Source organism: Electrona antarctica, assembly GCF_951216825.1.
Source record: "Electrona antarctica genome assembly, chromosome: 23".
NCBI lineage: Eukaryota > Metazoa > Chordata > Actinopteri > Myctophiformes > Myctophidae > Electrona > Electrona antarctica.
Window position 1 is genome coordinate 10,639,064 of NC_136804.1, and position 72,089 is coordinate 10,711,152.

General features: G+C 43.3%; 2 protein-coding genes across 2 annotated transcripts in view; one reads left to right on the forward strand and one right to left on the reverse strand.

Moving 5' to 3' along the window:
• Nucleotides 1-15,742: 15,742 nt before the first annotated feature.
• LOC306916365 (sodium- and chloride-dependent GABA transporter 1-like) lies at nt 15,743-39,049 on the forward strand (the record flags this gene model as incomplete). Its single annotated transcript, XM_079494198.1, has 14 exons — nt 15,743-16,025; nt 19,148-19,279; nt 21,153-21,253; nt 22,001-22,110; nt 23,462-23,594; nt 26,995-27,129; nt 27,828-27,931; nt 29,582-29,706; nt 30,394-30,506; nt 31,551-31,682; nt 33,571-33,673; nt 35,237-35,337; nt 37,447-37,614; nt 38,948-39,049. The coding sequence occupies 14 exons, from the start codon at nt 15,743-15,745 to the stop codon at nt 39,047-39,049; spliced, it is 1,842 nt and encodes a 613-aa protein (XP_079350324.1).
• Nucleotides 39,050-51,689: 12,640 nt separating this feature from the next.
• The window catches only part of iqsec3a (IQ motif and Sec7 domain ArfGEF 3a), a gene marked incomplete at its 5' end in the record, with an annotated part of 168,010 nt that continues 147,610 nt past the window's right edge, over nt 51,690-72,089 (reverse strand). Inside the window, 3 exons of the mRNA XM_079494199.1 lie at nt 51,690-54,329; nt 66,400-66,440; nt 66,842-66,934. Coding sequence (XP_079350325.1) covers nt 53,592-54,329; nt 66,400-66,440; nt 66,842-66,934 — 872 coding nt within the window. The 3' untranslated portion in view covers nt 51,690-53,591. The remainder of the gene's footprint in view (nt 54,330-66,399; nt 66,441-66,841; nt 66,935-72,089) is intronic.

Consider the following 72,089-nt stretch of genomic DNA (forward strand, 5'->3'; position numbering starts at 1 on the left):
ATTCAAGCTAGGGTTGTCCCGGTCCGATCATGTGATCGGAAATTCGGGGCTGATCACGTCATTTTCAAATTATCGGATCGGGAGCAAAAAAACATGATCGGGACATCCTTGTATCAATATTATATCCATATCATATTAGACTGGATATTGTCTGTGATTTTGGATATTGTACTATTATGATATGGCATAAAGTATAAACCTGTTCCATTATAATATAAATATCGGATTGGGAAAGATCGGTATCGGGAGCAAAATAACGTGATCGAGATCGCAGACATCCCTATAATTTAAGCCCTATACAGTATGTGGTTTCCAAACTGGGTGTCGGGACACCCAATCGGGTCCCCCAAATTATTTCCCCAGGTGATTAGCTTAATGTGCAACATTGTTGTCTCACTCAACAAACCAACAAACTGTGTATACAGGGCCAAAAGTGTATACAGGGCCATTACTGCATCAAATGTAAATGTAATCAACAAACTGTAAAAATGTTGTCAAACATTGGCCAAATTTTGCTCAAATATTACCTAAGAAAGAGGCAAACATTTTGAAAATAGCTGATCTACAAGCTCATTATGAGTTTGTAGATCAGCCAGTGATTATGTGCTCGGCAGTCTGTTCAGGCTCGCCACACGAAGGGGATTCGGGACTCTTCCCCCACCGAGTCCCCTCGAGTCACGAGTCACTACAATGCAGTGAAATATTAATTATACCCATTTAATGAGGAGCCCATTGACATTAACATTATAAGAGAGTTGAATGGCACTTATAGACAGCCAGGGGCGACTGTGGCTCAAGAGGTAGAGCAGGTCGTCCAATGATCCATGGGTCGGCGGTTCGAATCCCGGCTCCTCCTGTCTACATGTCGAAGTGTCCTTGGGCAAGACACTGAACCCCAAATTGCTCCCGATGTGCTGGTTGGTACCTTGCATGGCTTCCGCCGCAATCGGTGTATGAATGTGTGTGTGAATGTAATGCACAATCTATGTAAAGCACCTTGGATAAAGGCGCTATATAAATGCACCATTTACCATTTAACAGCTATCTTGTTAAGTAACAGAGTGCAGTGTTTTCTGTATCTATAAAATGAGAAAAACAATCTGGTCTCGCCTCAAACTCAACCCCCTCCCACACTCGGTCTTGACTCGGACTCGCTTTAGGTGGACTCGACTACAACACTACAACAGCAATCATATGTCTCTTACTGTAGTCTTACAGTGCTCGTATATTTGATTATTCCACATACAGTAGGCCTATACAGTACATACAGTCTGTGAGTTCATTTGGTACCCAATTTCCCTTTCAGCTCAACCCAACTATTATTTGTATAGGCTTACTCTTTGATAACAGATTAACAGTATCAAAGAGATTTACAGGAAACGCACACACACACACACACACACACACACACACACACACACACACACACACACACACACACACACACACACACACACACACACACACACACACACACACACACACACACACACACACACACACACACACACACACACACACACACACACACACACACACACACACATACATCAAAGGTCACTTTGAGCCTCAACCGGGCAAAAGGAAAAACTTTGACTGGAAAATAAAGGAAGGACCCCTGGGAGTTCTTGCAAAAGAGCAGACAGGTGTGCTGAGAGGGAAATATTCAAATATAATTACAAAACGTTCAGGGGACAGTGAACAACACTGTTGAATGCCATAAACCATAAAGTGACAGTATAGTACCGACAGTGACATATCTATCTATAAACACATGCACAGAATATCTTCATATCTAATCTGTGTGTCGGTCCCTGCCCTGCATAGGCTGCATGCGTATCTGAAGAACCGTCCAACCAATGGAGCTCAAACAGAACCTCAGGTTCACCTCTCGCTTGCAGTGCCATCAGAGGTTGCCCAGAAATGCATCTATATAAACCCACAAATCTCTCTGACAAAGTCTGTCTGTCTGTCTGTCTGTCTGTCTGTCTGTCTGTCTGATCCCTTTTATGCGCAGCATAGCGCTGTTGTCGGGCAGAAAATGTATGTAATCTCAATGTATTAACTTTTTTGTTTTGTCTGTTTTTTTTGTTTTGTCATTTCGTAAATGAATGCCCTACCTCAGTGGTTCTCAACCAGGGGTCCTTAAGGGGGTTCCAGGTCCCAGCCAAATTATATAGAGTTGGTAACCAAATGGACCCTTATATATCTTTAACTCTTGAGAGTGTAAAATTAAACCAAATAGACCATTTGGTTTCACCCCGCAAGAGAAACATTATTGTTAGTAATAGAGTACTTAATTTACAAGAAGTCTACACAATTAGAGAATGTATTGAATAATTCTTATTTTGATCAAGGTTTGCCTAAACCTCTAATACTTTTCCGTCTCATTATGATGTTCTTCCATTGTGTTATGAGTGCTCCCATCCCATTCAGATCTCTTTGCCACCTGTCTTCTCTCCTATGGTATACATTGTAAAGCGCTTTGAAGGGTATAGGACGGACTAGAAAGGCACTCACTAAAAGTCACTATACAATTAACACAGTCCATTTGCAGAACCTCTTTAAAGAGTAGCAGCAGGAACGAGTTACAACCGGCTGCTGTTGCCAAAAGGCTCCGCTGAAAGGTCTCAGGAAGTTGTTTTGTTGTGCAGCAGTTAATGAACTCTGTTGATGTCATGTTCTCTCGAGTATTGATTCAGTGGTGGAAATAATTAAGTAACATTTTAACTTTTTACTTTACTGGGGTATTTCTAATATATCGCAAAGGCAAATATGTGTACTTTTATTCCACTACAATTATTTGAAAACTGTTAGTGAGCATTAACCACTTCATCCCTATACTTTGGCTACTTGAAATCAGCAGATCTACAAGCTCACAATGCGTCGCTTTGTGAGATTGTAGATCTGCTATTTTCAAAAGCTCCGTTTTGATAATGAGTCCTTCTACTTTTGGTACTAGTGTACTTTTATGCCAATACTTTTGTATACTTTTACTCAAGTTAATTTTGTATTTCTTATGGTATTGATACTTTTACTTACAGTAGGTAAACAATTATAAGTATTTCTTCCACCACTGTATTTATTTATTTATTTTATGCGGCCATTTCCTATGCATACCAATGAGTGTGGCATTGTAACTGACAGCATACCATAACCATTTGCATATTGGTTGCAAATTGCATATTTCCGACATTTCTGACCTCATTAAATGTTTGATTTGTAGGTTTATATAGGCCTAGAACTTAATCGAGTGGCAAAGTGAGTTTAACATAGTTTAATGCAATCAGATAGGACTTTTCTGTTTGGATGTATGGGCTGTCAGAAAGTCGTTTTTTGCCACTCAGTAAAAGAGTATTACTCAGTAATAGAGTATTACTCAGTAATAGAGTACTCAGTAATAGAGTATTACTCAGTAATAGAGTTATTGCGACTGTAGGTCGCAGATTACTATGAAAACCTACAAAACCCGTCCATCAGTCGTATCACGCCTCCATATATGGTTATCAGTCCATCACGCCTCATGACATCAGGCCCCATGACATCACGTCTCCATATATGGCCTTCTCCATATATGAAGATCACGACACTGACCTCATCAAACCCTGGATAGCCATACATGGAGAAGACTGGATCATCACCTAGATCTGCATATATGGACCCTGGGACCCAAATCCGGGAGGGCTGCTCAGGATACGCAAACATAAACAATGAACTTAACAAGACACTTCACACACACTCCTGCACCACACGCCGCCTTCACCCGCCCCTCCCCAACCCCTACCCGCAATCCTGCTGCTCCGGCTGTGCTTCCACTTTTTTCCTACGCGCACGCAGCCCCTCCAACCTGAAGGGTGGTGTGAGGGTAGTGTTTGTTTGATTGTTGCCCAGACCTACAACCCGCCCTGCCCCCCCACCCAAGTACATTCTGTGCCTGCACGATACAATGACAATTGTAATGTGATGTGATGTCTCCGTATGCCCCCTCCCCCCCCTCCCTCTCTGTCAATACCCCCACCCCAACTCTGCCCATACCCCCCCCCCCCCCCCCCTATCCTTCTTTTTCTTTTTTTTCTGATGCAAGTGGAGAAATCAGTGGCGGCGCGCATAGTCGCAACGGCTCAGTGCACTCCCAGCACATCATAATTTCGTTGTACTTGTACCTGTACCTGTTACAATGACAATAAAAGCTATCTATCTATCTGTGGAGCCAGCCAGCGGATTTGTGCACGCGGCCATGCCCTGTAGGGCCCTCAGGGCGTCTTACTGGTAAATAATAGAGACGGCAGTGCCCCTCCCATCCACTTGCATGGAGTTGCTCACCCAGCACATGAGGCGATTTCACCCCTTCTTCCTGCATAACTTCCGGATATGATGACGCACATGCCCTCTATTGATGATATGCACACGACTGCCATCTTGCCAGCAAGGTGCTACCTAGGTGCAACTTCCCATAGACAGCTCATTCATCCAAACAGAAAAGTCCTATTTATTTGTATTAAATGACGTCAAACTCACCAACATTGCAGCTGTACGAAAATCTTGAATTATCTTCTTTATCGTCTTACTATCTGCAAAGTGTCCACCGTAGACATGTTATGAGCTACTTCATGTCAAGAAATTCCTTGCAGATGATTATTTTTCTAAGTGAGTTTGGAAGCACTCGTTATCAGTAAAGCAACCTCCTGCTGCCTCCTGCATTATGTGCAAATTCAAAACAGGTGGTACACATGGGCTGTTGAGTGATAAGTCAACGAGCACTTCCAAACTCCAGCACAGGAATTTGACAGTGGATTTTTATTAAACAAACACATTGCAGATAGAGGATAATTCAAGCTTTCCGTACAGCTGCAATGTTGGTGAGTTTGACGTTTTTTAATACAATTAGATAGGACTGTTCTGTTTGGATGAATGGGCTCTCTATGGGAAGTTGCACCTATAGGTAGCGCCTTGCTGGCAAGATGGCAGCCGGGTGCATATCATCAATTGACTGTAGACTTAGGCTTTCATTGACTGTTTTATTGTTGTTGCAATGGAACTCTGTGGACATGATTCTTCAACCATTGTGTGTGGTTCGATTTATATAGTGTGTTGGATGTTTGTCTAACACGGTAAAGAGTGTATCAATGGAACCAAATGTGGGTCCATTTTGGTGAATGAACACTATGGATTTTAATGTATGTGGGCAACAAACCAGCTTCCCCTTTGGTGATCAATAAAGTTCATCCTATCCACAGTGGAAGGGATCCACGGGGTCACAGATGGGGTCAAAGCCCCCCCGGACATGTAAGATCTGGTGCTGTCTGGATGTAGACTATAGTCTAGATCAGGGGTTCTCAACCCGTGGGTCGCGACCCCTCGGGGGGTCGCCAAATTATTTTAGGGGGTCCCCAAATTATTTATTATAACAAAATAAAAAATAAAAATATTTTCACGATTTTTCAAAAATAGCAGACCTACAAGCTCGTAGCGCTATGAGCTTGTAGATCTGCTATTTTTCAATAGCTAAATTATAACAATGCTTAAAACACCAAAAGGGGTTCCCGCCCAAAATGGTTTAAGGTTATTGTAGCAGTCAATTTATATTGGGGGTCGGGAGGGGGCGGGGCGGGGGTCCCGAGACATTGCCAAAGCATTTCCGGGGGTCCCCGGCCAAAAACGTTGAGAACCCCTGCTCTAGATCAGTTGAGGACAGTTGAGTTGATTTAGTTGTAGTCATAGCCTTCTGGATTCCATTTAGTTTGAGTCATATTAAATAAATAGTATCGTGAGCTTTTGGACTGGTGTTGCTCGACCAAAAAAGAAATGCTAATGTATAAAACCCCCTCGGGGTCCCGGACCAACTGTTGAAGACCCCTGTTAGGAACCACTGGTCTACAATATCAGCACATCAGTACAGCAAGAATTCAACACATAGCCAGAGACATTAAATTACTTGAAGAGGTTTATTTCACTTACTGTAAAGCAGTAGTCCATTCCATAATGATGCCTCTTGTCAAGCTGGTGTGGTTAATCTTCTCCCACGTTTTGCACAACCCCTTACAGCCTTCAAAGGAGAAAAGAACATTGCATTAAAAGAGCAAAACTGCCAATGTTATTATTTGAGCTGTGGCCCTAACTCGCTTAATTGTTCGCCATTTACTTCTGGAGTTGGACATGCTGGAATTAAAATTATTCTCTATCGATTTGGTGAGCAGCGCTGGGGAGCAGATTGATGAAAACCAACTTTGACAAGTGTAATTCAGCTGGCCCGTTGTTGGGTGTGTGGCGCGCGGATCGAGCGGACAACAAATCCTGCCGAAGATTAGGCCCACATCTAATCTGCTCTCTACAGGCCAGGGTAGACTGGCCAGGGGTGTAATTATGCTTCTGATGTGATTTCTAATTTATTTTCCGATGCCTCATATCACCCTCCCTAACCGACCCTATCCACCCACCAGCAAACAAATAGAGCTTTGGCCACCCTCTGCAACCCCAGCAGCAGTGCATTGTGGGGATGTTCAACTTCATTAGTCATTTTAACATATTAAGACCTGAGGCCGATTCTACAAAAACTTATATTTCTATATCAACAGTTCTCAAAACAAAATGTCCTTTCACATATAGGAATAGTGTTGAGTTTGTCGACTAAAACTATGACGAAAAATGTTTGTCGACTACTTTTTTCCATACCCAGTTCACCTAACTTTGATAGTACAGGGAAAACATGCACATGTATAATGATACTCTGTTTGCTCTTTTTTGCACTCTTTATTGTCTCCACCAGGCATGGGGAGAGAGTATGTTTCTATCCTCTTTTGTGCTGTTGTTGCTGTGTGATGTTATCTATGTTGCTGGCTGCATTGTCTGAAGGAAGCCCCCCTCGTAGCAGTTTTCTTCTCCGGCATATTTTGTTTCCTGGCCAAGCTTTAACAGATTTTGCATTTCTCCACTGCACTAGAAATTGTTTCAACTCTGAGGTCATACTTGGGGATCAAGCGCATCCCAAATTTGAGAACATAATTGGTCCTACTTGATCCCATAAAAAAGGCTAATATAAAACAGCCTACATTTGTGGAAAGTGAGAAAACAGCTTCAATCAGTTTCAGACCGATAATCTTAACTCACTGATGAAGAAAATGCAAATGGCCACATAACTGTATACAAGTCTCTGTCCACTGATTGGTCCTGACTCCTGGCGCTGTATACATAAGTCTAAATGCATTATGTAAATATGTAGGCTAGCACCACATCCAGTCGTAATGGATGTGCTGCTTGCTTTTAGTTTTTAAATCAAAGCAAAGCCTTTGACTTAACTTTGCACCGTAAAGCCAACTCTCTCTTCTCTGCTGGTATTGTGTGTTAGCGCTGATCAAGGCCCCTGAAACAGTGTGCTACTATAAAGAGGACCGCACAATTAGACCATTGGAATCACCTGCCGATCAATTAACCCTGCATGGCACCATGCTCCAATGAGTCACTCCTCCCATCTAGGCAGTCTACCGGTAGGCTATAATATACAAAGTAGCCATATTGGAAAGAAATGAGCCTCCTTACTTCCTCCTTCACAGGTCTTACCACGTATACTAGACTCTGTTCCATTGAGTGTAGCACAGTGGTTCTCAAGCTTTTACAGACCTCCATAACTGCACATGGTGCCAAGTTTGGTGCAGAAACTTAACCAGACGTCAGTATACATGAGTCGGCCCCCACGCAGGCTGGTCAGCGGGTGCCCCGAGTCCCAAACTGTGGGTAGACCGATATTTTAATGGGTCGTGAGTAAAAAAATCTGTTATTTTCGTTTCCTACATTTCATTTTTAAGTATACAAATTTAAACATGAAAAAAAAAAAAAAAAAGTAAGAAATTCCATAAATTTTAAAAATAGTGGAAATAGCAGATCTACATTGGGCCTCTAAGCTTATACAACACAAACACAATTTGACACATTGTAAGCTTTGATATTTTTACTAGTTTGGGTAGCAGGAGACATCAAATTTCTCTGTTGGGTTACGGGTAACTAGCTAAAAACGTTTGCAAATATGCACTGCTCTAGGCAATTTAAATATAGGACAGAGACTATTGAGTGAGAGTTCACAGAAATGCTAATAGTGCATATGGAAATGGTCAATGTCCATGTCCAATTTAATATCTATTCCCTTGGCACTGGTTCTGGTAAATGGTCATATATCGCCTTATTTATCCAAATCGCTGTAGATGTGCATTACATTCCCCCATTCACACACACATTACTCATACACCAATGGCGGAGGAATTAAACCATGAAAGGCACCAACCTGCACATCAGGACTTTCGGGAGTAATTATAGGGGTTTATAGGAGTCTTGCTCAAGGACACTTCGACACTAACGCTGGGGGAGCCCGGGGTTGAACTGGGAATATCGCAGTTCCCATCCGGTCGCTCTACCCCTGAGCCACTGGTTTGTTATACTGTTTTTTGTTTTTTGTAAAATACAAGACACAACGGAACAATCCAAGACATCAAATTACAGAATAGCTTACATGCAAGAGGAACAAAAAAAACAACCCAAAAAATAACAATTATGGGTGGGATCGATGACCATCAAAAAGCAGGGATAAATATGCATCCAATAGTGAAAGATTGCTGTTAGACTGTTGAGTGAGAAAACAATGTTGTACATTTCATTTAAGCTAATCATCCGGGGACCCCCCAAAATATATTTTGGGGGGCAGAGTTTGGGAACCACTGAGCTATAGCCTATAGGATGGTGGTGTGGGTGAATTTGAAAGCCAGCATTCACTACATAATTAGAGACAAGCCTGACAGTCGCAGGAGTACAATCAGTCATGTCGTGCACCACAGCAGCCAGAAATGTGCCGCATTTACAGTGGCACAATGACAGGCAGGCAGAGATACAGTACTGTAGGGATTCATTCTTACAATTAACTGACTGTGCCAGGAAATGATGACACATGACAGACACTACAGAGACACTGACGCGCTCTCACTCTCACCCTCTCTCTCTCTCTCTCTCTCTCTCTCTCTGAATCATTCTTAACATTGAGGCAGGAGAAGGCTTAAGCTTAAGTGTGTGTAAGTGTGTGTAAGTGTGTGTGTGTGTGTGTGTGTGTGTGTGTGTGTGTGTGTGTGTGTGTGTGTGTGTGTGTGTGTGTGTGTGTGTGTGTGTGTGTGTGTGTGTGTGTGTGTGTGTGTGTGTGTGAGAGAGAGAGAGTATACTGGGTCAGTGCTCCAGTTGGCAGCAGTTAGAAAGACCCTAACAGACCCACACTGCTATTGGCCTGGAGTTTCAGGCCATGAATGACCCAGCCTGGAAACCAGACAAATCTGTCACAGCAAAAAATAAAAAAAGGCCCTGGGGAGATTGGTCTGACACTCCTCAGTTTGAATGACATTTTGCTCACCCCATAGTTGTGGGTGACCAATCAGAGCCCACTATTCAAAGTGGGATTTTTTTTTTTTACATTTTTTAATCTGTTTGTAACCACCAAAGTTCCAGACTAATATTGGTGTGGCCATATGCCAGGCTATGTGAATGACCCAGCCTTAAGATGGCTGCAGGCACATGGAGGAAAGCAATCTCGCACGCACGCACGCACGCACGCACACTGGGTGATAATTTGTTTTGGGTCACTATGCCTTTTCGCCCTGAAATTGCAGCCATTGTGAGTTGTGACACAGATTTATTCCATTTGCGAGCAACATTACAGTGTAGGTATATGGATACTTTACTGATCCCTGCAGGGACATCTGGTTGCCATGCTGCTGCTTTTTAAAGCCAGACATTTCCTTTCTAGCTCTGGGACCCCAATTTATATTGTAAAATCAATGTTAATTTAACTCTGAGAGTGTACAAATGGAACCAAATGGAGCCGTTACAGACCATAAGGGCCCATTTGGTTCCAAACTATCATTTAGCTGGGGACCCCCTGGAACTCCCTCAATGACATCTGGGGGTCCCCGGACCTCACTTTGGGAACCACTGCTATAGTAAGCACATGGCAGAGTCACGTTTACCGCCTGACCCAGAAAATAGAAGATCTGCAAGCTCACAACAACACCATTTTTGCCGAATGTTATACAACATTTTGGCCCCCCAAAAAATGCAAATCCAATCACATCTCAGGACGAGTCCTTTTAGTGAGCCAGTACCGGATGGCAGCCGGAACGAAAGAACGGCTTAAAAAAAAGAAAAAAAAACGTACATGTAGTGTGCACTCGTTGTGCTGAGCAGTTGGCTGAAGGTGCTTTGCTGGCTGTTACAGGACAGCGCCGTACGACAGGCCAATATGACAACGGATCATTTCAGTGGCGGAAGAAAAGTACTCACATTGTTACTTAAGGGACCACTTCACCACTTTTCAACCTATCTCCATAAAATTGGTAATCACTATATATTCAGGATAAAGTAACAAAAAATAATTCCTACTTGGTCTGTGTCTCATATAGGAGGGCTGTGGGCAGTTCTCAGAAAGATTATTTCTTTTAATATTTAGATTTTTGTTATTGTGAGAACAATGGCTTCCATTGTTGCATTGCAACTATTCAGGAATAGAAAGCCTGTAATTTCTATTAGCCAGGGTTCCTCGTCGATGATGGACGTGTTTCTGAACTGCCCACAGCCCTCCTATGAGACACAGAGTGAGTAGGAAAGAATTGTGCTATTTCATCATGATCATTAGTGAGGACCAATAATATGAAGATAGGTTGAAAAGTGTTAAATGTGCATGAGTAAAAGTATAAAAGTATTGGCATTCACCCATTTAGACCAGAGGGCGATTCTACAAATAAGGATTTATTTGTACAATTTTCTGAAAAACCTATGTTTCTAATTTCTAATATTCTATATCAGTGATTTTCAAACTATTTCATGTCAAGGACCCCGAAAGTTATCTGTAGTTGGCCGCCGACCCCATCTCAAAATATGTAGTTCCAGGAAAACCCCCCCATGCAGAAGCAAAGATTTTAGTTAAAAATCGTTTGCTCTGTGCCGCACTATGAACTTGTAGATCGGCTAATTTTCAATAGCTAAAGTATAACATAATGCTTAAAATACCAAAAGGGGTTCCCGACCCGTCCTGAATGGGTTAAAGTACCAAAAGTAGAAGTACTCATTCAAATACTCAAGTAAAGTACAAAATTGTACGTAAGTACAGTACTTAAGTTACTGTAAATGTAATTTGGTTACTTTCCACCACGGATAATTTTTTTGGCCCTTGTTGTGCGTCTATCTTTTCCATGCTGGCCCTTTAGTGTGAAGCGATCCTGCGTTCCCCTTCACCAGCCCGTACGAATGTGTGCTGAATGTGAATGCTTGAATATCACGAGGTCACGCTGAAGTGATGCGGTTAAGTCACGATGGTGAGACGAGCGGGGCCATCGGCTGTGTGTTGCTGTGTGGTTTTCCTACATTTCCGGGAGCCGCGCCAGCGGGCACCGCATGTGGCGCTGCCCGCTTCATTTGACCAAACCCCATGAGCTCTTTCACTGGGCATGGGAGCCATGGCAACAGTAACTGGCTATGATCGGACCCCCCCTATGCCCCCCAACCACCACCTCGATACACACACATATCACGCATGCACGCACACACACACACACACACACACACACACACACACACACACACACACACACACACACACACACACACACACACACACACACACACACACACACACACGGTGTGGGGCCGTCAGAAGTGTGTGTGATTGACTTGTGGTCCCACGGCCCGAAGGGCCTCCTCACCAGTGAACGCTGTAGGCAGTATATAATCAAAGCTAGGTCGAAACTGTATTATCAGCCGCTCAATAACAGCACTAGGATCCACCGAGCGCCCGCCCGCCCCCCACAGGCAGCACAAAACGGAAATAACGCTGCATGGCAGCCCTGAAGAGAAGGAAAAACAATCAAAACCGTTATCCGGTATATGGGAATATTGTGACAGTTCGTTTCCTTCGGGAGAGCAACTAGGATACGTGTGACAGCAACGCTTTTTCACAGTTTGAGGTTAAATTATCCTTTATTTTATTTATTTTTTACTACTGGATGAATATTGAATACTGTACTTTTCGGGACATTTGAGGCGCATGTGTTGGAGGACGTACAGGACACCCTAATGACCTTACCGGGTGGCTGGAGACATACGTTTACAGGTAGGCTGTGATTCTTCTCGCTGTCGTTCAGTGTCCATCCACTGTGCAGGTGCTCTGCCGTCAGGTTGGGGTCGAACAATACATGGACATATATGGGAGGAATTCACAGATTACACAGATGAAAGAGTCACGGATGGTTTGCGCTCTAAACTCAAGGTTTACTACAGTTGGAGGCCATCGATATTGTCCTTTTTTTTTTGCTGAGGTTTGCGTGATCTGCGCAAAACCCCTTTTGGTGTTTTAAACATTATGTTATAATTTAGCTATTGAAAAATAGCAGATCTACAAGCTCATAGCGCGCCACCGAGTGGCACGCTATGAGCTTGTAGGATTTAGAAGGATTTTTTAAAATGTTGAGGTCAGGCCTAAATGGGTCAAATGATAAGGGACAATATCGGTGGCACCCAACTGTATATAGGGCTGAAGATAGGTGTGAGAGGCCAGCATGAAAGTCCACAAACAACAAAAAGGCTTGCACGCTGAAAAACGAACATTGGGGCTTTTTGGATGCAAAAGAGAGTCCTTCACTTACAAAAGTAACACGGTGAACTAAAGTGACACAGAGAGTGGACGTTGCAGTCCTCAGTCCATATCATCAACACAGTGTTATGTGTCCTAAAAACTAAAATGCAGTGTGCAAGCCTTTTTTGTTGTTTACAAATCCCACAGATGTCCTGTATATACAGTTGGGTGCCACCGATATTGTCCCTTATCATTTGACCCATTTAGGCCTGACCTCAAAATTAAAAAAAAATCCTTCTAAATCCTCCAGTTTTCTGAAATAAATATTTTCACGATTTTTCAAAAATAGCAGACCTACAAGCTCGTAGCGCGCCACTCGGTGGCGCGCTATGAGCTTGTAGATCTGCTATTTTTCAATAGCTAAATTATAACATAATGTTTAAAACACCAAAAGGGGTTCCCGCCCAAAATGGGTTAACTGTCCTTTTGCGCAGATCACGCAAACCTCAGCAAAAAGAAAAGGACAATATCGATGGCCTCCAACTGTATAGGCTTTAATTTGAAGTCAAAGTTTCTGCATTCAGGATCACATCAGTATAATCATGTGTGCAAACAGTAATTGAACTGTCCTGGACTGTAAGATTGAACCATAGTGGCTTTATTAACTGAGTGGCAATCTCCTTTAATAATTACCGGCCCTATTCCTAATTCTAACCCAAAACGTAATAACTTAAAGTTAATGCAAGACCTAACCTAACCCTATAAACCTCAAAACCCTCAACAAGAGTGTACCAAAACAAAGGACAGCTTACTTTTATTTGGCACACATTTGTGAATGTTAACATTAGGATGGCCTTAGCCTTCCCTTCTTACCTGTACAGTGTAAACTATAACTATTCAAGGAATCAGGCAGGCTCCTTTCTCATGAACCTGTAATGGAGGTAAACTTGATCTAACATTCATCTTAATCACATGAAGCCTAGCATCCATATTCTGGGGTGAAACATTTAGAGAAAATAGCCAATCTCTACAAGCTCACAACACGGTCACAGCTGGTCTCCAGTCAAAATCAAACCATTATAACCAATAGGCCTATCTCACAGCCCGTTTTTCACGCCCACTTCCGGTAAATAGTGGTGACTTTAACATGGGCATTTACACGTTTTTTTCTCTGGAGAATCTAAGTACATTTTCTAATGTAAAAATGTGACAGACCAATATTATTATGAAGCAAACAAGATGGTAAATCAGGTCGAGCAGATAGAACAAACCTTACCTTGAGAAAACAAAAGTTGTAGACTTCTTAAATAACCTCTGTTAACATGTAGCGTCTATGGAGTGACGTCACGCTATCACCACTAACCCCGAAAGGGGGCGTATTTAGGGGGGCGGGGAAATTCTGTGAGATAGGCAAATTGAACCAGAGCAATAGCAATTTTCAGTGAAGAGTTTTGGTGTAGAGGGAAAGGGAGGGGACCATGGACAGATCCCTGGGCTGGGGGACCCTAGTCAACTAAGTATTTAGGGTTTAAGTGGTTAACTAGGGGTTGATTGACTGATTGATTTATTGATTGATTTAATTTATTTGGTGATCAAATTGATTTTTTACAAAAATGTCTGCCACGTACAAGCCAGCATGGCAATGACCCCTGATAATGATATAACTTTTACTTTTTGTGATTTTACTCAAGTAAAATGTGAATACATAGGCCTAAGTTTCACTTGTAACAGAGTTTCTATTTTGTTTCTATATTGTTTTGTTTGTGTTTTTGTAACATTTCATTGTATCGTCTACTCAGGCTTATGTGAACACCCCAGACAGTTTTGAAGTTGCTCAATTCAGTATTTAGATATTTAATATTTATTTTACCGGCCCAGCCCCCTTCCTATACAAACCCATTACAACTTCAAACTCCATTTTAACCATGATAGATTAATCAAAAACGCCCGTCCTTTTTTCTGTTGACTGATAATGGCTGGGTTTCCCTAAGGACATCTGCGTAGGGAGTGGGCATGTATACATATGGCGATTTAATTTCTTTGATGCTGAAGTAGGCCTACACATGTTTGTTTCATTTCAAAGTTTTTATTAAATGAGATGAAGAAAGTCACCCATTTCACAGAAAGTCACACATTTCTCTGCGAATGGTTTTACAGTACTACTGCCACATGTCGACAGGTGTGTGTAGGCTAAAGAGGCTTTAGGGAAACAGGTTTGCTTCTAAATGTATTCATGCAGGAGGCCTTATGTGCGTAATGAGGACAGGTACTGTATGGCTGTGCTCTAGTCTAGGTTGTCTATTTCTATGTTGTTGTGTTTGACAGTGTTTCCCAAAAAAGGACATAAGGTGGTTGCACACTGGGCGAGTTTTTCGGAAAAACCGATGGAGAAACTAAGCTAAAAATCCGAAAAACACGCTCGGTGTGTGGGGACCTATAGTATCTGATTGGCTGCCATGCAGCCAATTAGGCCGCACACAGGCTTCTGTGTGCGGCCTAGAGGGGTGTGTTCAAGCTACGTGCAACACGGAATTTCTTTGGGAAACCCAGCCATTGTCCTTCTAATACGTGAGGAGGCCCTCACGTATTAGGAGGACAATATCAGTCACCAGAAAAAAGGTTTGGTGTTTTGGATGAACCTATCAAGATTAAAATGGAGTATGAAGTTACAATGGGTTTGTTTGTATAGGAAGGGGGCGGGGCAGGTGAAATTCAAATCAAATATCTAAATACTGAATCAAGCAACTTAATAACTGTCTGGGGTGTTCACATATAAGCCTTAGTAGATGATATAAAAAAAAGTTAAAAAAAAAGTGTGTAGCCTACTTCTTCCAGCACCGTGAAGCATGCAAATAAACACAACGTCTGCCCACACATACATACAGTACGTAACCGAGAAAATTCTGTTTTCTAACCTGCAGCTTCTCTACATATATTCCGTACCTGTCCATCGTTGTGAGTTCCTGCGTCCGGTAAAAGGACCCACCAGACTCGGGGGGTGGCGGGGGAGGGGAGCGGCCCCGGCTGGAACGAACGAACGCAGACGTATAACCCACGCGGTTCATCGTAAACCTCCAGAGGTCGTGACGGACGGTGACCCCTGGTGGTCGGCTGACCCTGGAGGTGGACAACGACGGCGGCCTCGCGATGGGGAAGAAGAAGACGACGGAACAGGGGAGCGCGGCCGTCGCCTTGAACTCTCCCGCGGCCAGGGAGGCCAAACCAGCGGGGCCCAAAGAGGATGTGGACCCGGCAGTGGTGGCAGCAGCGCCCCCTAGGGACGAAAGCAAGAAGACAAATACAGAGGAGGAGCCTCCGGACCGAGGCGGCTGGAAGGGCAGGTTCGACTTCCTTCTGTCGTGCGTGGGATACGCCATCGGCTTGGGGAACGTGTGGAGGTTCCCCTACCTGTGTGGGAAGAATGGTGGAGGTCAGTGAAGGGCAGTGGTGTAAAGCAGTGGTTTTCAACCCCTATATATCAAGGTCCATTATTTATTTTTTTGATGACATTTAGCCTCTCAGACCAAACTCTAAATAATATTTTGTTGTCGTTGGATGTTGGTACCATTAGGAGAGATAACAGGCAAACACATATTTTAATAATAATTTAACTCTTGAGATGGTGTAAAATAACGTTAAGGGTCCATTTGGTTTCATTTTGCACACTCAAGAGGTAAATATTTGGTTACCAACTCTCCATCATTTAGCTGGAACCACCTGGAACCCCCTCAAGGACCACTGGTGGTCCCCGGACCATGCACTGGTTCAAAACCACTGGTGGTCCCCGGTCCATGCACTGGTTCAAAACCACTGGTGGTCCCCGCAGGACCATGCACTGGTTCAAAACCACTGGTGGTCCCCGGTCCATGCACTGGTTCAAAACCACTGGTGGTCCCCGGTCCATGCACTGGTTCAAAACCACTGGTGGTCCCCGCAGGACCATGCACTGGTTCAAAACCACTGGTGGTCCCCGCCGGACCATGCACTGGTTCAAAACCACTGGTGGTCCAGGCGGGGACCACCGGGACCCCGGCGGGTCCCGGACCATGCACTGGTTCAAAACCACTGGTGGTCCCCGCCGGACCATGCACTGGTTCAAAACCACTGGTGGTCCCCGCCGGACCATGCACTGGTTCAAAACCACTGGTGGTCCCCGCCGGACCATGCACTGGTTCAAAACCACTGGTGGTCCCCGGACCATGCACTGGTTCAAAACCACTTTTGAGGTATTTTTTTTTACTTTACTGGCGTTTTTCCAATTTTCAGTACTTTTACTATACATTTCAGACAGAGGCACGGGGTAGTTGGACCGTGTGTAAATGATGACAGTACTTTTTGAGTGGTGCTAGCCACTCCTATAGACAGCAATGTGTGTCCGTATGTCTTTCCCTGTGTCCGAGTACGGAAATAGCGCTTGTTGACCACCAAATGTCACTGCAGCCACGCACGCACACACGCACGCACGCGCACACGCACATGCACACGCACACACACACAAACTTAATTACTAAAGTTACTTTGTAAACAATATGCATCAACCGCTTCAGCCATTTGATAAAAGCAAAGCAGCAGGATCACATGCGTATAACGATGCGACACATTGTGAAGTTGTAGATCTGCTATTTAAAAATACATATATATATATATAAATATGTATTTTTAAATAGCAGATCTACAAGTATATATATATATATATATATATATATATATATATATATATATATAAAGTATAACTACATTGCAGTTATTACTTAGGTAAAAATGTGAATACTTTTTTCACCACTACACAATTGTCCTGTACACTGATTCCATACTGCATAACACTCTGCATTATAGATTGGAAAACCAATGTCATGATCTGTTGGTTTGCTCCAGATGACCTTGTTGCCGCACCACAACATCAAAATATCCACTGTGAAAAGGGTTCAAAAAGCCTGGTTTGTACTATATAGACAAATCCTATATTCATATTGCCTTAGGGGAGGACCACCTCATCACACTCATGTCACCATGACGCAGCCATAACCATATAACCAGTTCCCCATGCCATAGAGTGCCGATGTCCTGGCGTCACCCTGGGTCATATTTCTTTGTGTTGGCATCCCCATAAGCGAATCTTAGATCGCGTTATATAAGAACTGTGTTCCAAAAACAAACAAACTACAGTAGTAGGGGCCCCCGGGCTGGACAACATTTGAGGGCCCCCCTTTGCAACTTGGCAGCGCGGGCGAAAATAATTAGGGGTATAATTATTTCGGTTTGATTTTGGGACGGACGGACGAACGGGCGGACGGACGGACAGACAGACAGACAGACACTAGTCGCTGTCCATGGTGAGCTTTAGACTAGATCAGGCTTTCCACAGCTACCACTAGCAAAACATACCTAAACACAAATTATTTTACACTTTTTCAGAAGATTCTCAGTGGCAAACCCTCATGATTTACGTATGTATCATGTATTAATATAGCCTACTGCCAATTGTGACACTCGAGAAAGCACAAAATGGCTGTGAGGACTGAGGACACACTGTTTTCAGTGGTTGATTAAAGCATTAAGTAAGTACACTATAGAGCAGGGGTCTGTCATGTGTGATGGGGACCATTAGCCCAATAATTGCAGCTCACAATTCCGGCACAACTGGCACCGCGATTAATTGTGAGCTTGTTTAGATGCGCTATATTTGGAGAGTTGGCGCAGAGGAATAAACTGTCTAGTATAAACATTAACATGAATCCAAGAAAAGATCATGCATGTCAAACAAGTCTATGAAGCTGCCTACGAAATTAAATCTATGAAAAAGTTGCAATGAAATCTGTAACATGTGGTGGGGGATCCCTGCTATAGACAGTATGACTTAACTACCATATACGCTTTTTGTTTAATTTAAATTTAAAGCTTTTGCAGAAAAATTGCAGATCGACAAGCTCACAATGCGTGCAAATATATATATTTTTCGTACAGTGTACATGATGTGGACCATGGTGACATTGATCAATCCTTGATAAAAAAAATCTTCTAATATATTATTTATGCGCCAAAATCTATAAATCTCACACTATTAAGGCAACCGGCCGGTTCCACGCGCTGCACAAGGTGCCCTTTCTTCACTTCTAAATGTCCCCTCTAAATGTCTGTGCACGCCACTGGGTTTCGGCCACTTGCTCACTCACACTCGATCACTCCAGCATGGCGTTGTTATGGTGAAATTGGTGACCTGCTGAAATATGTGGAGAGGTGACCATCTTGTGGACTTCGTCTTCACCCAAAATACATGTAGGTCTTTTTACGAATATGTGGCCTAAATACCGCAAGGTTAAACTCTGCTAATAAACAAACTGCAACGATTTACATTCAAACACTGACATTATGTGATTGTCTACATAATTGTCACATATTTCAGCAGGTCACCAACTTCACCGTAACACTGCCATGCTGGAGTGACCGAGTGTGAGTGAGCGAGTGGCCGAGATTTAGGGTATTGGGATTTGGCTACAGACTTACCAAACTGTTCCTTCCTTCCTTCCTTCCTTCCCTGGTCATGTGACACAGGGGCGTTCCTCATCCCGTACTTCCTGACCCTGGTGTTTGCTGGGATCCCTCTCTTCCTGCTGGAGACCTCCCTGGGACAGTTCACCTCCGTGGGGGGTCTGGGGGTGTGGCGGCTCATTCCTATGATGAAAGGTGAGATTTCTTTGTCTTTTTTTTAACTTTTTTCTCCCATTGATTGAATTGATTAATTGAATACTTCATTAACATTTTTTGCAAAAAGTGCAGATCTACGGTTGTACAATTATGCTAAAAGGATAACACAAAAAGCCCAGAGGGCTTGTTTCCACTGTGGTCCTGCGTATTCAATTCATCAAGACATATGAAGACACACACATACACGCACGCACGCACGCACGCACGCACGCACGCACGCACGCACACACACACACACGAGGAGAAGGAGGGTAAGCAGTCGCACTTTGTGATGGCTATTGGTAGGGCATTCATGTTGGTGGCAGAATATACTTGTAGAGTAGACCCTCCAGCAGTAAAACGCAGGCTAAAATCCTTGATTTTGTGCCATTTGGCTAATTGAGTACCACAGACGAAAAACAGTCTAAGTCCAAATTTCAGACTGACCCCTCCATGAAAAGGCCTCGTTGTCCTGAACCCTTATCTACCATTTATATATTATGGATCAATAGTGTGGACTTAGACTGTTATTCGTCTGTGGTACTCAATTATAATACCACTTATTGGATAATTCCTTTGGCTAAGGTACTTTAATTATGTACAACGTTTGAGTGTAGGCCTACTGAGTTGACCTATTTTAAGATTGCCTTCAATCATTATAATGCTGTGCACATTGTCTAGCTCAGTGGTTCTCAAACTTTTCAGTCCGCGACCACTCAAAAATAATCCTATTTGAACTGGGGGCAAGGAGGTGGACGGGATGGGACAGGGAGGTGGACGGGATGGGACTCCACTGTGGGGGGCAGGGAGGTGGACGGGATGGGACTCCACTGTGGGGGGCAGGGAGGTGGACGGGATGGGACTCCACTGTGGGGGGCAGGGAGGTGGACGGGATGGGACTCCACTGTGACAAGCAGTTAGAATTGTAGGGAGACATGTTGAGACATAGAACTCGGTTCCACAAATAAATATTGTGAAAATAGCCGATCCACAAGCACGTTGTGGTTGAGAACCACTGGTCTAGCTCTGACATGCACACTGTAAGGCTTTATTCGGACAGCAGGGAAATCCCTGTTTCTTCAAATCAGATATTTAGGGACGGACTGTCCACACTGTTCTGATTTGTGACGCATTGTGAGCTTGTAGCTCGATATACGCTCAGGCTTCCGTCCGTTTCTGAGAGTGTCCAGACTGGGACACGCGTGTTTAGAAATCAGATAGTTATGATTAGATTGACCTATCTGCTTGACCCGGTTCATACTATGTGTAGAATCACACTCATCTGCGTAAGCAGCAAATACTGATGTATTCAGTGATGACCATCATCTGCGTAAGCAGCAAATACTGATGTATTCGGTGATGACCATCATCTGCGTAAGCAGCAAATACTGATGTATTCGGTGATGACCATCATCTGCGTAAGCAGCAAATACTGATGTATTCGGTGATGACCATCATCTGCGTAAGCAGCAAATACTGATGTATTCGGTGATGACCATCATCTGCGTAAGCAGCAAATACTGATGTATTCGGTGATGACCATCATCTGCGTAAGCAGCAAATACTGATGTATTCGGTGATGACCATCATCTGCGTAAGCAGCAAATACTGATGTATTCGGTGATGACCATCAACTACTTTATCAGATAGACTGACGTCTGTGCTCATTGCTCAATGACTTCCATGTCTCGTGGGAAAAGATGCCTGATCTAAACAAACAAATAAACAAACAATGACAATTGTTACAATGTTGCACATTAAGATCTGGGGACCCCCCAAAATCATTTGGGGACCCCTCTGGGGGTCTTGACCCCCAGTTTGGGAACCACTGGTTGAGATCCCTCTCTCTCTCTCTCTCTCTCTCTCTCTGCAGGTGTGGGCATGGCATCGGTGATTCTGTCCTTCTGGCTGAATATATATTATATTATCATCATTGCTTGGGCTCTCTACTATCTGTTCAACTCCTTTGGATCAGTACGTTACTCATTATATTATATTATCATCATTGCTTGGGCTCTCTACTATCTGTTCAACTCCTTTGGATCAGTACGTTACTCATTATATTATATTATCATCATTGCTTGGGCTCTCTACTATCTGTTCAACTCCTTTGGATCAGTACGTTACTCATTATATTCTAATATATGCATCGTTGCTGTCGGGTAGAAACCTCTTATCTCTATATTCTGACCGTTTGTGTCTTTTGGTAAATTAACAGCCTATATTAATGTACACTACAGCGTCACACAAAAGTAGCAGTTTGCGCAGTGTTTCAAGCGTTTAGATCTGCTACTTTTGCCATTTCTGAAGTGTGGGTTGTACATTCGACCAGTTTGGAAGAGGCATTCTTAGTCCTAACAATGTCTTAAGGATGCTATTATACGGCTTGATTACAAATGTAAACTGCTTGTGTTCATATTTGGAAGCCTCTGTAATGTCCATAAATTAGTGGTGAAAGGCCTGCAGATTGCAGGAATTCACAAGAAGCCAAGAGCTGATAAGGCATTCTCTAAATTCTGTTCAGTGTCTGTGAAAATTGGCAGTCGCCAGCCACACACGATGCTTCCTGTGTCTGTGATCTGTAACCTGAAACACTTGTTGAGTTTCCCAAGTTTGTGCATCGACTTGTTAAATGTGAATGCAAATAACAATGTTAAATGTGCGTGCGTGCGTGTCTCTGTGTGTGTGTGTGTGTGTGTGTGTGTGTGTGTGTGTGTATAGGAACTACCGTGGCAGAGCTGTGATAACCCCTGGAACACAGAGAAATGTTTTTGCAACTACAGTCTGACAGACACCACCAACCTGACCAGCGCTGTCACCGAATTCTGGGAGTAAGTAGGACACGTTGTGAGCTTGTAGATTGGCAGTTTTTAGGCCTAAAGCTTACGTTTAAAAATGCCCTAAGTATAGTAATAGCCTATAAACTGCCACCGAAATGTTCGCACTAAAACACACTCGCCCCACGCTGGGCAAGACCTATACGCTGTAGGCGGTATCTTTTGTTTTGGGCCGAAGTTGCGGGATTTCGGCGAAAGTACGGCTCAAGGAAATGACGTAGACGCTTTACAAATCAGCTTACATTCTCCGTGTATGAAACAAGTGTTGTGATTGGTCGAAAGAATATCGTATCTGGGGTTAATGCATCTGACGGATGTTCCGGCCGACACTTCCGCCGATACACTCTCTGCCTTAGGTTGTGACCAGGCTTTTCTCTTCGCAGATGAGTAAACCTGGGACCGAGGCTATACACTCGCCCCCACTTTTTTCCGCGGACCACTCACCCCCAGCGGTTCTTCACGCCACCCTAAGTGGCAAAACTTCGAGCAGCATGGAGCATTGGAGTTTGAAATGACTCAGCGGTCCTGCGTACCTCCTGTTTCTAAATAAAGCATCGCAGTCCCGCCCCCTTTCATGACGACGACAGGCCCGGAAGAGAATTTCCTGTTCATTTTTTCCCATAGACGTTTAAAAGAAAAGTGTTGTACCCTGACCTTTTTTTCTACTTTCGAATTATTTGATCGGCCCAAAACGTTGTGTTTATTGTCATGATTTGTCACAACAAGAGTTGGCTTTGTCTGAGGCTTAAAAGGTCTTTAAATAAATACTTTTTGAGACATCTATGGGAAAAATGAATGGGGAATTATTTTCCGGGCCTGTCGTCATGAAAGGGGGCGGGACTGCGACGCTCTATTGCACATAATGCAGGAGGCAGCAGGACATTGCGTTATTGAAAAACAAGCTCTTCCAAACACTGACACAATCAACCTGCATGAAATGTATTGAGAGAAAGTAGCTCATAACATGTCTACGGTGGATTTTTATGAAACAAAATCTTTGCAGATAAAAAGAGGATAATTCAAGCTTTCCATATAGCTGCAATGTTGTTGTTTAATACCATCAGACTTTTCTGTTTGGCTGTCAAGGCCAAAATGTTTTTTGGCACTCAGTAGGCGTTCCTGCATAATTTCCGGGTACGAGGATTTTAGGAATAAGATTAGGTTTAGACCTAGTGTTACTGATACTACGTTTAGAAATACTTTGTGGGGACTGTTCTAAGGTCGTCGGATTCGACCTCAGAACAGAGCATTCAATAACGCTAAGTGTGTGTGTGTGTGTGTGTGTGCGCGTGCGTGCGTGCGTGCGTGCGTGCGTGCGTGCGTGCGTGCGTGCGTGCATGTCCAGGCGGAACATGCACCAGCTGTCCAGCGGTCTGGAGGAGCCAGGAGAGGTGCGGTGGCCCTTGGTCGGGACGCTGGCTCTGGCCTGGATCCTGGTCTACTTCTCCATCTGGAAGGGAGTGGAGTGGACAGGGAAGGTCAGAATCTCTCTCTCTCTCTCTCTCTCTCTCTCTCTCGCTCTCTCTGTGAATGAATGAATGGATTTGTAATTATAGCCCCGTCACAAGTATTACATAATCGCCTAATCACAAATGTTCATACATTTTCAAACATTTTCCCCAAAACAGTATAAAAGGCAGATCTATAAGCTTGCAACACGTCATGACTTTATGCATTGTAAGCTGGTAGATGAGCTATTTTGGCTATTTTTAGTAGTATTTAAGTACTGTATTAAATTATTAAATATGTCAGCAATTTCTTTGTATATGCAAGTTTTTTTTTTTTGTCATTTTCTGCCCTGTGCAATTTTTACGAAGCTTAAAAGGCAAACTCGAAATGACATTTGAATTCCAGTGTTCAAAGGCAACAACACTGAAGATTATTATACACACATTTCGCTGCTGTTGGGAGGAAACCACCTAACTCCATTTTTTAAATTTTTAAATTTTATTATTATTATTTTTGCATAAATCAGTGCTATTGAACACCCTTTACATCTGTGTGTTGGTTAAAAAATATTGAACCAATGGAAAGTATTAAAAAGTGCTTCGGACAAAACCTCTTCTTAACTCCATTGAACCCTCAAACCGTCTGCTAAAGCAGCTAACTTTGATGAGGCAGTATTGCTTTGTTTTCCTGAAAAAAATTACATTTTTCATTTTCTGAAAAATGTGACCAAATTTGACTGAGGGACTGCCATTGTATTTTTTTCATTTTCGTTTTTTACATATCATGTGAAAGCAGGGAATCATAGCTTCAAATTGACGTATTGGTTGTTCAGTTTGACCCACCAGTTTTGGAGATATGGCTTATAGAGTAATGTCTTGCAGAGAAACAGCGAGTTGAGAAAACAGGCTTGAAAGGTTCACTTCTGTGGTCTTTAACATTACACCTAGCTACATGTTTAAGCATTTATTTCATATTTACATGTCGATTTCAGCTCTGACACTTATTTCAGACATGCTCTAGTATGTGAAGAGTCTGCCTGTGCTATTAACTCATTTTGAAAAAAAAAAAATCTCCTCTGGTGAAAAGCTGGAATTTGCGCGATGGCAGACTCTCAGTCAAATCTGGTCACAAATGAACATTTTGGAGTGAGGTGGTTTTTTTCCCGACAGATATATAAAGCACTGGACACACGACGTGACTAGAAGATATGAAACATGGAAAGGAAAATAATGTGTGAGAACAAAACAATGAACATGCATACAGTATATCGTATATATTATTGATCTGATAGTAGTTGTAGTAAATGTATCAGTAGTGCGTGTTTGCGGAGACCTACGCATGGCGCATGCTTCTACACATGTATGAACTGGGTCAAGCGGATAAAGGTCAGTCTAATAACATACACTAACAGTGATAAAAGGATCGAGCATGTCAGCAACATACGCAGCACACACATGACATCAACCAGCATAAAAACACAATAAAGAGGCTTGTTTCCACTTTGGTCGTCTAAAAATAAAACACACAACATTTCTGACATAACTTTTCATTAAAGCGCAAAATGAAGGGTATTTATTAAATAGTATATCATATCATTCAATATTTAAAAAAATAGCAGCTTGTACATCTGCTATTTTTGAACATTTTTTTGAAACATCTTGAATAATGTTGCATTTTTGAGGAAGCTGATTTAGAAGGTAATTGCAGAATCGGCCTCAGGTCTTAATGGGATAATAGAGAAGCATTATTAACACAATGAGTGCCGCCTGCTGGACGAAAGTGGTATGGCGCTTGGGTGCCAGTGATTTCTGGCCATTCCACTATGACACAAGTCCGCTTTTGGCTTCCATCTTGGATGTTAAAGCATAGCATCAATGCTAACGAGCTAAAATGAGGTCCATCCTTGCTCTAGAAAAACGCCAATGTTCCCATCGCGCTCACCGGATAATCAGAAAAGACCTCTGAACATCGTCGATCTGTTCAACACCACGGACAGCGTGCAAAGGCCGCAACTAAAACAGAAGCTAATGTGGTTGGGTCAACACAAATGGGAAGGAAGGATGGATGGGGGAGGATCAACATATGCAATGTCAGAACAGGTCACTCCATATATGGAGATGTAAGGGTTTGGGGTTTGAGGTCAGATGTAGAGTTGCTGGCCAATATTGATGACATCAGGGATCTCATTATGGGCATTCCCATATACTGTATAGGCTTAATATTGATGACACGTGATGTCACGAGACATGACCATATATGGTGACCGAGGCTAAGTCATTGATATTTTCTTATTTTTAGTTTTTTCATGTCATATGAAAGCAGGTAATCTAGCTTCAAATTGACATATTGGTTGTTCAGTTTGACCCACCAGTTTTGGAGATATGGCTTATAGAGTAATGTCTTGCAGAAAACAGCGAGTTGAGAAAACAGCTAGGCTTGAAAGGTTCACTTCTGTGGATTCTAACATTACACCTAGCTACATGTTTTAAGCATTTATTTCATATTTACATGTCTATTTATACAGCTCTGACATTTATTTCAGACATGCTCTAGTATGTAAAGAAATAGTCTGTCTGCCTGTGCTATTCATTTAGCATAAAAAAAGAAAATCAGTTTTTCTCCTCTCCTGAACAGTCTTGACGCCATGACTCTGTATCAAAAAGAGTCATGTTATGGTGATGCCAGGGGTGACGGACAAACTAACTAACTAACAGGAAATGAACGTTTTCATAGTAAATGTGACCTGCGGTCGCAAAAACAAAAATCAATATGTTGCAGCAATTTACATTTTTTACAGCCGTGTTCTTCAAGCAAGACATGCAGCGAGGATAATTGGATTTTAATGTTTGTGTGTGTGCTGAAAGCAGAGAATAAAAAATATTCCCCAAGGCTCTGGGCTTGATGGACATTAGCAATTAAATGTAATCGTTGTGCTTCAAAGCCAGGAGTTATGCTGAACAAGCTCTCATTGGAAATATTTTATAAACTGGCAATGTTTTTTTTCCTTCACCCATCTTCACCTGGAATATAGATACGCTCCCTGGTGTGAATGTTTCTATGGATCTCTCCATTATGTCAGGTGGTGTACTTCTGTCTTTCTCTCCATTATGTCAGGTGGTGTACTTCTGTCTTTCTCTCCATTATGTCAGGTGGTGTACTTCTGTCTTTCTCTCCATTATGTCAGGTGGTGTACTTCTGTCTTTCTCTCCATTATGTCAGGTGGTGTACTTCTGTCTTTCTCTCCATTATGTCAGGTGGTGTACTTCTGTCTTTCTCTCCATTATGTCAGGTGGTGTACTTCTGTCTTTCTCTCCATTATGTCAGGTGGTGTACTTCTGTCTTTCTCTCCATTATGTCAGGTGGTGTACTTCTGTCTTTCTCTCCATTATGTCAGGTGGTGTACTTCTGTTTTTCTCTCCATTATGTCAGGTGGTGTACTTCTCGGCTACCTACCCCTACTTCATGCTGATCATTCTGTTCGTCCGCGGGGTCACTCTGCCCGGAGCTATAGACGGCATTAAATTCTACATCACACCAGACTTCAATAAGCTTGTCAAATCCGAGGTAAGTGCACACGCACACACTCTCTATTAGCCTGGGCAGCATTCCTTTTCGGTCTTCATGATCCGGTCGGGAGCAGATGATAACGATATCATGACGATATCATAACGATATCATGTCATGTTGTAGTCATTGTTTTGTAGTCATCAGGCAGGAACTATCAATCTGGAACCTCCTTTCCCTCCAACCGATTTCTAAATAAAAGCTGCAGGCTACGAGAGAACGAGTCACGCTTTTATTGTTCTTCTTCCGGTTAGAGGGAAAGGAAGTTCCAGATTGTTGGTTCCTGCCTGATGACTACAAAATAATGACTACAACATAACGATATCATCCACTCCAGACCGGTTCACACAGCAATTTAGTAACACAGACCAGGCTTTCCTCGGAGGTGGAAGGCCTAGTGACCTGAGGTTAACTCTCTATCAATTATACATACCAAGAAGCCTTGAATACATGGAGATCATTTAGTTTTTGTCACATTCCTCTGCCAATAGGAATCTCAGCTAGTCATCAAATTATTGGCTTAGGTATGCGACAGAAAACAAAACATCTCCATCAATTCCATGCATCTTCGCTTCATGGGGTGTGCAATTGATAGACAATAAGTCATTCTTTGGGTGAACTACTCCTTTTAAACTCATTTTGCAAGGGTGGAAGTTCATGATATATAGAGCAAAATCGTTGTGTTTGTGTGATGTCAGGTGTGGCTGGATGCCGCCACGCAGATCTTCTTCTCCTACGGCCTGGGTCTGGGGTCTCTCATCGCCCTGGGAAGCTACAACACCTACCACAATGATGTGTACAAGTATGTACACGACACAACACCTACCACAATGATGTGTACAAGTATGTACACGACACAACACCTACCACAATGATGTGTACAAGTATGTACACGACACAACACCTACCACAATGATGTGTACAAGTATGTACACGACACAACACCTACCACAATGATGTGTATAAGTATGTACACGACACAATGACACAACACATACTGTACCACAAGTTAACCATGTGTACAAGTAAGTACACGACACAACACATATCACAATAATGTGTACAAGTATGTACACGACACAACACATACTGTACCACAAGTTAACCAGGTGTACAAGTAAGTACACGACACAACACATACCACAATAATGTGTACAAGTATGTACACGACACAACACATACTGTACCACAAGTCAACCATGTGTACAAGTAAGTACACAACACATACCACAATAATGTGTACAAGTATGTACACGACACAACACATACTGCACCACAAGTTAACCATGTGTACAAGTAAGTATACCACACAACACATACCACAACTAGGGTTTGGATCCTTTGGGTTTTTAACAATTCCGGGTCCATTTGGTTCCATTTGTACACTCTCAGAGTTATGGTGGTCCTTAATACAAACGTTTTAGAACCACCGGTATCGTAATTGTATAGCAGACGTGAAGTCCACATACTGTACCAGCTCTGACGGCTGTGATAAAACCGATCGCGGAAACGGTTCCAAAATGTGATGGAACCGATTCTGGTACCTAATTTTTTAACCCTACAACCACACCGATGTTACAAGTAGAACACCCTACAACCACACCGATGTTACAAGTAGAACACCCTACAACCACACCGATGTTACAAGTAGAACACCCTACAACCACACCGATGTTACAAGTAGAACACCCTACAACCACACCGATGTTACAAGTAGAACACCCTACAACCACATCGATGTTACAAGTAGAACACCCTACAACCACACCGATGTTACAAATAGAACACCCTACAACCACACCGATGGTACAAGTAGAACACCCTACAACCACACCGATGTTACAAGTAGAACACCCTACAACCACACCGATGTTGCAAGTAGAACACCCTACAACCACACCGATGTTACAAGTAGAACACCCTACAACCACACCGATGTTACAAGTAGAACACCCTACAACCACACCGATGTTACAAGTAGAACACCCTACAACCACACCGATGTTACAAGTAGAACACCCTACAACCACACCGATGTTACAAGTAGAACACCCTACAACCACACCGATGTTACAAGTAGAACACAACACAAATGTGTCAGTGGCAAGACATGGTCTTGTCCGTAGCAAATTATAGATAACTTATAGATAACTTCCTACTTTGATCATGAGACGCAAGTACTGAATGTCAAGTCTCCAGTCTCCGTTCTGTTTCTTCTGTTTTGGCAGAGTAATACCTTACTTATTAGTACCTTATATTAACTTGTTACTGGGTAAAGTAATATTACAGTAATATATTACTAGTAGCTTGTTACTGCCCAACACGACTTAACAGTAGTAGTTTAACAAACCTATCATTGCTATAATCTATTATTGTGCCTTGCTTCCCTTCTGTCGTGCGGTTTCATCTGGCTCATGTTTCCCCTCCTCCTCCTCCTCCTCTCACCACGCAGGGACTCCATCATCGTGTGTTTCATCAACTCGTGCACCAGCATGTTCGCAGGCTTCGTCATCTTCTCCATCGTCGGCTTCATGTCGTACATCACAAAGAAACCCGTGCAGGAGTTGGCGGCCTCAGGTGCTGCACAGAGCGGGTCAATCCAGTGTTGATTTTGACAGCAAGATTTAGATTTGAGTTTTTGGTCATGCCGTAGTCTCTTGAATTGTTTTCATTTTAGTTTTAGGCACATTTGAGTCACCTGGAATGTTTTTAGTGTTAGTCTAGTTTTAGTCGAGTAAATATCATAAGATTTTTGTCGACTAAATCTACAGTTGATTTAGTCGACTAAAATGTTTTTTTGGCGGGCCTTGATGCCGTCGTAATGACTGATTTTACACTCATACATTACACCATTACACTTATACTAGATATCTTGTCCACTAGTCCCTTCCAAACATTTTAGTCTAGTTTGTATTTGTTGACGAAATTGTCAGTATATTCAACCTTAGTTTTCATTTAGCTTCCATTTAGTTTTCATCAGTGAAAAAGGGTATTTTTCGTCATGGAATTAGTCGACGGAATCAACACTGTGGTCAACCCCATCATGATGTGTGTGTGTACACAAATGCAAAATGATCCGCTCTCTATTCACAATCATGTAAATTATTCGTATCCGGAGCGTGTGCGTGTTTTGAATCTGAATGCAGGTACACACAACACGCGTATACTGTAGCTAACTGTAGCATCTCTGTGCATGTGTGTGTGTGTGTGTGTGTGTGTGTGTGTGTGTGTGTGTGTGTGTGTGTGTGTGTGTGTGACCTGTAGGTCCTGGGCTGGCGTTCCTCGCGTACCCGCAGGCGGTCACCCAGCTGCCCATGTCCTCTCTGTGGGCCATCCTCTTCTTCTCCATGCTGATGATGCTGGGACTGGATAGCCAGGCAAGACGCACGCACGCACGCACGCACGCACGCACGCACCCACGCACGCACGCACACCCAAACGCACGCACGCACGCACACCCACACACACTGATATTCATGTTTGTGCAGGCTCATCATTGCAGTTCAAATATAGAGTAAAAGTGCGTAGTATATGACTAATCTACATGATACAATATATATGCATACAAATAAATAATAGGTCATGTTGATAGCTACGTGTATAATATAAAGGAGTCTCTATTAAAACAACAGACAAATTCAGTGCAGTCTGTGCAGTGTCAACAGACTTAGTTCTTGTTCAGCAGTCTAATTGCTGACAAATAGAAACTGTTCAAGAGTCTGGAGGTGCTGCTTTTTATGTAACGTTTGCCCGGCCAACGCACGCACGCGCGCACGCATGCACGCATGCATGCACGCACGGCAAGCACAATATCTCTGTCCACGTGTGGGACAGAATGGTGCATTTGTATTATTACTTGTGAGGACCAAAATGACTATAGTGGAATATGTTGTGAGGAGGACCATTTATTTCCTGGTCCTGCAATTAGAAACATATTCCGGATGGGATTAGTGTTATGGATTAGACATTTAGAAGTTTAGGTTAGCGGGCTCTCACTCTCAGCACCACTGCCCTACGCTACGTATAAAGCCATGCGTTGTAGCGGCTACCTAGTGATGCAAAACAAAAAGTTAAAAAGGCTTTCGTAAAATCACTATCTTAATGTTGATGTCATGACTCCTCACTAGTGCGTATGCAGTGATGTAAAGTAACTACTGTAAATTCATTTACTTAAGTACTGTACTTAAGTACAAGTGTGAGGTATTTGTAGGCCAGTATTTCCAATTTCCAATACTTTTACTCCACTACCTTTATTTAAAAACTTTAGTTATCAGTTACTTTGGAGATTTTCATTTTGATTAGAAAACATATACATTAACCACTTTAACCTATACATTTCGACCATTTGAAAATAGCAGATCTACAAGCTCACAATGCGTGTGTACTGTGTGCGTGTGTGTGTGTGTGTGTGTGTGTTTCAGTTCTGCACGGTGGAGGGCTTCGTCACAGCGCTGATGGACGAGTTCCCCATGGTTCTGAGGAAGAGGAAGAAGATCTTTATCCTGGTGGTCTGCTTCGTCTCCTTCATCATCGGCTTCTCCAACGTCACACAGGTAGGCTACTGATGTGACATCACACAGGTACGCTACTGATGTGACATCACACAGGTACTATGGTGTGACATCACACAGGTACTGCTGCTGTGACACCACACAGGGACTAATGTGACATCACACAGGTATGTGACATCACACAGGTACTGCTGCTGTGACATCACACAGGTACTGCTGCTGTGACATCACACAGGTACTGCTGCTGTGACATCACACAGGGACTGCTGTTGGGATGCACACACAGATTAGACGCACCAACGGACCGACATGCTGAAACAACGGTCAGACATGCACTGCTCCATGCTTGCGGTTAGGTTTAGGTTAGGTAATTCCAAGTGCTTGTCATGGTTGGGGCGGTCCCCAGTGCTTGTCATGGTTGGGGCGGTCCCCAGTGCTTGTCATGGTTGGGGCGGTCCCCAGTGCTTGTCATGGTCGGGGCGGTCCCCAGTGCTTGTCATGGTCGGGGCGGTCCCCAGTGCTTGTCATGGTCGGGGCGGTCCCCAGTGCTTGTCATGGTTGGGGCGGTCCCCAGTGCTTGTCATGGTTGGGGCGGTCCCCAGTGCTTGTCATGGTCGGGGCGGTCCCCAGTGCTTGTCATGGTCGGGGCGGTCCCCAGTGCTTGTCATGGTCGGGGCGGTCCCCAGTGCTTGTCATGGTTGGGGCGGTCCCCAGTGCTTGTCATGGTTGGGGCGGTCCCCAGTGCTTGTCATGGTTGGGGCGGTCCCCAGTGCTTGTCATGGTTGGGGCGGTCCCCAGTGCTTGTCATGGTCGGGGCGGTCCCCAGTGCTTGTCATGGTTGGGGCGGTCCCCAGTGCTTGTCATGGTCAGGGCGGTCCCCAGTGCTTGTCATGGTTGGGGCGGTCCCCAGTGCTTGTCATGGTTGGGGCGGTCCCCAGTGCTTGTCATGGTCGGGGCGGTCCCCAGTGCTTGTCATGGTTGGGGCGGTCCCCAGCAGTTCAAATATAATTATTTTGGGGGGGTCGTGGCCTGAAAGTTATAAGAACCCTTGCCATATTGAACTGGTTTGTTCCCGATTACATCATAGAAAAACAAATACTAACTAAAAATGGATCAAATCTGCTTTCAAGCATGAATATGATAATGGACTGTTGGGAACATAAGAAGCTTAATGCGTTCTCAGTTTGCACTGTCTCAATTTGTAACGTGTGTGTGTGTGTGTGTGTGTGTGTGTGTGTGTGTGTGTGTGTGTGTGTGTGCGCGTGTGCGTGTGCGTGTGTGTGTGTGCGCGCGCGTGTGCGTGTGTGAGGCTTTGACAGCCAAATCCAATATGCCGATATTTCGGGTGTCTTGAAAATGAAGATCTAAACACAAATTATACTATATTTTTGTGGTGGATTCAGTTAAAACATTTAAAATGTGATGTGCGTACAGTATATGTGCATTGCTCATTTGCTCTGCATCACGAAAATTAATTATACTTTCTTATGTAACTGATATGTATAACTAACACACACACACACACACACACACACACACACACACACACACACACACACACACACACACACACACACACACACACACACACACACACACACACACACACACACACACACACACACACACACACACACACACACACCTCTTTCTGCAGGCACAAGGGAACAGCTCTCCCCACGCTTCATTACATGTTGATAAATGGATTCCATAAAATCTCATGGTGTTTTCGCTCATGCATAATTCATGGCCATAACGAGAGAGCGAGAACGAGAGAGAGAGAACTGTAATATAACCCATGAGATCTGACACCAGCGTGTGTGTGTGTGTGTGTGTGTGTGTGTGTGTGTGTGTGTGTGTGCGTGCCCGCGTGCCCGCGTGCGTGCGTGCGTGCGTGCGTGCATGTGTTGTCTCTCCCCATGGTGCGCAGGGCGGGCTGTACGTGTTCAAACTGTTTGATTACTACTCCGCCAGTGGGATGTGTCTCCTCTTCCTCGTGTTCTTCGAGACCACCGCCATAGCCTGGCTGTACGGTGAGGAGGAGAGAACGTTGTTCTAATCTGTATCCGTCCTGCTGCTTTCATAAGCAGGAGCCCCCCCAAAAATGACATGTTCTATCGATTACACAGTGGTGGAAAAAATAAGTATTCAAAGATTTTACTTAAAGGGGAAAACCACCCATTTTCAGCTGTTGTGTGGAAATAATAAAAAAGTCCCCCCATTCTGTGTTTCCCAGAACTGTAATTATGAAAAAAATATTAACATGGTGAAACACATCTTGATGACATCATCAAGATGCGTTTCACCATGTTAATGATTTTTTTCAGACCTCTAGTTCTAGGAAACACAGAATGGGGGGGACTTTTTTATTATTTCCACACAACAGCTCTAAGGTATATTAATGACATAGTAAAATGTTGAAAATGAGTGGAATGCCCCTTTAAGTAAAAGCATCATTACGGCAATATAGAAATACGCCGTTACAAGTAAAAGTCCCAAATTTAAAATGTACTTGAGTAAAAGAAAAAAAAGTATTGGGATCGAAATGTACTTAAAGTACCAAAAGTATACTCACGTGCAGAATGTGCCATTATTCACAAATGCGACGCATTGTGTGAGCTTGTAAATCGGTGATTTTCAAATGGCCGAGAGAAGTGGTTAATGTATGTTTTGTAATAATAATCAAAATGTACAAATTAAGGAACTAGTAGCTATACAGTTTTCACATAAATAGTGGATTAAAAGTAGGCTACAATATTTGGATCCGAGATGTAGGCTAGTGGAGTAAAATGATTAAGTACAAATACCTAAAATGTGTAGGCTACTTAGATACAGTACTTAAGAACATGTACTTACTTTCCACCACTGCAATTACACACGCCATGAAGACTTTGATTCAGGGAGATTCTTTAGTATTTGTCACTCCTAAGCCAATAATTCAATAATAATTTGAGTCTGTCCAGGGCAGTCACCCGGTCAAATTATTGGCTTATATGACAAGAACAAACTCCATGAATTCAAGGCTTCGTGTCGTGTGTAACGGATAGAAAATATCTACTCTTTTAGGGGGTTTCTACAATGCCTTTTAAATCACACTTTCAAGATTTCTCAAATAATGTTCCAAAACAGCAGTTGTACAAACTCGCATCACGGCACAAAGTGTGCAAGCTTGTATATCTGCTGTTTTTGAATAGCCAACGACAAAAAACTAAATCGACAAAATGTCCCGGTTTTCATGAGTTAACCACGTGAAATCCAGCGAAAACACAACACAAAAAGTTAAAATTAGATAAGAGGTTTCTGCCCGACTTCTTGATCATTTCATTAGGTATTATTGTAATCGTTCTAATGAATACAACAATCAATGAGAAAAATAATCGATAGTTGCATCTTGCCTATAGCCTACTTCTCATCTCTCATGTTTGTTTTGTTCTGACGGTCTTTCAATCTCTTCATGTGCCTCTGGTCTCTGCCTCCCCTACCTGGGTGTACCGGTGCTGTGCCTCTGGTCTCTGCCTCCCCTACCTGGGTGTACCGGTGCTGTGCCTCTGGTCTCTGCCTCCCCTACCTGGGTGTACCGGTGCTGTGCTGTGTAGGAGCGGACAGGTTCTACAATGACATAGAGGATATGATCGGTTACCGTCCCTGTGTCTGGTGGAAGCTGTGCTGGAAGTACTTCACTCCCCTCATCTGCCTGGTATGTAGGAGGCAGCAGAGAAATAAGCAACCATGCTATACCAAAACAAGCCCCCCAAAAAGTGACTTCATAGGCCACTATATGAGCACTGTAAAGAAACGGGTATACGGGGGTCCTTGGCAAATGTCTTCAGATAGGGATACGTGGACAATTAAACAACAGGTCGTTTCGAGGAAGCAATCTGATTGGTTGACACAGCTTTCTAGCCGTGCTTTAACCACAATATTGGAACGGCTTATAATCAAAACAAAGAATTCACTTTCTCCCAGAGCGCAGCAGACTCGCTGGCTATAGGCTAGCTAGTTTAAATGGGACATTTGTGGTCGTAGTGGCTACATCTGTCATTAAAAAAAAAAAATAAGTTTTAAGGGTGACTGTTGTATAATCGCAATATTACACTCAAGGGATGTTCTTTATCGTCATTAATGCACTTCTGCGATGCCTTTCGGAGTTCCTGCGGCACCACAGGCGTGCAATAAGGCGATGATGATAAAGAACACCCTCTCGTGTAATATTGCTTAATTACATTAGCCTACATGCATTTGGGGATTTCCTTGGCATGACAATGCTTGAGAACGTCATTAAGACGCATGAATGAAGCTCAAAGTAAGCAACTACACTTTAGAAACAAGCCCCCCCAAAAACCTGCAAATATTTACAAGAAACTATAGAAAAGCAAGCCCATAGTCGCATAGTAATAAGCGGACATTGGCAACACTGGGTAGGGTAGGAACCATCTGGCCAGTCGATAGGGCCCTCTTATCAAATTAACCTCCATGGCGATCACATCTCTCATCTAGCCTATACGTCTCTGACTGATAGAACAGCTTCACTGTATCACTTAAGCAGATCATTGCATCCCGTCACACTCTCTATGGAGATCAATCTGTTAGGCCTTGACGGCACCATTAGTCACATCAACACCAATGGATTAAGATGGCTGATGGTTATGAAGCGCGTACAGATTCATTCATGAGTCCTCCAGGTTACACTATATCAAATTGTCAGTGTCGAGTGGAAACCTTGTGTGTGTCCAAAACAATTACTTCTCAGGATGTGGAACAAAAGGAGAACCTGTGTTCAAATGGATCCAGCATATTTAGTCACAAGCAGGTCATTTAGTGACAACGCAGCCATGTGTGGGGAGGAATCAATTGGCATAACGACTGAATTGGGGTCGGAGATAATAAAAAAGCTTCTGGACAGCAACGATATGGAGATTTCTCCATAGACATTGACAACATCAGTTGCCTCTATGTTGATCAGATAAGATGACTGATGTTTAAACTGCTCATGAGTCACATGTCAATGCCTTGTTGCTGAGGTTCATTAGTTGTGACTGAATTGATTGCCTCCGTCTCGAGTTGATTTACAATGCCAATTTATTTACCTTTTCTACTTAAGCCGTATATTGTCATTGATTTAAAAAATAAATTAACATTAAAGAAAGCTATATCACCTGAATGTTATTAGGCCTATAGCTATTCTGCCATGATGACTAAGTACGGCTTATACCCAGTCTATTGTTTTACTGGCTAATTGGACAGAGATCAATGGCCCTATAGTTTATAAATGTCGGTTTCTGTGCAGCACTGAAAGCCGCTAATCAAATATACGGTTTGCACATGATGCTCACTAAATCAATGTGCAGACCCAGTAGCCTTACATTCATTGTATTGTATCTTAAGGCACTTTTGCCTTGCAGTGCTAATTTCGTTGACTAAAACTACGCCGAAAAATGTTTGTCGACTACCTTGATGAAAACTAAATAAAATAAAAATATGACTAAAAGACAACTAAAAGACAACTTTATGTTTGATTGCGCATGGATATTACGCTCTGAAAACGATCTACAAGCTCGTCGATTGGCTATTTTCAGCATGCAACCAAGAGTAAAATCAGGCATTACAGCACCACCAAGGTGGTCGACTAAAATCTTATGACATTTAGTCGACTAAAACTGGACCAAAGCTAAAACATTTCAGATGACCAAAATGGGACTAAAACTAAACAAATTTTGACTCAAAAGGCTATGACTAAAACTAACTCAAAATGTGGTGTCGAAATGAACACGGTTTTCTTCATGCCTTTTCGCCATGGTGTTTACAGGGCGTGTTCACCTTCAGCGCCATAGAGATGACCCCGCTGACCTTGGGGAAGTACGTGTACCCGATGTGGGGCCAGGTGATCGGCTGGCTCATGGCCATGTCCTCCATGGTGCTCATCCCTGGCTACGTCGTCTACCTGTTCTGCACCACCAAAGGCTCCCTCAAACAGGTACACACATCACATCCACAAACCCAATATCTCCATATTCACTTTTGGTGTTTTATTTTTATGTAAATTAACCCCATACCTGATCGTACTACAAAAGCATCAAAAGTAGCAGATCTATGATGTTAACACGCTCCCCGCCATTGCGGTAGATGTACGGCAATTTGTCTTTTATAGTGCGTATGATCGATCAAGTCGTAATACTAATTACATTAGCATTGCGTTGCTAGGTGATGTTGTCAACGCATGATTCTAAACTACGTCCGTCCCTAGACATGGTAACGCCCGCCTGCCTCTGATTGGCCTACAGACAGTCCGACACTGCCCGTCTTACCAGACTTTCCTCCGAGGTGGCTAGCTATGATGGATAGTCTGGTGACACTGACGCGAGGTTATTCTGTGATGGGAAATAATACAATATACGGTAACGGACTAACGGTATAAGTACAAGGGACAGAGAATGACAGCTTGATGCCCCAGAATGCAACCTTGTAACTTTTATTTTTGTAGAAGAGGCAAACTGTTGTTGTTGTTTATGCCGTTTGCTTTGCTTGAATAATTGATTGAACACGTACGCCGTAATATGATTTGATTTGGGTGTGTTCTAAATAAAGTGTTTGTGTTGCTTATCGTGTATTAATCTAATTATAGTAAACTAATACTATTATACTAAAAAGGATAAAGAGACCTTTTTACAGTACAATAATGTTTCAAGTTTACACATACAAATAAATGATGTATGCAGTGCTGCAGATCAAACCGAAAACAAAATTAAGAACTTTGTGCAAAATGTATCAGGTCTCTGAGACCCGATGAAGATCAGAGGCAGGAGAGGCAGGCGGGGCGGGTCTTCGTCGGACGTGGTTTAGAATCATGCATTGTCAACAGCAATGGAGCACGCCATCTTGAATTTTGCGCGCACCCTCATCCACTGTATCTGTTTCCATCGCCTTTTTCTCCAATTCCTAGTTCCAGATGGCATTTCTGCTCAAAACAAGGTTTATTCCACGGCCCATAGCAAAACGCTGTAATCGTCGCGGTAGTCTCTCAAGACAGACTGTTGACAGGGGGGGCGCTATTTTTTCTTTATTTGCCGATGGGATTCAGATTGTCGTCGCGGTAATCCTTTCTCATCGCCGTGCGGGAGAGCGGATAAGGATCCGACACCACACACAGTGGAAGTAACATTTGTTATATCCAGGCGCCTTTTTTGGCTCTTCAAAATAAGGGTAAAACGAGGCGTGAGTTACAGCGAATAGTTAATTAATCCTGTTGGTCAAACGGTTAATATGAAGTTGTACCAACCTCACCTCTCTGCTTTCCATTTCACACATAGCGTTGGCTGGTGATGACCACTTCCCGGCAGGCGGCGAAGCCATCGGGGGCGGGGCAAGGGGATGCCGCTCTCACGGCAAGCGTGGGGGAAGACGCCGTCTAGCGCCGAGAGACCAGCCAGCCATGTTTCATTCAGCTTCTTCCTCTTCCTCTTCGTTTTTGACTTTCCGCTCTCTCTGTCTGAGTCGAAGCTCAAAACATTGGGTGGAATGTACTATAGTGTACTATATGTATATTTACATTAGTACGTCCTGTTCATTCAATACTAATCTTACTGTTCGTCCTTGTTATTGTGGTCATCTCGCAATGAGATGGACGAAAAAATGATTAAAATAAATCATATAATGCATCAAGGGAACGAAGACAGCGATGGGAGAAGGAACGTTTACTACATTCAAATTGCAGAGACAAAGCATCTCAGAAGCCATATTGGAAAGAAATTGGGCCTCTTCATTTTTCTTTTACATTTTTATCCCACGGTTTTGTAACCCGTTTTTTCACGCAGTGTCAATTATCTAATGTAATCCTGGGCTCTACACTCCCTCTGCCAACCTGGGGAGAGCAACGGACTGACCTCATGCTTCCTTCGATGCGTGAGCGTCCAATCTGCTTCTTTTCACCTGACGGGGAGAGTTTCCCGGGTTGGACGTAGCGTGTGAAAGAACACGTTATTCCAACCAGTTCCTTTCCCCTCCATCAGGCGCCCCGGCTGGCCAAGGGGAGGTAGTTTAGAGACCAGGATTACTACGTGTTTTGTGTGATGGGACACGGGGAGAACATGCAAACTCCACACAGAAAGGCCCTTTCGCCATGCAGGGTATGGGCACTGATGACGTGGAGGAGAGAACACGCCCCCTGCAGCCCCCACAGTGTCCCCAATTGGGCCTTGGACTTCCCCACTAATGAAGGCTCTGTTCCATTCTGTACTCTCAAAGTGTTGTCTGGGTATCCTCATGGTTCCTTGAGGGGGTTCCAAATGCCCCCTTTTGCAGTGCTAAATACTGTAGAGTCTGGAATTGTACACCTCCCAATTATTTGACAACTTTAGTTACTAGTTACTTTGTAGAATTTCATTATTATTACAAAACATACAGTAACCACTTCAGCCCTATACACATTGTTTTATACATTTAAAAACATGAAATGGGACATTACAAGTACTTTCTACTTTTGGTACTTTTTAAGTACATTTTGATGCCAATTACTTTTGTATCAAGTATGCATATACATGCAATTCCGGACTTTTACTTGAAACGGAGTAATTCTACATTGCACTGCAGTATTGATACTTTTACTCAAGTAAAACATTTGAGTACTTTTTTCATGTGACACACGTTATAGACTTGTGTGTCAACCAGTGGTGGAAAAAGTACTCAATTGTCCCATAAGTCCCATATTCAAAATGTACTCAAGTAAATGTATGGAAAGTTTGACATACTCAAGTAAAGTACAAATAAAATACCTCAAAATTGTACTTAGGTACAGTACTTAAGTAAATCTACTTAGTTGCTGTACACCACTGGTGTCAACACATGTCATTCGAATGAATTGATTGATTGATTGATTGATTTCAAATGAAAGCACAACGTCAATACAAAAACTGTTACGTAGTGGACGATCCATGATTAAGCATTACACTTATTTACAACCAGGGTCCACCCTTTTCAATTCACCAGAAGATTGATGTCTGAAGAAGCCGTTTTGCTCTTCTACAAACACTGTACAGTACATTGCTGCTGTCCTACTGGGTCACACCACAGTGTCACACAAATACATCAAAAGTAAGCCACAAGTTCGAGCTTGTAGATCTGCTACTTTTGAAGCTTTTTTGAATTTGAATCCTGAAAAGTGACAGTTTTGGACATTATTAGGTTCCTCCCCGACAGAGACGATGTTTGCTTTAGAGGAAACGTATGCATGATTTAACTTGGCTTTACTGTGTTAAAACGTTTCAATAATGCTCTATATTCATAAATGTTGTTATAGGATGTACAAGGGAATCAAATAGGAGTGAGCTGTAAATATGAATGTTTAAAAATAGTGAAAACATTTTTTATTCAATGCAACATGTTTTTGATAGGATGAAATAGTGAAAATATGATACGATATTATGTCTTGTCTATTTTTTTTTTGGTGGACCTACAGTACTGTATGAAGCATTATGTAAAGGAGATACTCTGACAATGGTAAATGTTTCACTTCAATAAAAACAAACAAACAAATGCAACTGACAACAGCATTGTTGCACTAAAGCGGAACATTTTCCACGCTAACGTTCTGTATCTTTGTCCAGATGGCATGAAGTTGAAAAAGCGATACAGGGGATGATCAGTGTCATTTGATATCGAAATACATTGATAACCGCGTGATGGCCTTATCGTTCACATCAGAAAGTGTGGGTGGAGGAAGTCCGATGATCTTGGAAGCAATAAGGGTAATACTGAAAAGTGTGTTTCTGTTAGGCATGGACAGTATGGTGTAGAAACATGCGGTACAGTACAGGTACAGTACAACAGAACAGGTTGAATAATGCTTTTGTACAATAATAACAGAAGATGAGAGGGAAACAGATAATGGCCTTAATGTACAGATTACATGGAGTCTTGAATGGATAGATGCTCATAGCACGGCACTCGGTGCCGCGCTATGAGCTTGTAGATCTGCTATTTTTCAATAGCTAAAGTATAACATAATGCTTTAAAACACCAAATGGGGTTCCCGCCTAAAATGGGTTAAAGTATGTGATGTTGGTGTGTGAACTGAAGGGATGAGGACACAACCCTGAGGGGCCCCTTTGTGTTGGTGATAACAGTTGATGAAAATGATGTACCTACTTTAACTGTTGGTTTTCTATTACTCAAAAAGTTGAGTCCAGTGGATGAGTGGAGGGATGTTGAGGTGATGCAGTTCCTTGTGATGCCGTTGAATGGTGTTGAAAGCAGAACTAAAAGCAACAAAAAGCATAGTGTAGTTTGATTATTAACAAAAAAAGATACATTATCGTACGGAGCCCCACCACTGCAACCCTATATACATTTTGGCCATTTGAAAATAGCCGATCTACAAGTTCACAGAAAGCGAGGCGGAGCCAGTGTGGTGAATAAACTGAAATCTTTTTAATAGCAGGTTGATAACTGCAGACGGTTACAGTACAGAGGGATACTAAGTACAGTACAGAGTACAGTACAGAGTACAGTACAGAGGGATACTAAGCCAGCAGATGGAGATGGTGTTTCATAAATCTAGTATGCATTTATTACCCCTAAAAATGTCCTCCTGTTTTTCTTTTATTTTCATAGTATAATGCGAACACAGTGATAAAGAGGAGATTTCCACGCATCGCCCCCTTGAGGCGAACGGCCGTGTCGTACGACAAAGGCGGCAAAAGTAGAAAATGCATCGTTTGATTTTGCCGTACGACAAAATACAATTCATCCTTTTCGAAGCATTGTAGTCAGGGGTCACCAACATGTCCGTACAAAGACCGTGGCAAAGACTTGGGTCTTGTTTGTCCGTGGCACATTTGAGATTTTGTTTTACACACCATTATAATGTTCTTATACAAGCCAACATGGCGATGACTCCTGGTTGTAGAGGGTGAATTTGCCTTTATAGGGAGCGACCTGGATGCTGGTCAGCCAGCCAGGCTATATGCATGCAAGCAACACTTTTGAATTTATTTACTGAAATAAATAACAAAAGCATTACTTGTATTTGTTTTGACCTCACTTTCAGAAGTGGGCTTGAGACCATTGAGGTTAGCCGTGCGCATAACGGTTATTTCTGAATGTATCTATGTAAATTATTTTAAGCCTGGAACCAAAGCCACCCAGGCTCCTGGTGATTCAGAACATCATTTTGTAAACCGCAAAAAGGGTATTTATTTCATAATAGTATATATTATAATTATATATTCAAATACATATATTTTCAAATGTTTTATGATTCAGCCTGGATGGCTTGGTTACAGGCTTAAAATAATTTATATAAATATTTTCAGAAATGTCTATGGGAAAAAAAAGAATGGGCTTTCTATCTGAGGAACCACAAAATGGCCGCCACCGCTTTTCCCTATCGTCTTGAAGGTGCAAACAATATAGCCTGGCTAAAGCCAGACGCGAATCAGCCGTTGGCAAAGAAAAATTGCCTGCCGGCACACGTGTGATTTGAGTCTGGCTTATTAGCCAGGCTACAAACAATACAGGTATCAGCTTTGAGTTTGTGAGACAGATTATATACATGATGATAAGGTGGATATTTTTTCCAAGTTCAAGCGCAAAACTATATGCTTAAAGGGCATGACCACTTTGGTAGAGGTTTGGGCTGTGTATCCTTGCCTAGCCCTAGGATATGTTGTTACATACAAAAATGGTAAATGGTGCATTAATATAGCGCCTTTATCCAAGGCGCTTTACATAGATTGTGCATTACATTCACCCATTCATACACCGATGGCAGCGGAAACCATGCAAGGCACCAACTAGCACAACGGGAGCAATTAGGGGTTCAGTGTCTTGCTCAAGGACACTTCGACAGTAACTCTGGGGGAGCCCGGGTTCGAACTGGCAACCTTGCGGTTACCATCCAGGCACTCTACCCCTGAGCCACTGCCGCCGCATACATACATACATACATACATACATACATACATACATACATACAGTATTACATTCCAAATTGCAATTCCAAAGACGTGGAGTGAGATATTGTCCTCTAGTTTCACATCCATGTGAAAGTTCTGGCACAAAACGTGTATTTAGTCAAATATCTCCACTTTTTCATGAGCTGCACCCGGCCTTTCTCTCCAGGCGAGGGGCCCGGAATTCACAGCTGGACTGAATTAATCAAAACTTCCTCTGATCATCACAAACGTCATCACCAATTGACCAGGGAAGCACAAATGTATATGATGCCTTGTATATGAGGCCTTGCGATAGGTCCTGGGTAATTAATCACCACCTGCCAATTGTGTGCCCCAAACATTTGTGCAATTTGTCAATTTCTGATGACGTTTGTGGTAATCAACAGGAATTGTCCATCGATCATTCCGGGCCCCTCGCCCCGAGAGAAAGTTGTCTGCATGCAGCTCGTGAAAAAGTGAAGATAATTGACTAAATACAAGTTTTGTGCCAGAACTTTCACATGGATATGAAACTAGAGGACAATATTTCAATTATTTAATGGGTGAGTACAAACGTTTATCATTTATCACATTTATGCCGCGCATGTTTCATTTTTACCTGGAGCGGGTGCAACCGATCTAAGTCTGTGTATACAGACATAGATCATATAGAAGTATATGAATGATCACAGACATTCTAGGTCTAATCCTTGCCGTGATGTAACTCCAAATGTGGAGAAGAAATCAAAATGAATTGCTCCAGTGATTAGAAATTGATCATTCAAAATATGTTCCTCATTGACTTACATTGTACGCTGAAACAGCTCTGAAGGTCACTCTTTTAGTAGGCCTACATAAAAAAAACCCACAAACAAATATGGAACATCACCAAAACTCGCACTGTTTTTTTTTGTTTGTTTTGTGTGTGCATAACTTCCTCTTCCTGTTGCTGCTGTGACCAGTGTTGCCAGATTTTGCAAGAAAAACAAGCGGCCTGGTCTATGAAAACTCTAAATCTGTTATTTTCTAAATATTGAGAATAAATTGATATATTTTGAATATTGTTTAAACATTTTAACAACACAAATGTATGGGGGTCCCTGGCACAACAGGTATTGCATATGGATGGGGCATATGGATCTCCAACTTCCATCATTACCGACTCGGTGGTCTACAGCCAGGAACCGGTCAAGTATATACACAGTATATAAATGCACCCTGTCTCTATCTGTCTCTACGTACATGTGTACGGCTGTAATGCACTTAACTCGAAAATCGTTCGCCCCACCGACTTCAAATTCGACACACGCGTTCCACACCCCCACAGGGAGTGCAGTGCCGGTGTCGAGTCGGTCGGCCCTACAGTTGTCCAGAACCACCACAAAGGGCCCCTGCCCAGGGCCCCTGCCCAGGCTCCATATATGGAGCTGGCCTGTTCTGACATCACAACACTCCATATTTGGGCATGCCCGACACAGAACTCCATAGGAATAAAGGGACACAGCGAGACAGATACAGAAATATCCATATATTGGCATAAAAGGGACACGGGTGGGTGGAACAGGTACTCTGACACGGGTACAACGGGTATTGCATAGCCAGGTGCAGGGGCATGGTCATTTGATCTCCAACTTCCATTGTTATCGACTCTGTGCTCTACAGCCGGGCACCGGTCTAGTATGTTAAAAATCACACCCGTGTGAAATGAGGGGCGCTCTTGTCATCGTACATACATTTATGTTAGCGGACATTTGACATTGCTACATACATACATATGGTGGTCCCTTATTGGCCAAGCACTCCCACCAACATGTGATTGGTTAGCCGATTTGCTCGTTTACATGTGACGTAAGTTTTCCCTTCAATGTCAATGGCGTTTAATGTTTTGATGTTTAATTTACGTCATATTTAGCGGAATTATCAGCTCTTATCAACATACATCATCATGCATAATCTCATACTGACCAATCAGAATGCCTGTTGCCATGTGATTGGTTAGCTGATTTGCTCGTTTACATATGATGTAAATTTTCCCTTTAATGTCAATGGCGTTTCATGTTTTGATGTTTAATTTACGTCATATTTAGCGGAATTCCGACGTAATTTCTCCGTTCATTGTCAATGGCAAAACTTGAGACGTGTGGGGACACAAGCTGTTTTGGGCTAGTGCCCCTTAAAAATAAAGCAGTACGAGTTTTGGTGATGTTCTATAATATATTGTCTGAATCAACTTTCTTTGTGTTTGTTTACGTACTAGGAGTGACTTTGAGAGTTGTTTCAGCGTACAATGTAAGTCAATGAGGATCATTATTTTGAATCACTGGAGCATTTTATTTTATTTATATCACGGCAAGGTAAGTACACAACCCAAACCTTTAGTGGTCTTGCACTTTACAGTTGGAGGCCATCGATATTGTCCTTTTCTTTTTGCTGAGGTTTGCGTTAACCCATTTTGGGAGGGAACCCCTTTTGGTGTTTTAAACATTGTTATAATTTAGCTATTGAAAAATAGCAGATCTACAAGCTCGTAGCGCGCCACTCGGTGGCGCGCTACGAGCTTGTAGATCTGCTTGTAGGTCTGCTATTTTTGAAAAATCGTGAAAATATTTATTTCAGAAAACTGGAGGATTTAGAAGGATTTTTTTTTAATTTTGAGGTCAGGCCTAAATGGGTCAAATGATAAGGGACAATACCGGTGGCACCCAACTGTAAGTACACAACCCAAACCTTTAGTGGTCTTGCACTTTAAGTGTCTTTGTGCAGGGACTGGCGATGTGGAAAATAAAGACAGGGATGTCAAAATGTTGGTCTTTGAAGCCCCACGGAGCCACTAAAAGGAGGCGGAGCCACTAAAAGGAGGCAAATCCACGCAAGCACCTTTGTTCGCACCTCCGACACGCTCACATGAGGTCGATATACGATACGATACCCTTTCCCCATGTAGTAGGGATTGACGTCAAACAAAGCTAAAAAAATCTATGGGAATCGGTTATTTATCGATTTAAAAAAAATGCACGGTTGGCGTTTGCACACTTCGACCTGGCATGACCAGTAGAGCAAAGGGTTCCCAAACGTTTGAGGCCGCGACCCGTCCAAAGTAATCATATTTGAACAGGGGACGCCCCCCCCCCCCTAAGCACTTGGAATTGTAGGCATTGCATTTAGTTCGACTTTATTCCATTGGTAAATATTGTGAAAGCCGAACTACAAGCTCTCAACGGCGAGACGTTGAGAGCTTGTAAGTTCGCCTATGGTAATTTGCCTCTTTCTTACATAATGCGTGACAATTTGGCCAATTTGGTATTAAAAAGGTCTTAATGAAATACTTTAAATTGTCACTTTAGAAATGTGCAGATATACCCTGTAGACTGTATGGTGGTTTGTTTACTGTTGAGTGAGAAAACAATGTTGCACATTAAGCCAGGGGTTCTCAACGTTTTTGGCCGGGGACCCCCGGAAATGCTTTGGCAACGTCTCGGGACCCCCGCCCCGCCCCCTCCCGACCCCCAATATAAATTGACTGCTACAATAACCTTAAACCATTTTGGGTGGGAACCCCTTTTGGTGTTTTAAGAATTGTTATAATTTAGCTATTTAAAAATAGCAGATCTACAAGCTCATAGCGCGCCACCGAGTGGCGCGCTACGAGCTTGTAGGTCTGCTATTTTTGAAAAATCGTTAAAAATAAAATTTAACAAAAACTTTTTTTTTTTTTTTGAAAATAATTTGGGGACCCCCTAAAATATTTTGGCGACCCCCCGAGGGGTCGCGACCCACGGGTTGAGAACCCCTGCATTAAGCTAATCATTTGGGGTCCCGACCCCCAGTTTGGGAACCACTGCCGTTTCGAGCACAATGTCTGCGCCGCAACCTGGCAGGGCGACCGAGCAGCGTCTAAAAAAAGTCGACATCTTAAAAGCAACGTTCACCACGTGGGAGCTTTAGAAGCAGTGCATTTGGCATGGCAGAGCCCTTTTTGTCTGTATTTTCAAAGATTAGCCAGTTGCTGCATCCCGGCGTCATCCCTCATTGCTACATTATTTTTCCGTTATCGTCCACAACAACACATCACTTTCATGATCCTCAATGTGACTTTCACATTAACTGAGGATTTATTTTGCTGCACGTGAACACAAACAGGAGGAACTCAACAAACTGTCGAGGCTGGAAAGAATGAAAGGAAAGAGATAGTACCACAGACGAAATACAGTCCAAGTCCAAATTTCAGACTGACCCCTCCATGAAAAGGCCTCGTTGTCCTGAACCCTTATCTAGCATTTATATATTATGGATCAATAGTGTGGACTTAGACTGTTATTCGTCTGTGGTACTCATTTGATTGCATTTTTGCTCTCCGCTCTGCGGTCGCAGGGAGACAGAAAGAGGTCAAAGCAAAAACATGTACCGTGTTCTTATCCAGTTCTCTCCTATAATCGTTCACACACCAAAAAAAACAAAGAAGACAAAGTATAATATACTTGCATTCATAATCATTGCGAGAGAGACCCGAGGAATAACTTAGACAGGTGAGTCTCTCAGCACTGCACTCAAAATTCAATCATGCACAAAACAAACTCAAGACTTTTGCGGGATCACAGCTCGTTTAGGCATCCAATCGAAACGCACAAAGCCACATCATGCATGAATGAAGGAAGGGCATTCCTTCATGGAATGCCATTCCTTCTGAATGCCATATCTAAAACGCGCGCGCACACACACACACACACACACACACACACACACACACACACACACACACACACACACACACACACACACACACACACACACACACACACAATTTTTCCGTTCAATGATCAGTTGATTAATCTGTTTGTAATACATGAAACAATAAAAGAAAATGAAGATTAAGAAGGGGTTGGTTGTGAGCTCATGAATAGTTCTCGGGCGCGCACACACACACACACATTGTATTGCAGATTTATCTTTTTCATAGATTTCATAGATAGCTTCATATACATGTTTGACAGCAGCACTGTCATCAGTTTGTGTTGGATTCATGTTAATGTGTATTTTCAGACAGTTGACCACTTACACCCTAAATAAAAATCTTGTAGGCCTATATATTTGCTCTGCTCTTTTCTCCCTCTACACCAAACCACTTTGCCGAAAATGGCCGACCGACAAGCTCACAACGTCTCTAATGTCCAAGGGATGGTTCAAGTGGTTAATGTTAAAAAAATCACACCCGTGTGAAGTGAGTGGTGCAACTCCGTGTGGGGGTCCGTGTGGGACTTCCAGACCCACAGGAACGAGCCCAGGGTGCCGGCCTGGTTCCGGCGAGCCGCTCCACGTCCGAAACGGTCGAGAAATTACAGAGTTAGCGTGAGGGGGTCCCACAGGGGGTCCTCGGAACATCCAGACCCCCAGGAACGTGCCCAGGTGGTCGGGCCGGTTCCGGCGAGCCGCCCCGCGTCCGAAACGGTTGAGAAATGACAGAGTTACTGTGTGGGGGATTTTCGTGCTCGGACAGACGGACCCAGGCAGGGACCCAGGGACAAACATAGCTCCGTAATGGAGTGGTTGCACCACTCAAAAATGTTCCTATCACACAAAGATGTGAAGGGGCTTCCCCTCTGAGGACCCCCTAGGGGTCCCAGACCATAGAATGTAGAAAAAATAGTCCCAGACGCCCCTGTTGAAGACCCCTGCCCTGGATTCGTTTTGTACAGTACAGTACAGTACGGCCCCTTTTCCACCAGGGTTGAACCGGCCCGGTTCTTAGTTCATGAGCCAGAGCCCCAAAATTGGAACGTTAATTACGAATTGAGTGAGCTATATTAAATCAATATAATTAAATGAATATGATAACCCTTCCACAGGACTAGCTTTTTCATATTTATCACATATTTTATTGTTATTTTCACCTACAGGATAGGTGAATAGATACAAATTGAATTAATAGTTATCACCATGAAACTTCCCCAGTTGATTACTTACAGAGGCCTATACAAAGACAATGACTTATTGTATTACAAGTTTTCTGAAATTGTACATTTGAATATGCACATTAGGAATATATGCAAAAAATGTAAAATGTGAAAAGGCTACTACTGTGGAAAGGTTATCATATGAGGACGATTCTACAAATGCCTTCTAAATCCTGACAGTTTTCTGAAAAACCCATGTTTTTATGTCAGTCGTTCTCAAACATTTTCATGTCAAGGACCCCCAAAAATATATGTAATTGGCCGCCGACCCCCATTTGAAAATATGTTGTTCCAGGGACCTACACCCAGAAGCAAAGATTTGAGTTAAAAATATTCATTCTGAAAGAATTGCGCCACATTTTCAAAAAGAAAATCAAAAAAATTTGCTAAAGTATAACATAATGCTTAAAACACCAAAGGGGTATACCCATCCTGAATGGGTTAATATAGGTGGTTTTGCTCACTCAATTCTTAACATTCCAATTTTGCAGCTCGATCTGGCTCATACCCTGGTGGGAAAAGGGGCCTACGAGACAAGACAGAGACGTGACTCTGTGACTACCAACCAGCCAATCAGAGAGACAAGCAGACGGCGCTAGCCCAGCATCCAATCCACAGGTTGACTGCCTGCCCCGTGGGGCATATTTTAGTGATGATGGGTGCATTCAGACAGGGGCAACCGATGACCTATTTCAAAAGGAAAGGTATTATAATATGGCTGTAGCATTTCGAGAGAGGCTAAAGGGTATAGCTTTGGCTTTGCCTTTTTATTTCCCCCGCCCTGACACGACGCGCATCGCGTGTGATATTTACAATGTCTGCTGCTATAGAGCAAGAGATCAAATATGCGTTCAAAAACCCTGCACTCGATCTTTTCTTATTTAAAGCGGGGGCTTTAGAGCCAGTAGCACAAAAGCAACACCACTGATTATAGCAGCGTCAGCGACAACGGGAACTCTGTGTGTGTGTGTGTGTGTGTGTGTGTGTGTGTGTGTGTCTCTCTCTCTCCCGGAGCGATCAGGAGATTGTGTTTCATGTGTTGTTGTTTTTTTGCCGTTTTGGAAAATGTCAGATTGAAAGGTTATCTGTTGGGAGGGGGAGAGGGACCAAGGGGCTGAAGCAACACGTGGGGATTTGTATCAAACAGGAGACAGCGCTGTCTCTGCTACAGTGAATCACACACACATGAAAGCAGGGTTTGATTTGCTCGGGGGAGTGGGGAGGGAGACGGTCCGTCATGCCTCTGATCCTGATATCCCCTGACATCACTCCCGCTATAACCCTGGGTCACCGATCTTTTCTATTGACGGTCCCCATAGGGAAACGTGTCATGTTGTATTATCGATAACTGTGTTCCAAAAATAAACAAATCAGCCCCATCAGATTTTGTCAGGTATGTGACTCGGTTTTGTTTATGATGTCGAGTTACATTTTTTGGTAACATCTGTGTTTGAAAAAGGTTTCTTTCTGCAACACAGTATATGACGCGTCACCATAGACAGAGATTAATCAAAAGACGGAACATTACTTGTTTCATAACAGAGCGCACCTGCTCACGAAGCCAACCCTGCACGTGGGAACGCTGCTACACCGCCACTATTCTGCAGAGTTTAAAATGAAATGTGTGGATACAGATATAACAGCAACGTGTATAAGTATAAACACAAAACCCTGGAGTCACATCGGATGGATTTATCTGGATAAAACTGCCCCCGCGTTAGCACGAGTCATTTAGACCAGGGGTCTTCAACGTTTTTCAGACAAAGGACCCCTTGGCTGAGAGAGAGAGAGAGAGAGAGAGAGAGAGAGAGAGAGAGAGAGAGAGAGAGAGAGAGAGTAATAAATAATATACACCAGTAACACTGCAAACATATCAGGGTTTGTGTGATGGTGTGATGTGTGTGTGTGCGCGTGCGTGTGTCACGGTGTGTGTGTGTGACGAGTGTGTGCTAAAGCAAGGACCATTTAGTCTATGTCGGGTGTAAATCTCATTTGTCCAAAACTGTCAGGGATCAAATTCAAAATCTTCGCATCCGAAAATTTACAAAAACACACAAATGTTAAAATATTGATATTTCTGCCCGACAGTGACAATATGCAATAAAGAAGGGTTTTTTTCTTCCTCTTTTCTCTTATTTTCTTTTATTCCTTTCTTTTCTTCAAGCCCTAGTGTTAATTCAAGTGCAAAGTAATCACTTTTCAGTGGAGCTCTTTTTTGTCACACACTTTCGACGTCAGTGTCAACTGCATTGCACGCGCACACACGTGAGCGCACGCACACATGCATGGTCGCACGAACGCACGCACAGAGTATGCTACAGTACAGTGGGTGAGAGGTTCTCTCTGGATAACAATCCAGTAAAAATATGGAGGGATCAGGTGTGTGTGTGTGTGTGTGTGTGTGTGTGTGTGTGGGCGCATGCGTGCGGTTGGTGAATAAGTGTACTGTACGTGGACGAATCCTCCTGTTGTTCCCCCCCCCCCCCCCCCCATTTCATCTAGCATCAAATAGTTAAAACGGACAAAAAAGTTATAGAAATTTTGTTAAAACTACGTAATATTAAAAAATACGTGGTGGAATCAACTGTTTGTCTCCGTTTCATTTTACTCCACAAGGGTCTCCCTCGTTTTGAAACCTTGATTCTCTTTTTGTTGTATTCATTATATCCTTAAATATATGCATATATAGACGTGTTTTCATATATGTTTCTTTTTTTGTTTGTTATAGCTCTGTCTTCAATATGTATACAGTATATATAAATATGTACATTATGTACTGTTAAAGGGGTAGTACACCCAAGAAATTACTTCATGTTTAACTTAAAGTTCACCCACCCAGTTGTCTTAGTCGGTTTTAGTTTGTAAAACATTCCTGAACGGTGAATCCAGAATCAAAAAATGAGGAATAAACTCCACGTAAAAAGCTAAACAATATAAAAAAACGTCTGTCCATTAAAGTCCCAAAACGCTGCTCATATATTATCATTTTAGATTCACTTGTACCAAATTTCACTAACAAACGTTCCAGAGAAATAACACCAAAGAAAGAAAATTAACTTAACAGCTTCACTGCATAACCCGCTAAACACGCGTTTGATTCCATTGTATTTCCCTGCGTAACACGCTAAACCCGATATTTGTTTTATATGTTTAATTAGACGTTTTTTGATGACTTTTATGAAAATACCGGCTTTGTCGCGGACATCGTGACGAGGCCGACACGACCTATCAATGGCTTGCAAGGGCTTCTGGGAAACTCAGTCCAATGCAAAGTGAACGAGAGGGCAAGGGACAATCTTGGCTCGCTATAGGCTCGTTGTTGTTGATCGCATCGTGGAAGTGGGTTATGTGTCGCCTTGCTAAGAAACAATGGGACTATTTTCAGCCGGATAATCATGATACGGAGCTAGAATTACGACGCATTGACTCTCCAAAGGTAACTGTAAACATCAGCAGTGACCGTAACTTCTTATAATGTTAATGCTGAACCGGTTCATGCATGAGTGAAGATCGTGCATGGGCGACTGGGCGTGCTAGTAGGGTTCAACCGGAGCTTATTCACATGCACGTGAGCGTTGTGCGTCTTTTGTGCATGATCCGCTTTGGCCCGGAAATGTTTTAAATGTTTATTTTTCCGCTATCATCATAGAAGAAGAAAATATAGAATGTGAATAGATACCGGCCTGCATTGCGTGCGCAGGACCGATCTTTGTAATATCGTTTTGCTGTTGTTGCGTGTACTCCATTCAGCAAGTTTTTTTCCTTCATTTTTGGATTCTGGAAGGTTAAGTAATGTTTCACAAGCTAAAACTCTGCATGAGTCAGAGACAACTTCTTTTTTTAAATTAAGTCATTTCTTGGGTGAACTACCCCTTTAAGCTCGATTCATACTTTCTCGCAAAACGCCGGCGCGATGCGACGGCAAAAAACAGCGGCCGTCGCACTCGCAAAAAAAACAAAAACAAAAGCTTATAAATCCGGCTTCGGGGAGGGTGGTTGTGAGCAGCGCAGGGGGGGAGTGTCTGTAGTTCTTTCTCCTTTAATTCATTATTATAATTTTTTTAAATCATTATTTACACCATGCTCCGAGAGCCACTGGAGGTCCGCTGGAGGCCGAGCCGACAGGGGGAGTCCGGCAGCGGCGCCACGTACTGGTGGGGGTGGTTGTAGGGGGGCGGGGGCGGGGGCAGCGGGGGCTGATGGTCGTCGTAGTCGTCGTTGTCGCGGCATCGCCGGACGGGGCTGGACATGGCCGACTGGCTGAGCTGCCGGCGCCCGTGATGATGATGGCGGCGGTGATGATGATGGCGGTGGCGCTCATGCTGGTGATGGAGGAGGTGGTGCGCGGCGGTCTCGGGCGTCGTCTGGGCGAGGAAGGCCTCCACCCGGGGGCTCTGGCCGGCGCCGTTCCCGCCGCCTCCGTCCAGCACGATGACCTTGACCATCTGCTGGCAGCGGACGAGCGCGTCCGCGCGCCGCCGGAGGTCGTCCTGGAGGTCGCCGCCGCCATGAAGAAGGTGGTGGCGGTGGTGAGCGGCGGCTTGGAGGTAGAGGTGGGGGCTGTGGGTGGTGGGGGTGCCTGCCCCCACGCCCGCCGTGGCACCCTCGGGCGCTGCACCCTCAGGGTGCAGCACTCGAGGGTGCTGCAGCGGGGCTGGTGGTGGTCCCTGGGGCTGGGGCCCCTGGCGCTGCTGCTGCTGCTGGACCAGCTCCGCCCGCTGGTGGAGAGGAGGAGGAGGAGGGGCGCCGCCGCCGCTCTCAGGGCTCCTGAGTGGCTGCTGGTACGTCTGAAGCCTGTTGTGAATTGACACCTAGTTTAGAAAACAGCCAAGAAGAACAGCAATCACACGTTATCAGACCTCCTCTACGTCCACGCCACGCCCTCTTTTTATTATTTTGGGTGGGGGGGGGGGGGGGGTCACACAGTGCTCGCGCACGCACGCACGCACGCACACACACACATACATACACATGGCAAGGCATGCATAGAGGCTAAGGCGTGTGAGCGTTTGAGTGTGCCGTCCCCATATACTGTAGTTACTAACTGGTGCAGGAGGGGATTGGGTTGGGGTGGAGGTGCTGCCCGGAGGACAGAAGTGGGGGTGGGGGTCCGTAGTTCCAAAAGGTGAGACACTTGAGGGCCCCCGTGTCTCCCTTCCAAACCACTAGGTGACACTGTGACAACAGTTGTGGACGTGGAGTGGGGGGTGGGGGGGGTGACAGGGTGCATGAAGGGTGGGGTCTGTACCAGAACGAAGACGGGGGTCAAACAACGAAGAAGGAAGACAGGAAACTCCACAGACGTGGACAGGAAACAGTCATCACTGAGACCCTTATATGCTATACTTCATCGCACAATGGTGTCTCGCCGTCCACTAGAGCCCTGCGTTTATCCCACTCCTGCCCGCTCCCGTTGGATTTCTGACCACCCCCGCCGCTGGTTTTATCTTGAGCGCCTGTCCCCGACCGCATGGTATTTAAATACCGCCGGCGCCCGTAACATTTGCTTGGGTCTTGCGGGTACCGCGGGATACCGCTCCCGATGCAGGGCTCTACCGTGGACCCTTTTCCACCAAAAGAACCTTTGGTTCTACAACTGACCAACTGACCTGGTCTCTGCCCCTCTAGCCTCCAGGGTACTTAGGTCAACCTCCCAAATGCCCCTTGCTGTCCCCTCAGCGAGCCAAAAAACCAAAGGCGACCGGGCCTTTTCGGTAATTGCCCCCAAACTCTGGAATAGCCTCCCATTGCATATCAACCATCGAAAGCTTCAAATCATCCCTAAAAACTCACCTTTTCTCCATTGCCTTTAGCTCCTAGTTTCTGTGATCGTTTTAAACCTCTTTGTAATTGTTATTAGTAGGCCATTTGTTGTTTCATGTTCCTTAAGATGTTGTTATATTGTATTTTTTCTTATTTGAAGTATTGCTAAACGTTTGTGTTAATTTTGTATTTTATATGGAAAGCACTTTGGGTCAACTTCTGTTGTTTTTAAAATGTGCTATATAAATAAAGGTGACTTGACAACTGGAGACTAGATTATTTGAACCTTATTGGTGCTTTCACGGAACTGGCCACAAACTAGCTTGTGTTTCCACCGGGTTCAATTCCAGGCCTGGCTAGCAATTTATCCAATATGACTGGTCAAAGTGTCCGTTTCATTGGGGAAAGTCAATCGCAAATGGCAGTTAGAGTTTACCTTTTATTTTTCTTTATTTTTTATGATTATTTTTTGCTCATTGTTTATATCGCATCTGCATCTTCCAACCTGTAGAATAGTGAGTTGCACTATGCATTATCTTGCACCACCCCTAAAACATTAAACATTAAAACATTAAACATTAATAGTTCAAATAGCTCACAACGTGTCGATGTAGATTGGCTAGTTGAACCATTTTCAAATGTTTTCAAATAGTAAAAAATGGCAAATAAGTTTAGGGGTAAGGGGTAAGGGGTGGCACAATATTTTTTTGGCTCCAGTTCCGAACAACTGATAGGGTCCTGAGCCAATTCATTTTCAGAGGAAACCCGGGTGGAAAAGGTGCCAAAAAGTGATGTGATGCGTTGTGAGCTTGTATTTCTGCTATTTTCAGCACGCAGCTGCTTTGCAACGGATCATATTGACTTTTACAGGTCCATGTGTCCATTACACTTTCAGATTGAAGTCAACATTCCCGGGTTTTACTGTGCACCGCCACACATTACCTGCCTGCAGTACTACCTACAGACCTAAAGACCTGCCTCCCGCCATTTGATATGCTACTATTTCAATCTTGATTTACCTTGGTTTATGCTTTTTATTATTTATTCATTTTTAGGGTTGTTGTTTTTCCATGTGACAGGCAGGCAGACAGACAGACAGACAGAGACACAACATACTAAATATGTGGACGGTACGTGTATGTTGGAAGATTGATGTATGTTCATATTGCCGGTGACAGTGTGCCTATTTATATGTATGAATTCATAGTTTATACATTATGTTAACTCGGTTAGTTCAAGTGCAGATTGAAGAAGACTTTACTTATTCCAAACTACCACATTATCTTCTATGATGAATGCCAACTGTCTACAAAATGTAGTGCTACGATATATTGTTGAGAGAAACTCATTATTATAGAAAGTACTTATTCAAGCAACATTTATAATGTCCTTGTAACTTTCAGTAAAATGTATCATCTTTCGCTCCTGCAAAGTCTGCCAAGAGAAAAAGTGGCCTCGGTGAAAGAAAGCTATGTATTATTCAGAAGTATCTAATGGAAAACACTTACTAATTGTTCTAACGTGACGAGGCAGTGACACAACAATAAACAGAACTTCCACATCGGACAGCGTATTATTTACCAACTTCAACGCCCCCAGAATGTTTTGTGACAAGCTGATGAAAGCCAACATTGATGTTCTTGAGAATAATAGCTTTCACTTATTTTAAACCATTCAGTCATGTTAGATTTTGCTACATGTAAACTATATATATCATTGCTGTGCGGAAACCTCTCATTTCCTCATTCCACTCTTTGTGTTTTGTTTTTTTTTTGGGATTAATGCCCTACTTGATCATAAACACTTATACAGCGTTCGTCACACAGCAGCATTAAAGGAGCATTCAGTGATTTGGGTGATTTGGAAAACCCTTCCAGTCCGCCCCGGTAACAAGATGTGCACAAGTCATGCACACACTCTACAGTGGGGAGGGGGGAGGGGGGGACAACAGCACCACACCAAGGCCCGCCTCCGCTCGATCATGATTGGAGGAAGGCCCCTCTCTATCCTGATTGGATGAAGGATGGGCCCTCTAGCCAACCAACGGAACCAACGCTTTTTGGACCCCAGGGGTTAACTGGGGACAGGGTGGAACTCCTTATATGGTCAGCACACTTCTATAGTAGTAGGGAGGATTATCACAAAAAAAGAAAAGTGATATTTGCATTAAGTGAAGATACCTTTAAAAGTAGCAGATACACGAGTAGATTTTTGAATTTGAATCCTGAACGTGAAACGATCAGCCAGCTTGTAGAAAGGCTATATGCTACTTTAAATAGGGCATAATAGTCACATGTTTATTTGCCACACTCTAGTCATCTATAAATGACTCTTTGAAGAAGCTGCGTGACAGTGCTGTTCTGATGGAGGCCACCGGGGGCTGAAACATCATGTTCTGCAGGAGAAAAGAGGTCACTTCTTTCTCTTTCTTTCGTCGCCAAAGTTGTTATCTAGTTGAAGTGATGACACGATAATCGGTCGGCATGGCAACAGGACAAGGATCTATCCCCATGCAAATCCTCCATGCTAGCTGATGTGGAAACACGTGCACATAACTCTCCTAAGAAGAGGCCCATTTCTGAGGACGACGATGACTCATGATTCCGAAAATGAGGATAGTGGACTGGGAGGACAGTTTGCACCGACCAAACAAAAGCAGATGTGTGTCAAAGTCAAAATGTGCAATTCTCTCCACAACGACCTAAGGGGTCGTTGATATTCTTTAATTCTAAAAAAGTTATAAAAAATAAAATAATTAGTCAATATGAAGACGACATATATATATATATATGTTTTTTTAAATTTTGTATGACTATGTATGTATATGTATGTATGTATGTATGTATGTATGTATGTATGTTGTGGTGTCTCACTGGTTAAACAAGCAAGCGCCGCTCTGGAGAGAGAGAGAGGCAGAGAGCTACTTGGAGACGTCAGACCCTTGGGAAGGTCCTAGAAGAGAGATACGTGCCTAATCACCTGCTAGGCCAACTCAGCGCACCTGCGCTCGTTGACACACCTGCGTGCATCGGTATAAAAGGAAGAACTCTCTGCCTCACCAACAGATCCACTCTCCAGAGACGAGGCGAGGCTGTGGGCAGGCACGTTGGGCGGTAAGGCAGACAACCACTATTTCAAATACCATTCTATGTTATATTATGAAATCCTTATACTGACTCTTATCTCTTATCTTATTCTTATACTCTCTCTGTATCTCACTCACCGGCATTATACCGGGCACACGCTCCTTGGCCGATAGGCGCGTGCATTAGACCGGCTATTAAGAAGTGAATATTCGGCTTTGGAAAACAGGAGGCATCAACCCAAGTACACGGACATGGAAAAGGAGTACAAATATGACCCCAGTACACGGCTTACAACGAAGAAGTACAAATACTCGAGTACATGCTAGAATAGAGTAAAATAGAGTAGAAATACTTACCGTTCTAAAACCTGCTCCCAGCGCATTTATTGACATTGATTCACCTACCTGTGCCTGAGCTGGCTCGTTGATATCTCACCTGTGGGGAAAGAGATCCTAAAGCTAAGGGCCTAATCTAAACCTGTACTTACCTCATATACTGACCTCTGGAATCCATTGCAGGAGTACCTACCCAAATCCTCTGTGAATGTAATCCATACCTACCTATCCATACCAGCGATGAGGTCCAGCGCCGACGATCCTCCTCCTTACCTTGGAAATGAACTTTATGTTAACCGCTTACCTCTGACTGCGTTCCCCTGAAAGAAACAAAAGTTAATTTCTGTTCTGAATTTATGATCAATAAATGCCTTTGTGAATAGGCAAGCTTGACTTCCGCTCCTGAGTTGTGTATCAGTCGCCACATATGGTGGAGAAAGCGGGCACGACTGATCCACGCTGAAACTCACGCATTATGGAGCATAGCAACGCCATAGGTGTCCTCCTGCACAACCAGGCAGAGCTACAAGCAGCATTGCACAGGGCACTAGGGACAATGACCGGCTACGACCACCAGGGGTCGTACTCACCAAACTTTCCCCCGAGGATGACGTCATTGCCTACCTGGAACTGTTGGAGCGCTTGGCCACCAGGGAGAGATGACCAGCGGCTGAGTGGGGCTCCATACTGAAACCATTCCTGTCCGGAGAAGCGCAACTTAATAGAATTGCTAGAGAATTGGCAAGTGACATGTGAAATAATGAAGCCTTCCCGTGTAGAGAAGAAGGCCTGTGACGACCGGCTGGGCCGAGATCACTCAGTCCCGAGAACGAGGCCCCGACCGCAGCGAGCAACCCCGCCGCTGCTACGTATGTGGAAAAGTGGACCACATCGCCTGGGACTGCCCAGAAAGAGCGAAGGACAACAAGGTTTCAATGGCATCAGAGGCCCCCCGCCCCTGCCTCCGCAGCCAACGCTGCCAGCAATTCAGCCTGCCGGTGAAGATCGTTGGACGAGATGCAAGGGCTATGCTGGACTCGGGGAGCGTCGTGACGTTGGTGCGCGCCGACCTGGCGGGACCCCTCTCACGCCATGGAATAGGGTATTCATTTTTAAGAATTTATTTTCATCTTCCTGCTCCTTTTCACCCATAATATGGGGAAAAATGAAGGTCTTCATTTTTCCAAGGGCCTCTTAAGTTGAGAGAGAGATGAAACAGGGACTCTCGCAACGATTTTCATAGATTCTCAGACATTTAACCACTTGAACCATCAATACTTAAAGGACCACTTCACTACTTTTCAACTTCTCTTCCTATAATTGGTCCTAACTAATGTTCATGATAAAATACCACCATTTCTTTCTACTCAGTCTGTGTCTCATAGGAAGGCTGTGGGCAGTTCAGAAACCCGTCCACCAGTGACATCATCGATGGTGAATCCAAGCTAATAGAAACGGCAGGCTCTCTTTTCCTGAAAAGTTGCAATGCAAAAGTTGAAGCCATCGTTCTCACGATAACAAAAATCTAAATATATTTTTAAAACAAATCTAGTTTAAAAAGAAATCTGCCTAATGATGATGTCACTGGTGGACAGGTGTCCGAACTGCCCAAAGCCCTCCTATGAGACACAGACTGAGTAGGAAAAAATGGTGGTGTTTTATCATGAACATTAGTGAGGACCAATTATATGAAGAGATGTTGAAAAGTGGTGAAGTGGTCCTTTAATAAACTTGCCTCGTCTGCTTTTTTCCTCCTCTAAACCAAACCTCTACGTGTTGCGAGGCACTGTGAGCTTGTAGATCTAAACCAAACCTCTACGTGTTGCGAGGCACTGTGAGCTTGTAGATCTAAACCAAACCTCTACGTGTTGCGAGGCACTGTGAGCTTGTAGCTGTGAGCTTGTAGATCGGCTATTTTCGGCTAAAGTTCTCCTCAGAATGTTGATGCTAGAGCTCAAGTGGTTAATTTAAAAAAAAGGGAAGAAAAGGTTTCCCTCACACGGCAGACCCCCTGTAGTAACTCAGATGGTCCCCTAGGGGTCCCGGACACCCTGTTGAAGACCCCTGTTTAGACTATGATAGTCTTATTATCCTTTGATAGTGCCTTGTACTGTGATACACTACCATGCTGCGAAACAAAATTAAATGAAATGCTCACAAAACATCCTTATTATTATTCTGGAAACGCCACCATATGACTGGGAGGATGGTAGGACCGTGAGAGTTAGCTTGCCATCATTCAGCCACGCCACCGGGCCAGGAGAAGGAACCATTACTCACACACAGCCGTATCGATCCCCAAAGTGGCTCTCAAATTGCTTTTCACTCGAACATGGATGACTCGGGTTCCATTTCAACAAGAGCATTTAAGATGTAGGCTACTTTGTGTATAAAATAATATAATTACTGTTGTCGTCAGGCATGAAACCTCTCCATAATTGACTTCCTGTGTTTTTTGAATGCACTACTCGTACTACAGCGCCACACAAAATCACCAAAAGTATCAGATCTACAAGCTCGACACCAGTTTGAATTTGAATCTTGAAAGGTAACACAGTTACGTCCACAGTTTAAATATGATTATTTTGGGGGCTCCCCAGTTCAAATATTAATAATATTTGAATTGGGGAGCCCCCAAAATAATCATATTTGGCATATTTTGGCGGCTCTCCAGTTCAAATATGATTATTTTGGGGCGGTCCCCAGTTCAAATATGATTATTTCGGCTGGTCCCCAGTTCAAATATGATTATTTCGGCTGGTCCCCAGTTCAAATATGATTATTTTGGGGGGTCGCGGCCTGAGAACCACTGTTGTAGAATAAACACATCCCTGCATGTGCGTGAGAGCGCTCATACCTCAACCTAAATGTGTTTGGACAGTTAGCACCACCGTCTCGCCCGCCATCTGACATTTTAGGCAGCACGGTACAAAGGAGCCAAGGTTTCTGAACGCAGACATGAGGTGTAAATAAGAGAGAAGTGCATTGCTTGAAACCTCTGACTGTCATACCTACTGTACGCACCATGCATATAAATATAGATCCTTCACTCTGAGATCCATCACAGCCATTTCATCACATTATCGCCGTAGATTACGTTAACTGTAATATGGGTGTTGTCAAATTGCAGGGTCCTTAATGTGCTGTAATTATGTGTCGTGAACCAGGCCCTGTGGAATGTCATGATTTCACAATTTACAATTGTGGCATTTAGCAGACGCTCTTACAAGACGTGACTTATACATTAAGCAAGGTAAACACGAGGTAATACATCAAATGCATAGAAGTAGTAAGCTAGGATCATAGCTAAACCAAGACACCATCATCAGTCTAAACAGTAGAATATCAAAACATATCCAGATGTCCAGACTAGGCATCAGTAGATGTATGTACACAGTATACATTTATACTGTATACACACTATAGGATGCCAGGTCTACAAATGACCTGGCATCTGTCTACATGGCATGCTATATGAATTATATTTTAGCCTTTGCAGTCGCAAGGTTGTCAATGCTAGGACAAGTGCTACAGAAGAGGCTTAAAACTTTCTTAAAATTTAATTTTGTCCAATCTTTATGGCAGAGTTTATTTAGACAGAGTGTGTTTTTGATTGATTGAATACTAATAGTTATTGGTCAGAATGTGAACAGCACGAGGTACAGTCAGACATTTTAGGCTGAAAGGATAACACTACTTCTAATTGGGGTGGTTGTGTCCAGTGTTGATTTCGTCGACTAAAACTAAGACGAAAAATGTTCGTTGACGTTTTTTTCACTGACAAACTAAATGGAAACAAAATTTAAACTAAGCTATGATGACTAAAACTAAGACTAAATATAATATTGACAATTTCGTCAACAAATAAAAACTAAACTAAAATGTTAGGAAGGGACTAGTGGACAAGAGATCCAGTATAAGTCATTTTACACTTGATTGCATGCTGAAAATAGCAGATCTACAAGCTCACAACACGACGCGTTGTGAGCTTGTAGATCGTCTATTTTCAGCAAGTGAAAAAATCTGTCATTTCGACGGCATCAAGGCCCGCCGAAATACATTTTATGACATTTAGTCGACTAAAACTAGACTTAACACTAAAACATTCCAGGTGACTAAAATGTGACTCAAACGAAATGAAAACTATTCAAGAGACTCAATTCAATTCAAGAAACTAAAATTTGCTGCCAAAAACAACACTGGTTGTATCTGTATCTGTCTCCCTGCTCTTCTATTGAGACCTTTAGATCGTGTCTCACCTAGACACAGGATCTGACATCAACTTTGACCTGATGGTCAAGATTCAATGTATCCCCTGAGCAAGCAGGCAGGCTCTATTAGCTCAATGGTAACATAGCATTTCTGCACGTGCACATGAAACCGGGTTCAAATACGGGATAGATGAGGAAAGTTACACATTCACACATTACTGTAAGTGAATTTCCCCCACAATTTTTAATTTCTTCCAAGATGATGTTTGATTGGACTTGCATTAATGACTTTAAAACTATTTAAGATATGGTATTTTGTAATTATTTTCTTTATTAATAATGCAAGATTAAGATGCACTTTACTGATGATTAATGTGGGTAATAAACTCGAATGTTTTCATTACAGTCATCCATCAAGTTTTTTTTTTTAATTAAATTGTAATAATCTATTTCACAGTTAAATTCACACGTACACATGCGCTCACACGCACGAGAACACAACACCATTTAGATAGACTGGAATGGCTTAGGGTTGACGACAGAGTACAGCATCTTGCAATGGTCTACAAGATTCGCTAGACCACCAAGATACCCATGTACCTGTCTAAATACTTCCTTAATGTCAACGAAGTCCACTCTCACAACACCAGAGGGAGGTCAACAAACCACGTGCAACCCAGATTCAGCTCAAACAAGGGATTGAATTAATTCCGCTCCTATGCCACTAAAATGTGGAACGCCCTACCAACAGCCATTAAGACATGTGCATTCCTTGACTCCTTCAAAACCACTCTCAAAGGGCTCTGAGTTTCCCCACCGCCACACCCCATTTTTCCCCAGACTGTACTTGTTTTTCCCACTTTTTTTAAACTTTGTTTATATGATGATTTCCTGTCTTTATAGAAGTGTATATTTGTACGTCTCTAAATGTTCTGATGAATTGAAAATGGTGGACCTTGTTGTAAACAAGTGTAATGCTTTACCAGTGTGTCGTACACAGTAACAGTTTTTGTATTGAAATGTACCCATTCTGCATACTCTGACTCATTTCTTAAGCCATTAAAACCGGGAAAGCATCCGTGTCCATTTTAGATTTTAGAATTGGATATTCAAAATCAGACCAGTCTGAAGTGAGTGGTGCTGTACTGTACTCGTGCTGTAGTACTGTACTGTACAAGCCCTCCTCCGTGGCCTGTGTGTGTGTGTGTGCATGTGTGCGTGCGTGCGTGCGTGCGTGCGTGCGCGCGCGCGCGCGCGCGCGCAACAGTGACACTTGGTGGTCAACAAACTAATTCTGTACTTGGACAGACGGACAGACAGACAGACAGACAGACAGACAGACAGACAGACAGACACAGCCAGGGACACGCATTGCTGTCTATAGGAGTGGCCAGCACCACTCAAAAGTAGCAGATCTACAAGCTCTCAGCACGTCACTTCGTGCTGCGCTGCCGCTATTTTCTTTTTTACATTTTTTAAGGTGTGAGAACTACTAATTTAAAAAGGCATTTGGAGAATCGGCATTGGGTTTTAATGGGTTAAGCCCAGATGACTTTAGCTGCCTCAATTGTTTTTTTGTCATTGTGGGGTTGCTTTGTCTATGAAATGTTATTTGGACAAAGACAAAAAAAAACTTTATGAGGATATTTATCATTTTGATGACCTGTGTAAAAAGCTTATTGACAGAAAAGTAGCGCCGAGGAGAATAACCAAGGACATTGTGTTTGCAGAGCATCTCCTTTTTTATCGAATGGCGTGCGGCCAAAGTGAGTGCCAAAGACGGCCATTAACCATCCTGGCTGATATGCCCTGGTCATGACCTTGAACATTAGAGCAGTGATTCTTAACGTGTGGGTCCCCATATGACAGTAAAGTGTCAATTTAGGAACTTTTAAGACCTTCATTTTTATTTATTTTTAAAAGCATTACTTCATCAAAAGTCAACAAACAAAACAAACATCATTATCAACAAACTACTATAAAGCTGGTCAAACATTGGCCAAATTGTCAAATAATATGAGAAAGAGGCAAACATTGTGAAAATAGCTGATCTACAAGCTCACAACGCCTTTCAACGCGAGGCGTTGTAACTGCTTGTCGATCAGCTACAGTATTTTCACAATATTTATCTGGAACCATGTCAAACTAGTGAAACAAATTGTAATCTCTCAACTCCTACAATTCCAAGTGTTGTCGGGGTCCCCATTTCAATGATTATTTTGGGAGGTCCCCGGTTCAAATATGATTATTTTGGGAGGTCCCCAGTTCAAATATGATTATTTTGGGAGGTCCCCGGTTCAAATATGATTATTTTGGGAGGTCCCCGGTTCAAATATGATTATTTTGGGAGTTCAAATATGATTATTTTTGGGGACCCCAGTTCAAATTTTGGGGGGTCCCCAGTTCAAATATGATTATTTTGGGGGGTCCCCAGTTCAAATATGAATATTTTGGGGGGTCCCCAGTTCAAATATGAATATTTTGGGGGGTCCCCAGTTCAAATATGAATATTTTGGGGGTCCCCAGTTCATATATTTTGGGGGGTCCCCAGTTCATATATTTTGGGGGGTCCCCAGTTCATATATTTTGGGGGGTCCCCAGTTCAAAAACCACTGTATTAGAGCACCTACTGTACAGAAGTGTTGGGAAAGTTACTAGTTACTTATTACTCCAAAAGTAATAATATTATATTACTTAACCCATTCTGGGCGGGAACCCCTTTTGGTGTTAGCATTATGTTATGCTTTAGCTATTGAAACATAGCAGATCTACAAGCTCATAGCGCACCACCGAGTGGCGCGCTACGAGCTTGTAGGTCTGCTATTTTTGAAAAATCGAAGAACGACTGACATAGAAACTGATCTCAGGTCAAAATGGGTTAAAGACAAGTCACCCTGGTGGCAACGCACCAACCACTTGGCTGACACAGATGTTATTTGACGTGACTGAAGTGGGCGTGTAAACGTGTGACGGATCCCTTCCCCACAAAATGCTTAGCTGATCCCGAGAGGGACGATGGCATCATGTGTGAGTGCAACAGCAGGTCAAATGAGCATATACCATTTAACAGCTTGCTGGTTAATGTGTTAAAAGTGTGAATATGTGCACCCTCACAGGAATGTAGACACACATGCACAGACACGCACGGCACGCGCACGCACGCACGCACGCACGCACGCACGCACGCACGCACGCACGCACACACACAGTCACACACACAGTCACAGAAATTACAGAAATTGTAAATTGTGTGTCTGTAATGTGATATTAAGCAAGGTTCAAAGATGGCTGCTCTCTCGCTGGAGCCGCTGAATGCTAATGAGTCTATAAGGCAGGTTCCCGTTGGGCTAATAGCTTAATATATATGGCCCTTTAACGATATGCGGGTGCTGTATACTGTGTCTGAAGACATGGCTAGCCCTCTACCTTAACCTAACACTGAAACACACTGACTTACCGACCGGCGTCCCTCACAGACAGACTTACCTCCACTGCATTGGGTCCTCTGTCATCTGCATTATGGTTTCCTGTACCGGGAAATAAACCACCAGGAGGAGAATGTAAAGATGGTGACACATGATGTTGGTGTATCACCTCGTTAAAAACGTACTACACACCAGTGTTGATTTTGTCGACTAATACCATGACAAAAGAATGTTCGTCGACTGCCTTTTTTCATTGACGACAACTAAATGGAAACTCAATGAAAACTAAGCTATGATGACTAAAACTAAGACTAAATAAATTGACAATTTCGTCAACAAATAAAAACTAGACTAAAATGTTAGGAAGGGACTAGTGGACAAGAGATCCAGTATGAGTCATTTTACACTTGGTTGCATGCTGAACTCACAACGCACGCACGCACGCACGCACGCACGCACACACGCACACACGCACACACGCACGCCCACCCACCCACACGCACCTGACGGGGAGCCCTGTTTGCCTCGCAGCTCCAACTGTGTGCTGTTGTTTTTCGCGGGGTGCGACTTCGCCCCCTGCTGCTTCTCCAACTCCCCTGCAGGGGAGACACAACAAAAATCGTCATCATCGTCGTCATCATCATGTTTTTTTGTTTTTTTTGTTTTATTTGATGTAATCATGGTGAAGTAATGGTTGTTTGACAGCAGAGCAACAACTATTTGATGATTTTGTTTTCTTTTTCCTTCCCATCTTCATCATCATCATCATCATCATCTTCATCATCATCATCATCATCATCATCACCACCACCACCACTCAGGGCCAGAGGAACACACTGGACGGACATGGAATGAGATGGGAGGGGGAACGGACAGATGGACACTTAATCATCAGCTAAACATAAAATAAAATAAAAATATAACATCACCCAAGACAGCATCACATGTCTGTCTGTCGGTTGCATTGCACTGATGGAAATGGACACGGTGTGGATACGGTGTGAGGACACTGTAACCTTTTGATGTTGTTTTTCTGCATAGTGCAGGATACCTGCATATATTTGTATATACTGTTGTTCGGCATTGACAGTGCATTTTTTGTGGCCTTTGTATTGCTGTTTACTTTACTACTTACTCTGTTCCTGTAACTCTTAACTGCTGTGCTGCCTCTGGGCGACTGAAATTCCCCTGCGAGATCAATAAAGGTATCTATCTCTGTGTCTGTGTCTCTCTCTCTCTCTCTCACTGTCTTTCACTCTCAGTCCTCCAAGTGCACGCACGCATGCACGCACAAGCGTGCGCGCACATGCACGCGCACATGCACACGCACATGCACACACACACACACACACACACACACACACACACACACACACACACACACACACACACACACACACACGCACACACACACACACACCTCTCCCCCTGTGTCTCTCTATAATTACACTCCAGTCTTGATGGTAATTGTGTGACATTTCCAATCACAGTCATCAAAGAGTTGTCCTCCTTTCCCCCATCATCACCTGCATTCTAATGACCATGCTGCCGCATTCCCATTAGCACCAAAGAACACCTTAAAGAGACACTATTCGGTTCATAATTTCCCTTTTTACTGCAGTACTCAACATTTTTTTTGCGAAGTGACAATTCAAGGACCTTTTTAATACCGAAAGAAAGAAAGAAAGAAAGAAAGAAAGAAAGAAAGAAAGAAAGAAAGAAAAAAACAGCTATTTTCGGCACACAGCTATAATAGTATTAATCAAGCATCATGACGTCACGCCATCAAGGCCTGCAGGCATAAACTTTAGGCTTCGTACACACCTGTCGGACACATTGATCTGTCCGACCGACCACTGATTACATTTTTATGATTTGATGCCTCCATGTCCCACAATGCTTTGCGCGATTTGGGCGTTGCTACAATACGCGGAAATAGATGCACATATGTTCAGTGTAGTTTTCTTGACTGCAGCAGCAGCTAGCGGTAGTTTGTCGAGGCCGTTTTTCACACTCAAAGTTCACTTAGAAGATCCGGATCAAGGACCAAATATTTGCATTTTGATTTTGGTCCGTTTGGTGTTCACACTGGACTTTGTAAAGCGTACCAAATATGTAAACAAATGACACGTGGACATGTTAAGTGAACCAAATAGTGAAAAAAAGAAAAGAGGTCATTTTACGACGGAGGGAAAAATAACATGAGGGGGTGCGGGAAATCACTGTCTACAATTTTTGGGCGCAACCTTCAGTCACACAGAGAGAAGAGAACAGCAACATGAATCATGATTGCAGCAACAACTTGAAATTGCATTAATTCTTAATAATTATTTTATTAGCCAAATAAGACAACAGAGGAACAGGTGTTTGAACAATAATGTGCTTGCTGCTGGTGCATACAATTCACCGGAGACGTATAGCCTACAACAAAGTATCCCCGAATCCCGATAAAAAGGACTTTTCTTCCATGTGTGCACCTTAACCTGATTCGATATAGGCCTATGTTATTTCTGCGCATCAAATCGACGGGCATTTCCATGTCATCTTATGGTTTAACCTTGAAGCCGTGCTGGTCAGTTAAGCTTCAAGTCAGAACAGCTCCGCTGCAGTTGACCTATATCACGTAATTTGCTATAGTGATGTAATCAATTAATCATTTAGGACCACCTGTGTAGCTTATTTAACATTTGCTCCATTGGCTCTTTATGCGTGCGGCCGTGCGCTAGAGCGAGACAGGATGATTTTAAATATTTCTCTGTCTGTGTCTCTCCCATAGAGCTATATAATATATCGGGTCTCTCCCCCCACATGTGCGCGCGTCATAACTTTGCGTGGTGGCGGTGGCGCATGCTTAAAATAAACAGATCTACAAGCTTACATCGTGTACCATACCGTAAGTACCATTCGTGTCGATAACTTGTACATCTGTTATATTTGCGCATGTGAACCTCGTACGCTGCCATTACATTTCTACTCTAGGCTACTCATAGACATATATGCGTCTACTATTAAAATCAATAGTGATCCCCGTAAAAAATACATGCTTTTAGAACTAATTATTAATGCAGCCTCACAACTGCCGAGGCCCGACGGCTATTTTGGCTATCGTCCTGTATTTCTGTATATAGAATAGAACTTAGTACCAGACTGGACTCACTCACTGGAGACAGCCGTGCGCAACTTGGACTCTCCAAGTTACGCACGGCCGTAGCCAAAAGAAGACATACAAACAAGCGATATAAATTAATAGTCTGTGTCACGTAACTCAGAAGACTACAGCCTAAACCCCACCCAGTGCTGTCAAGAACGGAAGTTCTCTCCTATTAGTTGGCGGTTAAAAACCACCCTTCTGTCCGATCTGAAGTCCCACCCTGTTCGTTGGCTGTTTTGACTACAAGGTGTCCGATGTGTTTGTTGTGCCCTCCGCCCCCACATCGGACAGGTTTGTGCGATCAAAGGACGTGACTCCCATTGAAAATGAATTGGAGCAGCAATCAAATAGCAATCAGGCATCGCACACGGACCGAACATTTGTTCTTTAGGTGTGTACGCAGCCTTAGCTATTATATCGCTTGTTTGTATGTCTTCTTTTGGCTACGGCCGTGCGTAACTTGGAGAGTCCAATTTGCGCACGGCTGTCTCCAGTGAGTGAGTCCAGTCTGGTACTAAGTTCTATTCTATATACAGAAATACAGGACGATAGCCAAAATATCCGTCGGGCCTCGGCAGTTGTGAGGCTGCATTAATAATTAGTTCTAAAAGCATGTCTTTTTTACGGGGATCACTATTGATTTTAATAGTAGACGCATATATGTCTATGAGTAGCCTAGAGTAGAGATGTAATGGCAGCGTACGAGGTTCACTGTTCACATGCGCAAATATAACAGATGTACAAGTTATCGACACGAATGGTACTTAAAGTATGGTACACGGTGTAAGCTTGTAGATCTGTTTATTTTAAGCATGCGCCACCGCCACCACGCAAAGTTATGACGCGCGCACATGTGGGGGGAGAGACCCGATATATTTTATAGCTCTATGGGAGAGACGCAGACAGAGAAATATTTAAAATCATCCTGTCTCGCTCTAGCGCACGGCCGCACGCATAAAGAGCCAATGGAGCAAATGTTAAATAAGCTACACAGGTGGTCCTAAATGATTAATTGATTACATCACTATAGCAAAAGACGTGATATAGGTCAACTGCAGCGGAGCTGTTCTGACTTGAAGCTAAACTGACCAGTACGGCTTCAAGTTTAAACCATAAGATGACATGGAAATGCCCGTCGATTTGATGCGCAGAAATAACATAGGCCTATATCGAATCAGGTTAAGGTGCACACATAGAAGAAAAGTCCTTTTTATCGGGATTCGGGGATACTTTGTTGTAGGCTATACGTCTCCGGTGAATTGTATGCACCAGCAGCAAGCACATTATTGTTCAAACACCTGCTCCTCTGTTCATCTGTTGTCTTATTTGGCTAATAAAATAATTATTAAGAATTAATGCAATTTCAAGTTGTTGCTGCAATCATGATTCATGTTGCTGTTCTCTTCTCTCTGTGTGACTGAAGGTTGCGCCCAAAAATTGTAGACAGTGATTTCCCGCACCCCCTCATGTTATTTTTCCCTCCGTCGTAAAATGACCTTTTCTTTTTTTCACTATTTGGTTCGCTTAACATGTCCACGTGTCATTTGTTTACATATTTGGTACGCTTTACAAAGTCCAGTGTGAACACCAAACGGACCAAAATCAAAATGCAAATATTTGGTCCTTGGTCCTTGATCCGGACCTTCTAAGTGAACTTTGAGTGTGAAAAACGGCCTCGACAAACTACCGCTAGCTGCTGCTGCAGTCAAGAAAACTACACTGAACATATGTGCATCTATTTCCGCGTATAGTAGCACCGCCCAAATCGCGCAAAGCATTGTGGGACATGGAGGCATCAAATCATAAAAATGTAATCAGTGGTCGGTCGGACAGATCAATGTGTCCGACAGGTGTGTACGAAGCCCAAGTCGACTAAATCAACTGTAGATTTAGTCGACTAAAATCTTGTGATAATTAGTCAACTAAAATAAGACTACAGGTAAAACATTTCAGATTACTAAAATATGACTCAAACTAATTTGAGGGCCCCTAGACATATAGTTGTAAAGCTCCCAGGGGGCCCCAGAGACCACTGGCCTGGTGTGAAACCTAATGAGGTGGTGATAATGGCCTTAACCACCTTTTGAAGGTGCACTGGGAGAAGCTGTGGTACAGGAGCAATATACTCTTAAAGTTCACATGGTAGACATGACGAACCGAACACGGAATACTCTAGTCTGCAAGCACACTCGTGCGCGCACACGCACACACACAAGCACATGCACGCACACGCGCGTCACTGTAAGAAAGTAAGAAAGACACGCACCCAATTTGATCCTCCGAAAAGGTAAAAACTAGACTTTCCCACCCAGCTATTTACTATCTTGGCCTCTGTAGAACCTCAAAGGAGCTTTTCTCTCCTTGTCTGTCTGTTGAACCGTTAAATCTCTGCTGTGGTGCAGGGAACTTCTCCCCCTGTCCCCTGTTGGAGAGTTTAGGAGATATGACGTTATAGGAACCATGGAGGTTAATGCAACCTGGATTACACTGATAAGCACGGCAGATGCCTCCTAGGCGCATGCTTTGATGCACGCACGCACGCACGCACGCACGCACGCACGCACGCACGCACGCACGCACGCACGCACGCACGCACGCAC